This window comes from Triplophysa dalaica, chromosome 10 (assembly GCF_015846415.1).
Source record: "Triplophysa dalaica isolate WHDGS20190420 chromosome 10, ASM1584641v1, whole genome shotgun sequence".
NCBI lineage: Eukaryota > Metazoa > Chordata > Actinopteri > Cypriniformes > Nemacheilidae > Triplophysa > Triplophysa dalaica.
The window spans coordinates 8,865,750-8,926,084 of record NC_079551.1 but is presented as its reverse complement, the minus strand read 5'-3'; the positions used below and the strand labels follow the sequence as shown (position 1 = coordinate 8,926,084).

At 38.5% G+C, this 60,335-nt stretch overlaps 4 protein-coding genes across 7 annotated transcripts; 1 reads left to right on the top strand and 3 right to left on the bottom strand.

Moving 5' to 3' along the window:
* Positions 1-1,415: 1,415 nt before the first annotated feature.
* Positions 1,416-8,429, bottom strand: safb (scaffold attachment factor B). Of its 2 annotated transcripts, none has more exons than XM_056759417.1 (21): positions 8,138-8,429; positions 7,631-7,718; positions 7,448-7,521; positions 7,148-7,375; positions 7,017-7,070; positions 6,642-6,690; positions 5,506-5,920; positions 5,141-5,187; positions 4,388-4,485; positions 4,134-4,283; positions 3,862-3,959; positions 3,730-3,776; positions 3,555-3,637; positions 3,323-3,468; positions 2,797-3,087; positions 2,580-2,714; positions 2,421-2,463; positions 2,244-2,344; positions 2,099-2,157; positions 1,969-2,023; positions 1,416-1,874 (listed from the first exon to the last, which is right to left on the bottom strand). In XM_056759417.1, exons 1-21 carry the CDS (start codon positions 8,354-8,356, stop codon positions 1,754-1,756), a joined length of 2,601 nt encoding a protein of 866 aa, XP_056615395.1. In that variant the 5' UTR covers positions 8,357-8,429; the 3' UTR covers positions 1,416-1,753. The 2 variants fall into 2 exon arrangements, with proteins under 2 accessions (XP_056615395.1, XP_056615396.1); XM_056759418.1 differs by having other exon boundaries at positions 2,580-2,711.
* A 485-nt stretch (positions 8,430-8,914) lies between these two features.
* On the bottom strand, positions 8,915-17,254 carry malt2 (MALT paracaspase 2). Of its 3 annotated transcripts, none has more exons than XM_056759725.1 (17): positions 16,951-17,254; positions 15,462-15,603; positions 15,217-15,383; positions 14,595-14,725; positions 14,357-14,507; positions 14,093-14,280; positions 13,902-13,998; positions 13,387-13,431; positions 13,019-13,060; positions 12,729-12,932; positions 12,116-12,293; positions 11,598-11,672; positions 11,400-11,527; positions 11,145-11,294; positions 10,310-10,467; positions 10,076-10,222; positions 8,915-9,779 (listed from the first exon to the last, which is right to left on the bottom strand). In XM_056759725.1, the coding sequence occupies exons 2-17, from the start codon at positions 15,596-15,598 to the stop codon at positions 9,354-9,356; spliced, it is 2,424 nt and encodes an 807-aa protein (XP_056615703.1). In that variant the 5' UTR covers positions 15,599-15,603; positions 16,951-17,254; the 3' UTR covers positions 8,915-9,353. The 3 variants fall into 3 exon arrangements, with proteins under 3 accessions (XP_056615703.1, XP_056615702.1, XP_056615704.1); XM_056759724.1 differs by having other exon boundaries at positions 15,462-15,600; XM_056759726.1 differs by having other exon boundaries at positions 15,462-15,600; positions 16,989-17,254.
* Positions 17,255-18,414: 1,160 nt separating this feature from the next.
* On the bottom strand, positions 18,415-19,719 carry mrpl54 (mitochondrial ribosomal protein L54). Its single transcript, XM_056759945.1, has 3 exons — positions 19,560-19,719; positions 18,978-19,134; positions 18,415-18,876 (listed from the first exon to the last, which is right to left on the bottom strand). The coding sequence occupies exons 1-3, from the start codon at positions 19,666-19,668 to the stop codon at positions 18,744-18,746; spliced, it is 399 nt and encodes a 132-aa protein (XP_056615923.1). The 5' UTR covers positions 19,669-19,719; the 3' UTR covers positions 18,415-18,743.
* A 171-nt stretch (positions 19,720-19,890) lies between these two features.
* On the top strand, positions 19,891-21,148 carry fam32a (family with sequence similarity 32 member A). The gene is made up of 4 exons (XM_056759946.1): positions 19,891-20,048; positions 20,261-20,402; positions 20,577-20,630; positions 20,714-21,148. Exons 1-4 carry the CDS (start codon positions 19,927-19,929, stop codon positions 20,780-20,782), a joined length of 387 nt encoding a protein of 128 aa, XP_056615924.1. The 5' UTR covers positions 19,891-19,926; the 3' UTR covers positions 20,783-21,148.
* Positions 21,149-60,335: the final 39,187 nt, after the last annotated feature.

Below are 60,335 nucleotides of genomic sequence, written 5' to 3'. Positions count from 1 at the left end.
TCTTTCTCAAATTTGATTTTTCATCCATAATGGATTTTTATGGATCATGTTAACCAATAATCAGATATGAACCAAATCCTGTCTTGAATATTTAGCATGCTTGCTTTTGAGTATGTAGCACATTGTATGCAAATTTCTCTATATTATATGGATGATTTCAAGACAGCAATGGCCAACATATTTTGTACAGTTTATGGTCTCAATAACTAAATGATTACAAAAACACAAACGCAGATGTTAAGACAACATCGCTCCCTAGCTTGAGATTTGTGTAACTTCTATATTTTAAGGAGTTATTCACATTGACTGTGTGTAGGACAAAAAATTAACTAAAATATGAATATATGTAGGAAAAAAACAAAATAAATAAGAACTCAAATAAATGATTTTTTTAATTCATATAATTTGTCAAGACCACAATCTGCATATTTAGTTCCACATTTGTTTATTCATTTCTGCATTTATTTATAATGAATAAGCATAAAAATAAATAATTCAGGGAAATATTTTCATTCACTATATTTTCCACATATTACATAATTTCTGAGATGGAAACTTCCGTTATTATTACATTTTAGTGACGTAATGTGATTTGACCTACGCAATGTTTTTTGATCTTTAAAACGTGACGTATTATGGCAAAAGTTAATGTATTTATGGTTTACTAGATTAAAAGTCACAGTCCGCCTACTGCATGAGTAATAGAGATGTGTTGAGAAATATCTCGCAATGCGGCTAGTGAATGTGATTCAGTATTTATTTTAACTTTTAATACATAACATATTGCTTAATCCTAAAATATGTATCTGACAGAGAGTGATACCACACATTATTTTTACTTAAATATGTAAAAATATGTTAAATACTCAACATGACTCAAAACTTACATAAACAAAGAAATGATAACAATTTATAAATAACCAAAATTATAAAGTAAAATGCTGCTTCCTTATAAAAAAAAAATTCTGACGAATTCTACTTTTACTCTAAATTCACTTTAATATTACAATTGTGCAGTGTATTGTAAACTAAGTGAGCCACCTAGTGGAAAGAAAATGCAATCGACTTCCATTCACAAAAATCGACCTCAATGTTATTTTAGTTTTCTGAATTTAAAACTTTGAAAGCGTTTTTGTTTATTGAAATCAAAAATATTGGCCTAAAATTATTGGAAGAAAATTAATTAAGCACAAAAAATGTAATAAACATAACTAAACATTTATATTATGTAGCAATATTGTAGTATATGTAGTATATTATTTTTGTTAAAAAAAATGACAAAAGAAAATAACAAAGTTTATAAATATATGACTAAAATTAACAAACTAAAAATAAGCTAATTCAAAGTAATAAACTAAAAAAATTCAAAACTGATCTAGCTAAATGTGATCGTAAGAACTGAATGGTCTTAGGTGTAAAGAAAACTCCACAATCATTTTATTGAAACACGTCAAAAAGAATTGAACATCAACTTTAACCAAGGTTTCATTTGAGCGGCGCATTCCTGAGCATTAACCGATTGCAACACAAACAAAACAACTGACTAAAATCTAAGGAGATGATGAATGAATGGAGGGGGTTGGAAAAAAATCTTAAGAAATAGACACATTCTTTACGCAAAGCAAATAATTTCCTGTTTATCTTTACACCATGGAAACAGACTTTAAAAATACAATTACAAAGCTTGAAGGGCAATGTACAAGCTGCAGCGTTTTTTGCAAATGCACACGAACTACAGACAAAAGGGAAGAAGTTAATAGCGCCGACCGAAGGCTCCGCCCCCTTGGATTCCGCTGCCCTGCATCAACTGGTTTGGTCTATTTAAGGCTCCTGAGAGCGACTGGGACGTTCCTGTTGGCATGTACCCACCACGGCTGAGGAGCAGACAAACAGAGCAGTCATTCTTCACCCATGAAACTTACTTTAAAACACAACATTCAAAAGACAGGAGGGAGTGAATTTCAATACCCTGCCATTCCTCCTCGAGTAATATGACTCTGTCCCGCGACACCCCGTTCACCACCTACACAAAATAACAGTTAAAAGAGTGGAAATAATGTGTGACATCATCCAACTTAATGAGTAATGTCAGACAAACCTTGCCAGTTCCTGTCTCCGTCTATTTTACGCCCAGGTTCCCAATCTCTGCCGTCACGACTGTGAACATTTAACAAAATATCAGTTTAATCGCATCAAGACAAATCCGGCTTTAAAACTAGCCAGCAAGAAGTGAATCAACTAACCTGCCAGCCAAAGGCCTCGAAGGATTCATTCCACGCTTGTCATAACTGCCGCTCCAGTTATCGCGACTCTCTCTGCCGTGTCTGTCACGATCCGAAAAGTGCTGCAAATGGAAAGAAGGATCAGACGCCGTCCGATTCCAAAGTACCAAAACGAACATGTGTCAAACATTTCTTTACCTGGTTGTCTCGGTCTCCTGGTACTCCACCTCTGTTGTCTCTCCTGTAAGTAACACAAAAATCAACTGCAGTGCTTAAAAATATAAAATGTAAACAAAAAAAAAAGAAATTCATTGAGGCATGCGGACATGAGAACCTGGGATGAGAAATTTGAGTTACCTGTCCATCGTGTCATCCTGATAGCGGCTGCGATCCCTGTGATCAATGTCCTGGTAGCGTTCTTGACGTCCCAAATCGGACCGTCCATAGCGATCGTCCATGGCCACTCTCTTCATCTGCCAGTCATCTTTTCTACTAAGAAAAAAAATCATCCAAGCGTGTTGCAGCAGCATCGACCGTCAAGAGGTTTCCCATAAAAACAAAAACCACCCCATACCTGCTATCCATATCATAGGGCCTCTTAAGCGAACGGCGTTCCTGTTCAAAGCGCAGCTGTTCCTGCTGTCGTCGCAGCTCTTCCCTCTCTCGATGAATGCGCTCTTGCTCACGTCTTCGCTCGAACTCCACGCGAATGCGCTCACGTTCCAGGAACTCGCGCTCCATGCGGTCGGCATCCAGCCGCTGCTTTTCCACCTCCAGCCAGTTACGTTTCCTCATCAGGCGCTCCCTCTCCTCACGTTCCCGGAACAGACGGATGCGTTCGCGCTCCGAGCGGCTGTCGCGATCTCTGCAAGAAAACACAACAACATGTTGAGAACTTGTTCTACGCCTAAGTCCTTCTGGTTAGCGATGTGTCAACAACTTGTTTGTTAGCAAATAAGATAACTAATGTGTTTTTGAACACTTATTTAACCATCTAAGCAGAAAAAAAAATACGATACAGTTTCTGTTGTTTTTTTCGGCACAGACAATTAATTGTTTACTTTGTTAATAATAAACCAATAAAAATAAAGAGAATTTACCCAGTGTGTCTACGCCTCTCCACCTCTCTAATCTCCCGTTCCCTCTGCCTTTGTCGCTCTCTCTCTCTCTGCTCCTTGATCTGGTCGAAGGACAAAATGTCCTTCCTTTCCTTGCTGGAGGACTTGCGGTCGCGACTCTTGGTGCTCTGTGCGAAAACAAAACAAGCAGGGTGTCATTTCAACGGTGCTTTAGTATGAGCACAATACAGTTGCCAAGTAGCAAAAAACATACTCGTTCTTTGCTTTTGGTCTTGACACTGATGACTGGTTCTCCTTTGGACTTGTCCATGACAACTGTCCTCTCTCCACCATGTTCTGCAAAAACAAGATGGAACCATATTTGTGCACAGTGCTAATTTGAGCCAACATAAAATGGTATGTTCATAATCCAACAACTTTCTTATTACCTTTATCCTCAGAGATTACAGATTTCTCATCCTTGTTCTCCTCTGACCTGTAATAACGTAAATACGTGAGACCGTTCCATTCATGTGAAATTGAGAAATCTCTATATAAATGAGTGTTGAACTACAACGTACTTCTCAGTTTTAGAGTCGGAGGAGAGCCTTCGTTCAGTCCCAGTTTTCTTGGTGTCGCTTTTGTCGGCAGGCTTCTTTCCAGCTGGTTCGTTTTTAGCCTTAAAACATACAAGATATAGAACAACTAGTCAATGGACGCCTACGGCAGGTTTTCTTAACTATAGGTTGCATGACGGACACTCATTTTGTCACATCAAACTCAATTCATTTGCAGCCTCATGTAGGGTCAACTTTATTACATAATATGTTAATAGTAAAAAAAAAAATCATACTCTTTCGACAGAAATCATTCTGCCGTGCAGTTCGGTTCTGTGCAGATGGTCGATGCATTTCGTGGCTTCCTCTGTAGAGCACATCGTGACAAAACCATAGCAACGAGCTCCTGGGCTCCGCGCGTTTGTTACAACTTTCGCGCCAACAACCTGACAATTCGGATACAGATAAAACGTTAGCATAACCTTATTGATAAATTTTTGCGTAACCTGACAAGTGAATCTCATTCTGAAGTTTGCTCTTGCGCTCATACCTTGCCGTATTTGCTGAACAAGTTCTTCAGATCAGTCGCTCTGGTATTCGAAGAGAGTCCGCTGACCCAAAGGTTCCTCCCACCATCAGCAGCGCTACCTGACAGGTCACAGGATCAATAAGGAAAATCAAGACTCTTTGAAAATAAACTATAATGAGTCTGGCCGATGCCATGACAACCTTGAAAAGAAATATTTTTTTACCAAAAAAAATTCACCATACAGGTGGATAAGATGTCAATATTTGGTGGTTTAAAAAGTGTTTATAGCATTTTTTCGCTTTTTATAGTTTTCCATAGTCAGATAAATGAATTGTCACATGCATAACAGTCAACATGAAAATTTCAATATGTTATGTTCCATATAGAGTCAAGTTGTTGGGTATTATTGCTTCTGCCTCGCCCTATTCTAATTCACAGAAACTCTACAAAGTATGTTGTCTCAAAAATGTGCACCCCTCTTTATGTCACATCCATAACCTATTAATTTTTCCTTCTTTTAAAATAATAAACATATATAATAGCATCAGTTGCCTATCATCAGAGGTTTTAAACAGATGATTATATATATATATATATATATATATATATATATATATATATATATATATATATATATATATATATATATACAAGGAAAGTACCGATATATATATATATATATAGGTACTAAATACACTTAAGTTCTTAATAAAAATGATAAAAATGTCACGTCCATAACGCTGGAATGTCCCATCTTTTTAACTGCAAACCAACCTTTGTCATCTTTCGACTCGGACTTGCTCGATTTATCCTCATCGCCACTAGAGAGAGAAAAGAACAAGGTTATAAGAAATTGAATGGGCGGTTTGAACGGTATAGGCAGTGTTTATTACAAATACCCACCTAGCGAGGACACACAACCTCAAGCAGTGAACGAAAACTTAGCTCATTTGGATACTATGCTTTGATGGCAACCAAATATCTGGTGCGTTACTTTTTGAAAAGACAAGGGGAACACATGACACAATGGTAGACAAAATGCGCTGTCGATTACACCTCCCAAGAGCACCCACACTTGTTAACAAAGGAGCCAATGAAACAGAGAAAGCCATTGTTCTAGTAGACAGAAAACAACAAACCTCATTTTCTGATCATCACCCTGAACAGAGGACTCTTTCGCTTCGGCTGCTTCAGTCTTCGTGCATTCCTCGGCGCCTTCTTCTTTTGATGGCGTTTCCAAATCAACCGCGCTTTCGATTTCACGCGTACCTGTTTCGCTAGCGTTAGCGACCTGAGCGGAAGCGCTCTCAGAGTCCACCAAATTGTCCTCAACGTTTTCTTTGCTCGAGGATTCAACTTCGGTTTGCTCCGTCGTCTCCGCTTCGCTGGCCTCGGGCTCCATTTCCAAATTGCCGGCCTCCTCGGCGCTAGCAAGCACATTGTCTTCCTCTTTGTGAATATCGCAGACTGAAGATCGTTCGTCTTCAGTCGGCTCTTCGGGGGAGTCTTCCTTAAGCGGCTCTGATATACAAGACCCCGCTACTTTCTCACTTTCTACGGATGTAACAGGAATAGAATGGCACAGAGTTTAATCACTTCTGAGACATTGCAATGGTTATCGTGGAACTGGCAAGGCTGGACTAGGAGGTGACCCTTTCCTTCTCATAAACAAGGCAGGCTAGCCTATAAAGAGACTGGAAAAAACCAAAGCGAGAACAAGCAACTAGCTTCCAGACAACAGATTTCGATTCACCTGCCCTCAAAGCAAAGAGCGCCGTCGACCAAATCCGAGCATCCGTTGTTGGCATGTTCAGAAGTTGAAGCGTCCGTGATACGAGAGAAGCCAACTGTGTTGGCTTTATTGGAAAGGGATTCTTTTGAATCAAGCAAATGGTCCTTTAGTGAAATCTCCAATTAACAAACTTTGAGTCCTACAAAGATTTGGCTTCGGTGTGATCCGGTTCTTCTCGTCTTCCCGCTGATTTCTTCTTTAAGCAACCTAGAAACACTACATTGCATCTGCAAGAGCTGTTTAAACCAACCTGACGTGCTGACTGAAACAAAGATTGCTGGCTCTCTGCATCGCCGGTTGATGTCATGATTTTAATATGAATATATTAAACCATTACATGAATCTTTTTGTTTTCAGCAACGCAGAAAGCCAGTAATCCAACTTTGGATTTCCAGTCTCTTTCCCTGAGTTTCCTGAAACATTAACTAACTTTAAGGCTTCACCCTGACTTGAACGGTGTGTCCAGAAGACTCTATACAGTACCTTTGTCGCTTTTTGTATCGTCATGTCCATCCTCTCCATTATCCTCCTGCTAAAGATGAGAACATGCGTTAAGCAGAGAACAATGGAATCAAAACATATGTAAATTAAACAAAGTGTATTGTTTCTTTGATGCCAGAATACTTCCTTCTACATGGATTAAATACGCAAACACTTAATACGCAAGCCAAATTTAATAAGTTGACTTCCTCAAAATGTTGACTCAACCAACGGCGTGAGTTTGTCGGTGAGGTTCTGCTTGGTTGAACAATGGCAGATGGAAGTAGGTTAAATTTACACACCCCAGCTTACACTTTTTTTACAGACAGATTAATACAAAAAATAAATCACTCAACCAAGATCTGCAGCCATTAGTACCTGCTTATCCATTTCCTGATTCTCTTCCACAACTGTGTCCTTTGCCTCCATTTCCTAAAAAAGCCAAAAAAAGGTAATCCAACATGCAACAAAATGTAACTCCAAAAATGTAATAAATTACCAATTCTCACCTCATCCATCTCGGAGTTGCTCACAACAGCATCGCCGACTTCCTCAGCATCAAAGCTATTTGTGGAATCCTCCTTCAAACCGCCCTCGTCCTCATCATCCAAAATGGTGTCAGGGAGCTCCTCGTCATACTCATCTGCGCCTCCATTTTCCATATCGGCTTCATCCAGAACATTCATGTCCATGATGTCCATTTCGTGGATGTTCTCTGGGAAACCATCTGGGTCGTCCTGAAAGACAAAGTACGTTTAGCCCACATAGATCAACGCAGACCTGTTATGTATTTTTGTATTAAATCTCACATTGGATGCCTGGCCGTCGACCGAGTCTTCTTCAAGTGTGCAGTCTTCCGTTTCGTCGTTGTCTTGCCTTTTACCTGCAGACACCAGATTGCATTAGGTTTAAAATTGAAACTTGGATAAAACAGCAGATATACGGTTACACATAAATGTCAGTAGATATACACAAATGCTCCTCAATTTTACCTTTGGAAGTTCGGCGAGGGGTTTTCTTAGGCGTTATCTCAAGATGTACAACAATTTCATCTGGGTTGCCTCCTTCTTCCTCAATTGCCTGAAATGAAAGTGAATGTTATATAACAAATCACAGCACGCACACGTCACTTGTCCATTAAGCTTTTATGTAAAGCTAATTTTCTCTAAAATATTAATTTGATAACAATGTTACCCTAGACTGGAATTCAACACATGTCACATTTTAATAGTTTTGCATCTCTGTTACATCTACTTGTATCATAAACACCTATATAGAGCGAAACTATATCCCCAAAAGACATACCAGCAGTAAAACTAGAGATTGTATAAACAGCACGTGCATATATCACTTACTGCAATATCTACGTTACGTACAACCACACTGAACCTCTGCAATTTCACGTAGTTTACGTAAATGCATTAAGACGTCAATTCATTAAGAGTTGAACATGTCTAAGAAAATGTTGTTTAATTAATATATCAGAGGGGTTTTCTTGCCTTTTTGAGTCTGTCTGAAAGGAGGCTCTTATTGCCGCTGATGTCGAGGTTTCGGCGCTTGAGCTCGGCCTTCAGATCGATGACTCTCAGCTCTGATAGCTTTCGGACACCCGGCTCCACGGGACCCAAATCTGCGACAGACGAATCCGACATGCTTGCAGGTTGCGAGGATAAGACAGCAGACTCTGAATAATGAATCTCTCCCCCACGCGCAAACATCAGAGTTTTGATTCAGTGCTATAAACACCGATTCTCGAAGCAAAATGGCGTGGCAGAGCGGCGTTTTGCGCATGCGCACGCAGCGGCGCAGTTGTGCGCGTGCGCGCTGGCGACTTACCAAATGGTTGACAGTAGAGCGGCGTACGTTGCATTGCTTTGTACATTTAGAGAAATATATTTTGGTTTACATTTTTTTTCATTCAATTATTATTTTGTGGGTACTGTACATTTATATATATTTTATATATTTATACCGCGGGGCTGTTGAATGCTTCAATCTGATTGGTTGACACAAATACACACCCATGAAGGTGTTCCGGATCTGCTGACCGCATTACAGTTTCATATCACTTCGCCAAGTTTAAACTACAGAAAGTTATAGTGTAGACACTACAGGCCATCACTGCACATAAGACCCTGCTCTTGATCTGACGTTTATAATGTGAAACTTTACTGTTCATATTGAAAGGTTTCAATAAACGGAGGATTTAAAATCAAGAATAACATTTTTTATTCATTGATATAAATTACCATTTCATTTAATTCATTTTTTTCACATTTTAGGGGAAAAAGACATTCTAGAGATTCTTTTATTATATTATCATTTATACATTATAATTGTGTTGATTTTGTAATGGTTATAGAAATACATTGTCTTCATTTTAGGTTGGTTTACATCCAATTTTGTCATTTATTCTTAAAAAAAAAGTAGCTGTGACCTGTTACATCTTTGGGATATACATTACAATCTTTATAAAATATTTGCAGTGTATTTAATACAAATAATACAAATGAAGTTTATTTGAAAATGTATAGACAATATGACAAGGCACAGAAAAACTCTGGGAGTACACAAACTTTCTCCATTGTACACCCATTCACAGGCTTTAAAACACAAACACTGTCCGGTATAACAGGCAAGTAGAAATACAGTATTTTTCGCTGCAACATCCTCAAAACGTTTGTTACAAATCTTTGAATGAAAGACTCTCCCCACTTAAAATGAATGTGGTAAGTTGCTGAATTTGAACGGGAGCTCCTCAGCAGGAGCACTAGGCAAACTTTTGGTGTCAGGAGGGTCTTCACACCCAAGGAACTCCGGGCTTATGCTTTCCTCTGGCTCGTTCTTCAATCCACATCCTGTTGGTGATTCCATAGGCCTCTGATAATAGGACCAAGACGTGGATTCGGATCCGATGGAAGAGAAGTCTGTCAAGCCCACGCTAAAGGACGAAGACTCCGGCAAGCTGGACATTTGAAGATCTGAGGAGGACGATGCTGAGAAACATTGAAGCGGCCGTGGCTCGTGGAGGTTGAGTTTTGATACTAGAGGTTTGCCAACGGACACCTTTTTCTCTTCCACAAGCTCCTCATCCAGATTAGTGTACTTGTAGTGTAGACATACAGTAAATGACAGCTCTTTCTGTGAGGGGAAGAGGAAGTAGAAATTCCATTACATTGTGTTTATATACAATTATAATCGTCTATTCCCTTTTTATTCAATATTTTTAAAGATGCATTGAAAACAGATGTATCAATACTCTTCCTTAAGAGTCAGCGTCCTACAAAGTTCCCCTCCAACCCTAGTAAAACACACCTTAACTAGCTAAAAGTCTTCAGGATTTCTTAAAACTGCTAATTTAACAGGACCGTCGCCCTCGAGTAACAGATTTGGACACCCCTGCATTACATGTTTTGCACTGCCTACAAAACCAATACCTGGAGCCTTTGAAGGGCACTTATACGAGTGAAGAGCTGAGACTGTTCCACAGGTAGTAGAGGGAGTAGATCATCCAGGGTTAACAATAAGCTTCCAGCTTCATCGAGACTCTCCTGATTGCTATGTTTCAGGTCTACTTCAGGACCCTGAAATGGACAAATATAATCCATTTTGGGACATGAGGCTATCAAAACTATGAAGTTTTTCTTGGATTGACAATAAAGAGAGTGTACCTCTGTGAAGTCAGAGAGTTGAGCAGAGCAGGACATGATGTCTTTTGGAGTTTCCAGCATCCGTGTGTAGATAATCATTATGTTGGAGAACTCAGCAGCGAAGGACAGCTGTACCTTAACGCCGCATTCAAACGTAAGACAGCGACTTTCAGGAAGAACTAGTACAAATAAAACAAAATCATGATTTATTCATGTTTCCACATTTACATACACTGTAAATTTCACATTGAAGTAGGAAATAAATGGAAGTTGCGACCAAGTTTGGATGTATTTCAAAGTGAAAAAAATATTTCATGATAAGAATAGAGAATTCGGTATGTTTTTCACAGAAAATTGATTGGATCTTGTAAAAACAGGCTTGTCATTCCGAAACAGTTCATTTGAGAGCTGAAGTACATTTTAGGATTTTTATTTAAAATGATAAATACTTTTTGGTGAACTGAAGAAATATATTTAATTTCTTGGGGACTTTAAATAAACGCTACCAACTATACTGACAATATTTACTTTCTTAAACTTCTGAAACTTACTATTATTTGGTTATGTATGTGGCAATATTCATTCGAAGTTTATCTAATCCCAGATTATTTTTAGTCCCAAATTAGAAACAATTTACACTGACATATCCTAAAATACATCAATGTGACTGTTTGTCTCAAAATTCACACAGTAATGCTTGTAAAGTATGTTTTAAAAACGTTTTAAATTAAGACCTAGTGCTGGCTTTAACTAATCCCTGTCTGGGAAACCGCACCTAAGATTAATGCTTGCCATAAAAACACACAACTGTTAGCCAATACGCATATAAAGATACAGTATGTGAGCAGAGTATCACCATGTGCAATTGCCCACTGTAAATTCCTCGTTGATGTTGTGACTTTACAATCCGGGGCCTTTATTTTGTCAGTAAGCGCACGGCGCTCTGAGAGATTACTGCGCAGCTCCAGAGCCTGCCGACCCTGGGTGATAACGCATCTTCCCATGTCTGCAATAGCACACAAACATGTTAAACCATGCAAAATTATGTTATTTGCAGTTTAAGCATTAAACCAAAACCAGCGATGGAATGCGAATAAATTTAACCCCGAACCTTCTGCTACTTTATCAAGTAAGACGGTGACCTTCTCCGGCTCCATGAGTCTCTTCTTGAGGAAGCTCATGAAGATTCCATTAGAGAGGTCGTCTTTGTTTACTTCGAATGCTTCGGCGTCAACGCACCTGGATTAAATATATGACGGCTGTAAATTTGATCTGTAAATATGGATGACATTACTAGAGCGAGACTCACGTTGCGTAGCCGAACACTATGTTTGCGGTAACTTTCAAGGGGTCGGGCTGCGGGATGCTGTCATCGTTCGGGTTTCTGTTTGAACAGCACCAAATGTTGACTGTTTTAAAACTTGTTCGTAAACACATACATATACACAAACTGGGGGTGTCACAATATTAGCATTAAAAATGATTTGTAAAAAACATGATTATGGGTAATCTTGTTAATTTTACACATAGCCTAATATTGTTAACTATTCAGCACTTATTTAACCAAAACCAAAGATTCAGTTTAGGAGTCACAATGGGTGATTTATTGACCAAATAAAAGACAAACCAGATAAAAAAACTAAATATAGTAGTATTAAATATATACTATTATATAATGGATACCACAATACTACCGAAACAACAAATATTTTTTGGCTGTGATAACCGTGTAGTAAAAATCTGATCCCATGACAGCCCTACAATACACATATATCAGTTAAATAAACCAAAATGATCATGTACAATATAAAGCACTACGAGTCAAACCGTTTGCGACACATATCCATAAGAAAGATGTTCAGTCCCGTCTGGCGTTGTTGCATGCGGTGTAACACGTCCTGCACCCAGAGGCAGTGTTTGGAGGTATATGAGGCCGGAGCATCGATGGGCACCATGAAACTGTTCCCGTAATTCTCATAGCCGTGACCAGCGAAGTACAACAGCCCTGGAAATGACATTCATGCAGAATGAAGCATTGTACGAGATCAAACCGAATGTTTTAAATTGACAATATACAATTTAATAAAGAGATTTATTTTGTTCAGTGGTAAGCCTTCCTTGAGTTGTACAATGAAGTTTAATAAAAAAAGGAAATGCAAATGCACAACACAAAAACCATTATTGATACTACAAATGGAAATTCCTCAGAATACGCCATCTGTGTGCGGGGACTGTGGGGGAACACTAGGCAATACAGCATTGTATTTCTGAATATGGTAAAATGAGAGTACTTCACTTTTTTGGAAGCAACGTTTTCCTTTTTTGGTAACCAAATTTTCCAGCGTTTTTTATTATTATATAAATGCTTTATCCCCAGCGATGCATTAAAGTTTTAAGTTTTTTCGTTGTGCTGCAACATATATAAAGGGAACCAACTAACCATAAACTCCTCGATCCAGGAGCAACAGGAACTCATTGACAGCACTTTGCATCTCCTGCTGGTTGAGGTCCAGCAGTGACACGACTTTAAAGTCCAGCTGCCGTAGAAGGTTCGTCAACTCGTGCACGTCGGCCATCGGAGCTCTCAGCTGTCTGTGGTGCAGGTAGTTCATGTTTCCGATAAGCAGCGCGACCTTATCAGTGGCTATAGTTTGTGGTTGAGAATGAACAAGATTGACATACTGTAGTAGATCTTTCAAAGACAATAAGGACGGTATTTTCATGACATACCATAAAAATCACTTCTTTGTTTTGGAGCTACATCTGGAACATCTGTGAAATACAAGTGCGCGTGAGTGACAACGAAACATCATACACTTACTAGTGAAAGTGACCAATCAGTCAGATATGGTGACCCATCCCCCAAATGTGACCTCTGCATTTAATCCATTTAGAGAGTAGTGAACACAGGCACAGCAAGTCGTGAACACACGTGCACCCGTATCACTGCAGCACCTGGGGAGCAAGTGGGGTTAAGGTGCCTTGCTCAAGGCTACCTCAGTCGTTACCCGCCGGCCCTGAGAGTCGAACAGGCAACCTTAGGCCACGACTGCCCCCTAACGACTGTTTGAATGCTAAATAAAAAAAGATGTGCGTACCTGCTTCAGTCATTTCCCACGAGGCGTCTGAAACCGAACCAGGACCTGAGGGAAAACATTCCATATTATATTATAGTTATATGGAGGCCAACAAGATTACAAGGCCATGATGCAAGTCTCCATTTAAAGGTACAATGTGTTATATTTTGGAGGATCTATTGACTGAAATGCAACTTAATATACATAACTGTCTTTAGAAGTGTGCAAAGATCATATATAATGAAGTAATATACATTTTTTACTTTAGAATTAGTTATTTCTATCTACAAACAACACGGGTCCCCTTACATGGAATTCGCCATGTTGTTTCTACAGTAGCCCTAAACGTACAAACTTTGTAAATACGTTATCTCATTCGGAGCGAATACGTAATGACATCTTAGTCCCTTGTCGGCTACCACAGTGCTTCAAAAGTGAGGGCTGGAGTGAGACGTTGGTTGCAATTCAAGCCATACCGCTAGATTACGCTACATTTCACACACTGGACCTTTAAGGACACAACTCAAGCGTCTCACCTATGTTAACTTGCACTTGATCACTCCACATTTCATGATAGAGGTTGTAGGCCCTGCAGGTGTATGTACCTCGGTGAGCTGTGGTTACACATGGAATCTGCACGAGAACATATAGTCAAACTTTCAACTCACGTTGACTTTAAAACAGAGAAAGGAGAGCCGGAATGATAACATAACACTGAAGGTGAGACCTTTAAGATACTTCTAGTTGAATTTGGCATTGGTTGTTTGTTATGGAACCACTGGAACTGTGCAGGCGGGTTGGCCTGGGCACCACATTCGAGACAGAGAGCATCACCCTCCACCAGTGACTGAGGTCTGGGCTGCTTGGTTATAATCAAAACACTAGATGTCGAAGGAAAGTAGCTACTGTTTGAACCTGCAAACACAGATGTTCAAAGACCATTTATATACAAAGGCTTAACGAAACACTGTAAGGTGAAACATTCACATACCTGCACTTGCGCCTCCAGACCTCAGTACCCGTACATTGGCCCAGTTGGAGAAGACGTACTTGTCACCAGAACTTACACGACAGATGTAATGGCCCCGCTGAAACGGATTTAAAGTCCCAAAAACCAATTCTGGACTACTGCCTCCTGGCACCTACAGAGACAGTGAAGATTCGACTATTGGGACAAAGACGACAGTCCAACAAATCAGATTCAGTTGCACAATCTTTTATTACCAGACCTCATCTTTGCCCTTGAACCACTGGTAGGTGAGATCCAAAGGTCCGACAGCTTTGCAGCACAAAACCACAGGACTTCCCTCGGCTACCTGTTGACTTTGTGGATGCAGTGTGATATTGATGTTCCCCATCGCTACAAAAAACAAACATGCATTAAGATACTATTGTCACTTACCAGCCAGAGTACCCTTGTGCTCCACAAGAGGACACTCCATACCCCATCCGGGCTACCAATTCTTACTACATTTCCCATAAGCGTTTGGACTCATTAATCAGTAATCCCTGTGCCTTGTTACCTGTTGCACCTCTGCCTATTTAAACCCAGTTTACACACTCATTCATTGCTTAGAATAGTTTTGTTTTTAGTTACAGCTACATTTGTTTTGTTACACAGTTCTCTGTTTTTGTATTGCTTGGATTGAGTATCTGTGTATGACCTCTGCATGTTTATGCCTTTGATTATGCCTTTTAAAAACTGCATTTGGATCCTCACCTCTGTGCCTGTGCAAATCGTGATAACTATATAGCTCAATTGGAAAAATTGTATACCTTATACAGTATGTATTTCTTGCATTGACTTTGGATTAAAATGTAAAATGTAACTCTTATAGCAGAATTGCGTACCATGCATCGTAAGGAATTCAACAGCATCTCTGTGGTCAATTTTCTCGAAGCACTGCAGCAGGTAACTCAAGGTACAGCCTCTATCCGCAAGGAGGGCGAGCAAGTATCGTCCAGGGCTGCCGCTTGGACTTAACACCTTAAGTGAGCAATCCGTCAACTCCTTTTCGCTAAAAAATGAGGATTTATTAACGGAAAGACATGGCTTAAATGAATTTAAATCATGATTCAATTTACAATGGACTCACCTACAGGAGAACTGTGGCTGTTCGGCCACTGCCCTCGCAAGTTGTTTCCAACCATGCTGTAAATTGTCCAGCATATAACCGAGTCTGGCTAAGGTTGCTTCGCTGAGAGTGTTGAGACCCGAATTGCTGTCCTCCATAACTGCTTGAGAAATGACCAAAGCTTTATTATTTTCAACTTTGGAACTAAAATGGCAAGTCTAAAATCCAACATTTTGGGCATCAAATAAAATACACAGTAACATTTTAGTAAGCAGTAGGAGAAATAAATATACATAACACATTAATGAAAACTGAATTTTCTCGTATATAAAATTGCCCGTATGACATTTGTAAATGACTTTTCGCAAACCAGAAAATTCCAGGACAGTTATGGGCATGGGCGCTGTAAAGGGGTGGAAGGTTAGGACGATTCTAAGGGCCCAGGCTGATTAAGGCCCCAGAAGAGCAGGCTCCCTTTTTATTTTCCTATTTGTAGGGGGCCCAGAATTTCTGGCAGCACCCCTGGTTATGGGTTGCGTAACAAATCCCTGTAACAACAATCTTGTACCACAAAGTGGAAGATGTCATTGATTTCTATTATGCCTGTCAAGTGTCGACTCAACCTACATCTGTATCAGATCATCTATATTTTTACCAGTTCTCCCCTGATAGCACACAAACATCTGGCAGACATTTATTTCATGTATGAATTATTTACATCTGCAAGACATTGCTTGCTCCTTTACGATACGTCTCTGAGACGTCTGCTGTCAGATGACATATAGACATCTAGAAGATGTCTTTAAGATGTTTATGATTCAGAATGGATGTCAAACTATTAAGACGTTAAGCTTATGTTTCTACGCGGCAGATGTTCTTCAGATCTTCAGATGTTAAGATAGCTGGGTCTTAAAAAAAGAACTGGTGTGATTTTATGGAAATTAGCATGGTTCCACTTCAGTAACTAACCAGTGTTTGTAAAGCGATCATAACCATGATGTTTGTAGTAAAACCTTGGTAATACATGTGATAATCTGCCAAAAATTCATACTATTTAATATTATAAACCATGGTTATTTCCCTAAGGTTAGATAGTTTGAGTTAGGGAAGAAAACGCACCTATTAGAATAGGAAAAAAGGAAGCAACATTACAAATGAATGAAGAAGTAGTTAAAGGTTACGAAAAAAAACCTCTTGTAAACCTTCAATTGACTACTTTCTATAATAAAAACTAAATACCAACAAAGATCACAAGCAACGTGAAATGCATAACTGAATGTATATTACTACATTTGCATTACAGACACCCTTGGCGTCGCGCGTCATGAATTTTACATTTAAATGCCTTACGCGTCATAACGTTTTAGCTTTCTAAACATCGCTTTAGCATAAGAAATCTCGTTATAGACATACATCTATATTTATTATAGGACTGTTAAGGTTACCATCCCGCAAAAAGTAGTTTTAAACAAATACAACATACGATTAAAAGAAGTAGATGTAACGTTACCTGTTGCTCCGCAATTGAGACTCCAGGAAGTAACTTACGTTTATCTCGACGCTTCCTAAGTTTGGGCAACACAGAAATACTGACAGAGATGCGACGAGCTCACAAACGATGTGACGAAAATAAAAGTTTTTAAATTAACTATTAAAACACATGTAATGTAAGTCAAACAGTTAAGCTGATGTTATCAGATGTTGGATCTCGCTTATCACGAGTCATAAATCCTTAAGGTAAACATCCGAGTGCGCTTTTTTTGCCAGCAGTTCCTCTTTCTAACATGTATTTGCATGCAAGCGCACCCACAGATTTTTACTTTCACCATCGTTCGGCCTATAGGCAGAGGCGGACGAAATACACAACTTCCTTACTTGAGATACAGCACAGATACTACGGTTCAAATATTTCTTTACTACAAGTAAAGCATGCAAAGACAGATTCTTACTTGAGTAAAGGTACAGAAGTTGGTGCTTTTAAAAGTACTCAAGTATTACAAGTTAATTTCCTTTATTTCAGTGGTTGAGCTTTATGTTTAGCATAAATATGTTTAGTTTAGATGTAATCCTGTATGATCATTTAGCCTATTTATACTCATTAGGCTATATGTATTTTTTTAGATTCCCTTTACCAGTTTTAGCAGCAAATTACCAATTAGTAGAGAGGTTTTTGGAAATAGTCAAGTGTATATGTTGTTTGCTGGATTTATTACCATATGTGTATAGTTTAACTACAAACATAAACTATAGCTACTATAATGAAACTATGGTAAATGTCTAGTTACTGTGGTTTTACAACAAATAGCTCAATTGGAGTATGGTTACTATAGAGAAAATGTTAAATTTGTGGATACTGGGGTTTTGTTGCAAAAAACATCCCTGCTGAAAAAAAAAAAAACAATGAATTTTTGAAGTCGATTTTTCGATTAAATTCTTCTTTGTAGTGCGTTTAGGGTTTTATTCAAATAGGATTTACCATCCCACCAATATAATCCATCACACACAAGTAGACAACAAGCATCCATTCAACACAATTCCCATTGTAACCATTAAATCAATTACAGTTTCTGTTGTATTTTTTTGGGCAGGGTTCAATTGTTTTTATTTCAGCAGGAATACTTCAACTATAGTTACTACAGTAAAAACATCATTACTTTTCCAAATAGCTTTAAATGATATAGCAGCAGATCAGAAGTTAACGCGCACGCACACTTTTCTCTATGCGATCTCATGAAATTTCGAATGCAAACTTTACATTTTACATTTCCTCTTTCATGTAGCCCGAGGTGTATGTGACTTTTATTTAATGTTTAGTGTCTTTGCACATACAGTCCGAAATTTTCGTATGCGTTTTTTTCGTATTTTGCTCTTGTTTGTACGGTCTCTCTGAATTGTTATAAAAGGCCAAAAAAATCATCCAAATGGTCTTTCAAAGCTGGCCTGAAAACCTTGAAATAGCTTAGAAATACTGAAATACTTGAATAATAAGAATTTATTTTTTTATGTGAAGTAAGACAAACACACAATGAAATTGATTTTGCTAAACAGAATTACCTTTAAACTAAACACTGAATCAAAAAAAAACATAACCATTAATCCATATGGTACAGGAGCACAGACTAAATAAAAAAGGCTCAAAACTGAGTTGTGTGATGATCTGGAAAAGATGCTGCTGGACTTCGCTACTATCGTCTCTTCTGTATTTGTAATGTTTGTCAGCCGACAAACACATAATGATCTGCGACCCACGTAATGTCCACTGAGCCAGCAGGCAAAAAAAGTCCTCTAGGCAGGGTTCACACCCTACATCTTTTTGCCTTTATGCAGTTTATTATGTCTCCATATATGCTCCTTCCTTAAAAGCTTCCAGTATTCCCAACTGTCCGGATCCAGTTCGTTGAGTTTTCTAGGTGGACCGAGATCCAGCTGAAACAACCTGAAAGTGTCACAGGAAACACAACTTGGGTTAAACTGTATTCTTTCTCAATTATGAGAGACTATTAAACAAATGTGATCAAATCAGCACATAACTCATACCATTCTGGGTACTCCTCCTTGGGCTTAAGTGAAGGGTCCTCGCCTTGTTTGAAGATGTTGACTCCATTTGCATGTGTGCACAGTCTGACTGGGTCCTTACAGACGTCTGGGCCCTTAAGAACTTCTTTTACCATTCCTTTACCTTTCCCTTTGATTGCTTTCAATGCAAAAAATAACAAATTAGTTTTGCATTAAAAATTTTTTTGCATTTAATATCACGAATATATTTTGTGAATGATGACATGGCCAGCCAGCAGTATGACACTGTATCCTAGTTTTAGACAGAATATTGGCAATTGTTTTATAATTGTATTCATATTTCAAATCTACACCATACGTATAATGAAATAATAATGGTCAATGTAAGCGAGCAATAATATAAGCTTAACTATGCTATTGCCTTTATACATTATTACCATTTTTAACATAAACTTAATATATAACCATTATCCACAGCACATTCTATACAACACATATAAGGACAACTATATTGGAAATAAACTTGGTCCTCCAAGGTCAGATGTCAACAGAAGCAGGCTAATGTTGAAGTCCCTAGATAAAGATATCACAGTCAAACCTTACCTGCTTTCTTAGCATAGCCACAGGTCTGGAACATAACAACGTTTACAAAGCGCTGGTGAATGGAAGTCAAGTTTAACCTCTTAAAAGAATGCAGTACGTGTAGGGCCATTGTGCCTTCTGTGGTCTTCCACCATGCTTGTCTGTCACACGTAAATTTGAGACATACTTCCGGGTGAAACCGGAACATAGTAGATTCAAAAAGATTGACCAAAATTTTCAAATAGCATTTATTAGCGAAAATATAATTTCTAAACACAGTGTAACTCCCCATAACAATAACAATAGCGACAACATAATATAAAATAATTATCATAGAAGTGAATTATTCAGTTTAGCTCCTGGCCGCTAGAGGGCAGTAATACCGCGAATGATCCATAAAGACTCTGTTTGGACGGCCACTGTTTTAGTAGTAGAATCTAGGATGTCGGAATACGCACCTACCCAGAAAGGCGCTTTAAAATTAAAAGGAGTCCAGTTGCCAAGTAAAAAGTATGCCTTACTACATACGTATACTTTTCTAGATATCAAAATAATAATACATTTAGTAGTGTTTGTTTGTTGGAAAACCGTCACGATTACGACTGAATAAACGATGGCGGTGACGTTAGCTGTTATGCTAGCTGGCGCTCCGCTCCGCTTTTATGTAAACGTTACTCGATACAATACATGTATGTTTATTAAATTGTTTTATGTTATGATAGGAAAAAGAAGAAGGATAAGGAAAGGAAGAATTTGGAGCAGCAAATGCTGGCCAGTCAAGCTGAAGAAGAGGGGTCTGAGAATGGTTACGTTGATAAAAGGACACCAGCTCAGATGGCGTTTGACAAAGTACAGGAGAAAAGGGTATTTATGTTTTTTTTAAGTTTATCAGTATGATGTTTTTATGATATTGTCAAAGTACAATGTAAAACACGTTTAGAATTATTAATCCACGTCTAAAAGACAATTGAAACACTGGAGTAGCACATGGTTATGCAACGTGTTTATTTTTGTTAATATATTCTTCTTTTATTTTAGCAAATGGAGCGGATTTTAAAGAAGGCCTCCAAGACACACAAGAGAAGAGTTGAGGTATGTAGCATGTCATTTATTCATTTTTATGTAACTCATGTCTGTTTTGTATCAATATGTTAAAAACTTTTGTTCTGTAACAGGATTTTAACAGACACCTGGACGCATTGACAGAGCATTATGACATACCCAAAGTCAGCTGGACTAAATAAAGGATCTTCTTCGGCTTCTTTTTCATCTGGGTGCTGGCAGAGTAACATTATCTTTTATGATGTTACGTTTAATCACAATCTGTTATGCTTTTACTGTATATACTTTTTTGTTGAACTTGTATATTGTTGGTTGCCAGTGTCCAGCAGGATTTGTAGATTTGGGTCATTCTACAACGTTACGTCTTTTTGTAATTGATTTCTTGATACTTCAGATAATGCAAGACTGCATCTTCAAAGTTAAGTTGTTTTCTTTCACATTTTCATGATTGCTGATTTGCATATCAACATTCTCCCTTTACAGGAGAATGGTGTTATTGTTGTTCGGCTTTTTCACCAATAAATTTGGCTACTGTCGTCTAAAATGTCTGTTGTAAAGCCATACAATGTCTAGTCCATGTTTTATGGGTCTTTATAAGAGATACATATTTTCCAAGGTTATCAATGCTGCTATTAAGCCCAGTAACAGCAGATGGAACCCTTGTTCTTTGTTTTTGCCTTCACATGTCTTCATCCTGAAGTTGGGTTTGAAATGTGGCAGAAGGACCTACTTTTATGAAGACTATTTATAAATGAAAGTATTTACTTAGAATAAAACTATTTTTTTTCTTTGTAGTCAGTGAAAAAGTGAAATTCGTTGTTATTAACTAGGTGCTAAATAGCCTATTGAAAGCAAAGTAATGGGCTATGTATGAAAACCAATATAGTGCGCCATTTATACTGGTTGCAAGTGTGTTAAACAGTATGCGATATACATGGAAAATGAATGACCTCTAGTTCATTAAAGTGTTTAATTCTAGATAATATACATGGTTTAAAATCAGTTTTTGCTTGTGGTCAAGCCAAATGCAGATTCCATAGCATTGAAAGTGCTGTGTTGTGCATTATGGCAAATCATAATATGGATAATCTAGCCATTGATTGCATAAAAAAAGGCACATAATCGACCCTCTACACATATACCACTGAAATGGTAATAGTCTTGTTGTATGTATTCTAAACATAGCCCAGAATTCACTTCAATAAGTATCTGCAGGACCTTTGAAATTGTAGCTCCTGTGGTTCTCAAGTCAATGAAACCTCTTGTCATAAGAATCCTCAACCAGCTATAAGCACACCAGCCACATGCCTTAATTACAAGGGTCAGGACATTTAGAGCTTGTGTGCGTGTGCCGGTTCTCTGTGCACATGGAGGATGAACAAACATGAAACAGACGAAACCACATAATCACATTGTTAAATTACACAGTCATAAAATCAAACGTATCAAAGCTCTGCCACAGGGTATAATCATAGATCAGCACGATGTGTCCAAAGCATCAATCACGTTATTTCAATGTGTGTTGTTTTATAATGTGACAAATTATTTTGCTACTAATAATGCAAGCACTTCAGCTGTAAACAAGTTGCCAGTTTGAGTCTGATTGTGAAAATACTTATATTGCCATATTATATCACAACTAATTACATTTATGTTGAAAATAAAAGTTGATTTTGAAAGTAAATATAACATATTGAACTTTAATTCAACATCTGTGTTGTCCAGCACAACTCGGGGACGTTCCAAAAAGCCTCTTCCTGTATGAGCTTCAATATAAACAAGGCACCTTTCCAGGATTAAATTAAATTTTGGATCCAAGACCTTCGAACAGCACAGCATGAAGTCAAATACATTACATTCAAGAAAGAACTAAAAGTAAGCAATATGCAAGCACCTGTGGCTGTTTCAATGTACCTTCGAGACAGTCGGACTTAATTTCCCTTTGAGACGATATTTACAACTCCCCAGACAATGTACCATAATTAGAAGTTAGTAATAAATTATCGTTGCCATGGCGATCCGGGTGGATTCTTTGGATCGGTGACATTGGATCATGTTAACATGTGGTTCTGATGGGAAGGTACAGTACTGATGTTATCTGACTTCAGAGGGTTTAGTCGCTATGTCAATGTAATTCTTGGGTCTGTATTATACTTGCGTCTTATCTTTAGGATTTGAAACATGGGTGGCTTTTTGGCTAGTATTTGTGTTTTAAATTACAATTCAATTAAATACTTAAAACATACTTTATACTTTATTACTAAAGTATACAATCTGTGCACTAATAATTAATCGGCCATCAAGTGGAGATCTAAAATGCTGAAATGGAAATTACTATAGACAATAGTAAGATATTTTATTCTTTCATCATATATTGACCCTCATGTCATTCCAAATCTTTATGACTTTCTTCTCCAGAACACAAAAGATATTTTGAAGAATGTTGGTAACCAAACAAAATTGGCCACATTGACTTCCATTGTATGGACACAAAACCACCTATACATTTCTCCAAATATTTTCCTCGCTTTAAGAGAAAGTGTATTTACCGGTACTCGTAGTTTTTCACTTTGGGTTAGGGGCACACTTGTGTGTCCCCATCACCGAAATTGAAGGATTAATCTTAACTTCTGGCGAGCCCACAAAACTCATCACCCAAGATGCACCGCTGCCTGGTCTCTAATCATGAGCGTGCTGCTGCACGAGCCACAGGAGCTAAACACAGAGCTCGAAACCCACAGACATAATGAAAGTGCTGTAACTGAGACATGGGTTTCAATGAAAAACAGAAGGTTTTTGGAAGCCATGAAAGAGGGGTCTACAGCGCTGGGTCCTTTATATATTCATATTCAATGTATGCTATTTAAATGTACTAAAGAAATAATTCACCTCAAAATAAAATTCCGTCATCATTTATAAGCTCTCATGTCTTTCAAAACGTGTATATGACTCATTCTTTTGTGTCACACAAAATGGAATATTTGAAGACAGCACTGTAGATGGACTGCTGACAACTCAAAGTCCCCCCTTGTTATTGCTCTTTTTTTGACGATAAACCAATCCCCGTGGAATTCCTGTCAGTGTACAACCTTGATAAAAGTTGATTTAAGCAACCTGAGTGGGAAGTCCTGGTGAATTATGGGTATGATTTAGAACCGGAGCTGACCTGCTCGCACAGACGGAGGCCTATAGCTGGAGCTGACTGCCAATAGTTTTGACCTGAATGGCGTCGGGTCACTTGATGACGAACATTGCACTGCCTGGTGGGATTCCAAACACACGACTAGAGCTTAAGATGTTTACATTACAGTTTTACGCTTCAGGGTCGCTGCTATTGCCTAAGGTTTAAAACTTTGATGCTGTACATTGAAGCAAGACAGGAATAGTTATGAAGGAAATGTGACCATCAACTGTTAATTGATGGCTAACTTGACATGCTTGACAACAAAGAAGTTCCGTCAATAGTTTGAAGGCCAAGATGTTAAATATGTAATAATCAAACAACAGCTTATGGTTGAAATCGTTTTAATTTACTTTCGGCACTAATTCAATGAAAATGAGGACAGCCGCCACATGTTCTCAGATGTTGCCAAGTCACTTTCACAGAATCCACACTCCACCTAAGAGCGAGAGACAATCTGATATAGTACTATAGCCAGCTGCACTTTGTTGATATTGTCCCATTTTGGTGCTGTAATCTCCTTCCAAATGTTATTAGATTTCTTTTTCCATTTCTCCATAAAGTTGTTTGCACAAATTATGAAATTGCTTGGATCTTGGATGCTACATTTATGCCAACGATTGCATGATACTGTACCCGAGAAGATACAAAATACTTGCAAGTATATTGGACACATCAAACGGACTAAGATATCTAGATAGCTTTGTACTGGGTTGGGGGGGTTCTGGGACACGGCCAAATTGCAAACCTTCCTGCAACATCTAGTTGAGGCTGTTAACTTTAAATATCAATTACAGCTACGGACCCCCTGAATACTAAACCGTCATGTTTTACCCTTTTTAATGTTCTCGTCCCTGCAACCCCTCCAGGAAACCAGATTGTTTTGATAGCACTGCAGACAGTCATTTCAGAAGATCCTTTGGGAAAGAGGAAACAGCAATTTCGAACAATTGTCTAGACGCTTAAAACGAAAAATGCATAGTTAAAATTCACATATCATGGCTTAACATTTAACATGATCAACTTATGGATTCAAAACTAAGTTTAAGGTAATTTTTCAGAAACAAAGTTAAAAGTGTTATAGAAGAAAAAAATATTGACAGTACAACAAAAATATAAATGTAAGCTCAAATAATAACCAAAACATAAATGTATTCAAAAGTAATACAAACATCAGCGCTTCATAAAGTTGAACACACCTGCTCACGGAAAGTCTCGTGAGAGCGCTGTGATTGGCTGATCGCCATGTCAATAATGTCGCTAATACCCGCCCCTCATATAAGGAACAGATTGGCGTTTCGGCCTGATCGGATATTGGATGCTATTGACAAATCGGATGACAAATTGAAATCTGTGTGAAACGGTTTCTAGAAACCTCGTGTATAAAAGTTGTCGTTATAAAAAATGTCGTTGTCCACAGGCAAACAGTTTGGTGAATGCCCATCTCTGCACGCTTGTTTATGCTCTGTGTAATGCGTTCAATGCTTTGATGTAAGTAAATCTGTATCTTCATCTATACATGTTATTGATTATTGATGCTCCCGCGATTGTTTGTGATTATCATCGGCGAGTTCTAAGAGCCGTCGCGGCCGTAATTACCATTAGGCGCCGCCATTTTGGAAGGATCATACTCAACTAATATTATTGTTTTAATATGTCCCGTTATTTGTTCTGTTTGTTACATGGAGAAATCGAAAGAAACATGGGCTTTTCCTGAACGACTCTGTGTTTTTAACATAGGAAGACCTGTCTACCATAGTTATATTTACTAATCAAACCGGAAAAACAAAAGCGATTCTCTCAAGATGGTGCAACATTCAACACGGCGTGATGTAGCTTCACATTATCAATAGACTAATTTCATGCCACCAACCTGTTGAAATCGAAAGTTAATCCTTTTATTCTAAGCAAGGACAAAAAACTCTAAACAACTTTTAACATAACGTCCTTATTTAAAGAATTTTGCGCCATAGTAACGTTACCATAATAATTGAAAGCGAGCATGATGGCCCCAGATAGTTGGTTCCCTGACATTAGGTCTCTCCAAGAACTGTTGTTCTTCTTTACTGTACAAAAGATAATTTTTCTCTCAATCCTCTTCCTGGCCTCTAGTAAAAAAGAACGTCAAGTGTTTTATTTCTCCTCGTAAATTCCTCGGTCAGTGCGCGAAATGCAAATGAAATTTTTGGTAACGTTACAATAACAAATGTTTGTTCCTGTGGATCCGTCACATGCCTGTGTAACCTACCGGAGATACGGAATTTAACTAACAAGACCACCAAACACGATAATATTAAATCAAAATAAAGTATCTGGTATAATAGATTGAGTTCTCTCGCTATCGTAATTCCTTTTTTTAACTTAAGTAACCTTAGGTTTACTTCGTGGGTTAGGGAACGTCATGGTAGCTGAACGTGATTTAAAAGCATACATGTTCATTTCCAAGAGATAGATGTATACTTTTAAATGCAATTTTTTATTATCAAAAAGTTAAATGGCTGCAAGAGGTTAGTTTCCGTCAACATATACACTTTTTAACTTAAATTACTTTCTTAAAAAAATAAGACATTGCACCTGTCACAATAATATGTTGGAAAAGTCTGTTGACCGATCTTTGTTATGCATTACTCAAAAGACAAAGTCTAAATCTAGTATGTCTGTCAGTTATATGCGAACAGATAAGAAGAGGTCTGCTTTCCATAGTTTCACGTAAACATCCCTAAATTCCATAGCTGTGTATGTTGCTTTTCCCATGGCACTATAATATAAAATTTTGGGTTCTTGAAGCCCAAATAACTGCGCATTGGTTATCTGATGACGTATGCAACCTTGGAGTTCGCTTACTTCACAAGGGAGACAAAGTGGATTTCTCCCTCATTTTACAACTTACACCTTTGTACACATAGTATGCATGAGTTTAAATGGCAATGTCATACACACGAATGAATGAGTTATCCATGGTCTATTCTCAAAACAAACATTTTTCCAACTTTACACTTAATCCTCCACACACTGCAGTGCCAATAAAAACCTAATGACAACCTTTCATTGTTGTTGTTATACAGCGAGGCTTGCAAACTTGATATAGTGTAACCATATGGTCTCCTCTGACAGCTGGTTTGGTCTCGCCGAGACAAATTCAACAGCAAACATGCGCACACGGCCTATTGTTTGAGCCTGGGCCGGACGTCAGGTTCACCTCCACCGCTGGCCCCCTGATCGCATTGTAGATGAGATTTGGCACGGAGTTAAAGAGTGAAACTCAATACAGCTGTTCTTTCATTCAGCAAGACTATGAACCGACCAGCATATACCAGACCTTTTTAGAAAAGAGTTGAAGTTTATATGTTAGTTTTGTTTCATATAGCAAAATCCGACACAAATGTTGAATGTTTTTTATTTAAAGTTTTTACAGAGGTTCGGTTTTGAGATTCAGACATTATATCTCCAGCTGGGCTTTGTTTTGTTTCGCCATAATCACAGGTTGATTTATTTTTGCTCTTGGCATCGATGAGTTGATGTAACTGCTAATTTCTTATTTACATACATTTTGAATCTAAATAATGCACTGGATCTCCCCATTTTTCCTTCCGCTGTGTCTACAATCCACATCCATCCAAAAGCATTGGTTAGCAAGCCATAGTGGTTCTTTGCAGGGTTTGCCAAGATCTAAGATGATCTGTGGATTATGCATAACACATATTTCCCCCCAAAGATAATATTTTTCTCTGTGGACAAACTCACTTTGGATCGCACGTTGGTGAAAATCTGGAACATTGTTAGATTGTGCAACACAAAATGGTGCTATAGTGTGAAATATTGATAGATGTAGTACTTGCAAAGCTGGGTGTAATGTGTGTTGTACTATAACGCAGAATTCTCGGTAAATTTTAAGATTTTTTACACTAAAGATTATACAGTATGTGTATATATTTGAAGCATAATTATTTTATTTAACTTTTTAAAGATTTATTAATCTGTTTCTAGTGTTATTGTAGTTTTATAATATATTTAATTAGCTTATTTTTAGTTTTCATGTTCATTTTAGTTTTGTCTTAAAAAAAGACAAAACAAAAAATTGCTTATGTTGCTATATAAGTTTAAAATTGTATTCTAGTTTAAAGTATAAGTAAGACATGCATTCATATGTCACTGCTGATTTCATTTCTGAAATTTCAGTTTATTGCCGAGGCATCATTTCTGATTTTCATTTAGTTTACAAAATATGTAGTTCGATATTGTATTTTATTTAGAAATTAACATTATTATTTTAATAGTTTAAGTAAATATAATAACTTTTATTTAAAGTAACTCCATTTTTGACATCTATCTGAAACTGAATTGAATTGGTAACCCACAAACCCAATCAAGCCCTTTTGCTTATGTTCGCGATATTTTGCCTGAAATAGAGAACAAAAAATGTACGAGGGTCTGTCTGTGCGTCAGGGTAAAGAAAAACACAAATCTCTGTATTTTTCAACACTGGAGAAACACCGGAGGCTAATTAAATAGCTATATAATTGCCATGACGTGAAAAAGCAAAACTGAAATGATTTTTGCCATATTAAAATTTTAAAATGTCTCTTCACGTACTCTGATCAATCAAGTGATCAGCAAAATTCATATATTGGCCAAAGGGGGAAACCGTCAACAAAGGGCTTTTCCTCCAGCCAACCATGTTTGGCTATTTAAGGAGCTGAGGTCAGTGGCCTGCATTCAGTTGATGTCACCTCCTGCGCTCTGAAGTGTCATGTTATTGTACAGGAGCATTGGAATGTGGTGAAGGAAGTGGTTTAGAGCTACTGTATACTGTCTGCGAGCACACAATAAATGAGACATTGTTGTCCACATGCTAAGCCGATTCATGAAAGTGATGCTTGAATATCCATTCCATTCCATTTTCTACCGCTTATCCGAACTACCTCGGGTCACGGGGAGCCTGTGCCTATCTCAGGAGTCATCGGGCATCAAGGCAGGATACACCCTGGATGGAGTGCCAACCCATATGCTTGAATATCCATTCATGTGAATTTCATCTGCAAATGGTTAAAAAAAATATGATTTCAAAAAAGATTATGTAATTACTGTAAATAACATATTACACTTCAGTTCTGCATAAAATATAGGTGTGATGATTCTCTGAATATATTTTTGTGCACAAAATATGGATTTTTATTGTGGGGTGAACTACTGAAAAAGTAGCTGTATTGGCACTTGACATTTTGAACTTTCAGAATTCTCCCTGTGAAGGACCACTGAAGAAATCCCCCCATGTTTGCATGTCTGATACTAGTATTATGCTTGTTTGAGGAGAACTTTGTCAAGCAGACATTTCCCCAGAGTATTGTGCAGTTTATCTAATCTGTGTGCCTCACTTTGGTATGCGAGGTGCTTGTGGTCAATGCGGCTGTAGCGCAGATAGTGTGTTTTTTCACCATAGACAGGATGAAGGGCTTTTGGTAAACGCCTTGTCTGATACTCTGATGTAATGAGGGTATTACGGTGAGACGGGTTAATTGTGGCAGTATTAACGAAGTGTGGAGGCTTCCAAACGGATGCGTGTTTTGTGTTTTTCGCTAACAAACAACTTGAAAATCAGATGTATTTAATTTGATGTGTCTGGGGGTTTGTCTGTGTTATTTGAAATATCTGGGAAGACACATTGTGCACAGAAACATCTGGAATAGGGTTGTTTGGGTGCCATAACCAACACAATTCTGTAGAGGGCGCTGTTCCCCACACACCATTTGAAATATTGTCTCTGTTGTTTTGGAAGGTGTCAAGTGTGATTGTGACGGAAAGACAAACAATGAACAAACTGTCAAGAGTGTAAAATTGTTTTTTAATGTCATAGTTGCATTTCTCAGTTTATATCTCATTCAGGTCTTCTAGACTTCAATGGAGACTTGGATGGAAAAGACTCGCATAATCTCACGTGTCCCTTCAAGTGTCAGAAGAGATCTCAATAATACCTCGAACTGTACACACATTGTTCAGAATAGTCTGGAAACAAACATGTTTTTGGTTTTACTATATTACTTATAAGTTAATTTCTTATGAAGTCCTTTGAACTTTTTAAACTACAGTATCCACTTACAGTATGATACTCTGTAAACGGTTTACTGTCTAATTTGTTTCTGTTTTCATTTCTTGTAAGAATACGAAACGCCCAAGGCGATATTGAAACCCAAATGAGATCTCCAGTAATTCCCCCCGAGCTTCACGATGATCAGCTTTCATTGGTTTGGTTACATTGTTTCACTCCGTACGGGTCAAACGGTGCATTTGGGTTATCTGGCTTATCGACGTAACCTCGCCCCTGCAGAAAACATAAGTTTGTTTTAGAAACCGAAAACCTTAAGTCATAAAATATCAATTATGAGTGTTCTGGCATTCGTACGTCCCTATGTTTGTCTTTGACGTGATCTATTGCTTACGTATATCGAGTTGCACAGGACACCCAGTGCCTCTCGCTCTGGAAAGGTGTGTTGCGTGCTTGGGAGTCCTGGTGTTTGTTATTCTGGCGTCGGTGCCTAGCGACCGCAGGGAAACCCTTGCGTGTGAGCGCACCTGTGTGTGTGACGTGTGCATGCAGCCGTTCCTCAAAGGAGCGCAGGCGAGCATCTCGTACAGTTGAGTAGCGTTGAGTGATGTGGGACCGTTGGACGGGAGCCAAGTACATATAGAAGGACATGGTTTACAGAGCGAGGATTGACGGAAAAAGCTTTCAGACCGATTCTATTTGAATACCTCATCCGTGACATAGATGCGTGTGACTTGAAACGTTCTTTAAAGGCAAATGTATTAAAGCAAGGAATAATACACCCCAAAATGAAAATTTGGAGATTTACTCTAATGTGGTTCCAGATCCAAATGATTTCCTTTGTTCTGCGAAACCAAATGGCTAATTTAAAGCGAACAAGGACCGGTGTTGTCAAGCTGCGTAAAAGCATCATTAACATGCTCCATATGACTTTGAATATATGCCATATTCAAAGTCTTGAGACCATATGAATGAAATTAAAGTTATTATTCATTGAACATCTAGGCATCGGCCTACTTCTGCGTGAGTAACCGACGTCATCATTCAAGTCAGATCTTTTCAATGATTCCCATTTTTTGGGGGCCAAGCGCCCCTTTAAATCCCAATAAAAATTTGAGGTTATGTGAAGTCATCAGTGATGAAGATATCTAAATCTAATCTTTCTCCCCGGAGCATGTTACAGGGAAATATCTTTGCATGTCCCAAGCTTGCTGTGCCCTCGGGCATCACGTGACTGCCAAGGTATGAACTTTTACTGGTGTTCTGACAGTATGTTGATGTGTGTCTCCAGGACATTTGACTGCTGAACTCCTATTGCTAATCATACGTTCTAATCCCTCAGACGGGTTGTTGACCTTCGGCCTGTTCACCTCAAATATATGAAGCATGTGGAGGTGAGTGTTGATGTGTACTTGAAATCCAACCTTTACACAAGTACCAATACACATAATTAGAGCAGATTTGGGATACATTGTTGAAGATCGCATTAAAAATGAATAAAAAAAACCTAAAATCCAGTATTATTTATTCACCCACAGGCCAAAATGTCAATTTGCATGTCCTGTCCCTTTAAAATCTTTTGTTGAAACTTATTTTAAGGGATGGTTCATCCAACATTCAAATTGTCGCCCATTTATTCACCCTAATGCTTTTCAAAACCTGTATTAGACTCTCCTGTGAATCACAAAAGAAGATATTTTGAGAAGTGCCCCTGTGGTTTTGTGTCCATACAATGGAAGTCAACGGGGCCCAATGTTGTTTGGTTACCAACATTCTTTAAAATGTTTTCTTTTTGAATTACATTAAATTAATTTTCATTTTTGGCTAAACTATCAATTTGTTTAACTACAGTCTTTATCTGTTATCCCAGGTGTACCTAAAATTTGGAAATCTCCCCCATTATGCTGGATTTCATCATCAGTTGACATCTTGTGTAATCCCACACGCAATAAACCCTCGAGCGAACACTCACTAACAGATGAACTTCTGGTTTGTTTTAAGACATGAGATCCTTGCCAGCGAGCGGCGTTAGGCACAAATAGGTGAATGTCATTGCATGCAAGGAATGTCTTGCGAAGATAATGTGATGGATTACACAACAAATGCTGTTTAGCGGATGTGCGCCATGCCTTCGGATATTACATAGAGATAATGTTTACTGTTTATCTCATAGAGGCAAAAGCAGTTTCTAGCTGATAGCTGTATTTGATAGCTACAAGCACTGTACATCATATTTTCAAATAATGAAATATGGTCAAAAAACAATTTAAAAGTTTAAAAGAAAAACAGGAAAACATGTAATTTTACAGCAAAAACTGTTATTTTACGGTATATTACTGCCAACCCGGCTGCTGGAAAAATTCAGGGGTATTTTTGCTTTTTTTACAGTCTATTTTTGAAATGCGGTCAAAAACTGTCAAAATACAGTAAGACTTTTAAAAAGAAAAACAGGGAAAACCATGGAATTTTACAGGGAAAAAAATATTTCACCGAATATTTCTGGCGCCCCAGCTGCCAGAATTGTGTTTTTTACGGGATTGTTTTACAGTGAGCTTGGCTACGATAAAAGGTCATAAACCTAATAACGAAAACAGCTAAAATGGTTTGCCAGTTCTCCCAGCAGGTTTAAAAAGATTACGGGCACCAGACAAGACCACCTGAGTTTTTTTCAACATGGTAGTCCACTTGCTCATCTTTAAAGAGGTTGGTAACCCCCCCCCACACATCCCTCTCGACCCGCATCCCTATTCGCCCCTTTAATACAACTTTGCAGGAAAACCACCAGGGCAACACATGTCCCGTAATTTCGTCCCCACCGTGCGGCGACCACTCTTCGAAGCCATGAAGTGGTTTCTAGCCCTCCAAACTGCTTTAAAGGGGAGTAAAAATAAACCCTGGAGACACATGTGCTTTCCATTTGACTCGAGGAGGTGAGGGGGGGTGGTAGAGTCAAAAAGAAGCTCTCATTGTGACCTATTTACTTTGAGTTGTTATGATTAAGCTTAAACCAGCATGCAATTTACAGATTATTCCCTTTAAATAAGAGGCTACGCTCAACACAAGAAAGGCCCAAGATGAGTGAAGTGCAGGGGGGAGGTTTTTTTAAATGAAAGAAGTTAAATATAACACATCCCACATAAAGACACCCCCAAAATAGCACGTATATAAACCGACAGTTTAGCATGTCGGATGGAAAGCGCACGTATATGTTGAAGTTCTGTCGTGAGTGTTTGGACTGAATATGCATGCGTGGAACGACATGCTCAATTAAATGTGCCGTGTTTGCATGTCTATAAATATAACAATGAAAAAATAGGAGAGTGAAAATGGAAAGTGCCAAAAATGATCCATGTACAGAAAAGTAAAACCAACAATTTTTTCGGTTTCCAGGTTTCCAAAATATGACACGTGGCTCTTTCTCAATGAGCTTTAAGAGATGTTCGTTTCATGTGGTTACTTAAGTTTAACACGTACGATTAGCTTTTTGTGTATAGATCTCTTTAAATATGAATAATAATTCCAATGCTTGCCTTAGCGATCACCGCTTATGATAAACTGGTATTAAATTAGGAATTGTTCATCGATTAATCCTTTCAGGATGTTGGTATCTCACGTTCAAGTCAAACGCTGCCTTGCGTGTTGACATTGTTCTTGCTTTAAACATTTATCTTGCGACGAGTGACTCATTCCTTAAACAAAGAAACAAAGCATTTAATCGATATTCTAAGGAGGGAACATGTCTTATCTAAGCTATACGCCAGGTAGAGGATTTGGAAATAATAGTTAGGAACACGCGGGGATGGTTGCTTTTCACCAAACTACTAATCATTAATCTTTATGGCGTTTTAAAAGGAAGACATTGTTTCGCATTCGACACACTACCATAAAGTGTTTAACACTCAATGAAGTGTCCAAACATAATATAAAAATTTAGTATCCTGGCATATGGTAAATGGACCTTGCATAGCATTGCATAGGATAGTTGAGGAGGCACGTATAAAATAAAAGTTTGACGGTGACTTCTTTTAAATACAGATCAGTATTGAGAGGTTTATATAAAACACAAGTGTTTGCGCTACATTTCGCTGAAAAGCAGTTACTGAATTCAGCTCATAAACTCCCAAAATATGTAGACTACAGATTAGAACACTCGAACTTGTCCACAGAAAATATGACATGTTCATTCATGCGTCTACCAGCTCCCAGAAAGCAGGGACATCCTGTTCCGTGCGCTTCGCGTTTTAAGCAGAGATCATGCGAGGTAGGAGCGCCGGGGGGCATTGTGGATCCTGCGTACAGACAGTTCTTACCTGAGACAGGTAATCGTCGCAGCCGTGCCAAGTCCTGTTCTAATCTTAACTCTGTCTCTTGCCAAACAAGTTTAAAAGGACTGAGAACAATCAAAAGGAGCTCGCGGTTGGCCGTGAGTGAGAGCTTCATGCTTTGCAATCGAAAACAAGCTAAATAAAAACACAGCACGCAGATGGACACTCAGTTGCTTCATGGTAGCTAAAATTAAACGCAGATTCAGAAGGACATCCAACCAAGAGGAAATCAATAAGTTATCTGCACTACTGGTCAAATTTGGGCCGGAAATTCCTTCAATACTGTTTGCAAAGCATTGCAGGTTGAGACCTCAAGAAGATGGATGATAAAATGCCAAGTACACAATTTTGCAAATTCTAGATTCTAAAATATAATTTTAATTTATTTTGAATGCTTTTAGTCACAACATAATGACCCCGTTTACGGTTGTGTTATTCCATGGTTTTGAAGAGTTTACTAATCATTATAAATGTGGAAAATATATAAAAATGTTATTGATCTTGACCGATAGTGTAAATCTGGTCATTTACTCACTCAACCCTGTGCGAAAAGACTTTCTTATGCAGTATTCGCAAAAATATTCTTTAGGGAGCTTCATCTATGTACTTTTTATTTACAACTTTATAGTAACCGTTGTTGTTTCATTCATTGCTTTTGGTGTTTTTTTACTTTTTTAAAAACCAAACCAAAATGATTGTATACTTGCATACTATACTATTTAAACTACTTCATATACATTTTTCTACTTTATAGCACTTTTGATGTGTTTTTGGAGTTATACGAACTACCACTGTATGTAAAAATCTTAAAAATTCTTCACAAAATTGATTTCACAGAAAAAAAAACCTGAAACAACATGCAGTTAAATAATAATATGTATTTATTATGAAAAAGACACTTTGCATTTTTGGGTGTACTGTTCCTTTAAGAGTCACTAAAGTAAGCTTGATTGCTCTACACTTTTACCAGCTTTACAACAGGTGAATCCCGGTTAAACACTAGCCTTTGGCCAGGATTATCAGCTTTTCTCTCTGCTTTTCCCACTAAACTGTGCCGCCAGAGAACAACGACATCTTCCCTTAGGCCCACATTTATTTTAATGCAAGTAAACGGACACATTAAGGTGTGATACATTAATGTTTCTTGACCAAAACAGGTACAACCTGTTTTAATCCAAACTTGCTTTGTTTAATGCGTTTCAGAAAGCAAGGGGACGTCTTTTTAGAAAGATTAAAGAAAAATGGGATCTTGCTGTTTAACAGATCCTATTAATATTCTTTGATAATAATATACTTGGAATTTACAGTTGCTCTGTCATTTTGTTTCAATAGAAAACACATGAAACCAATCATGGCGTCACCTTATACGAGGTCAAGAGTACAACCTCCCGCGTGGAAGACAAATTTTAGGACTCTCTTAAGTAAAACCAATACTGTAAACATCGCAGGCCTTTATTACATTAGAAAGGGTCAGGTGAACGTCCAGGGATGAAAGCAGGTTTTCCTCCCCCTCCGGGCAAGCAGCTGTCAAAGCAGTAAGGTGCACAAAACAAGATCAACCTGAATTCTCAGGACAACGCTCTCACGGTTCACTGCAGAGATATTTACAGGTTGTCTGGGAATGGAAGTTTTAAAGGTATTCAAACCATGCATTGCTGCTTTAAGGTGCAATGAAACATTTTAAGGCAAAAATGTGTTTCACTGGTTGTTTTGATGGTTGCTATAGTTCTGAGATATGACGTTATGATCCGTATATACAATTCGTGTCCCTCCTTCCTTTTTCATCCATTTGATCATTCGCCAGATGATTTACTCAATAGCATGCCTCTCCTTGACAGGCCAAACAATGTGAGGTTACATGCCGAACCTTTAATACCTGTTCAAATCCTACTTATGAGATACAGAAAGTCTAATATTGATGCTTGTCTTAGCATGTACCAGTAATGTACTTCATACACACCGAAAACAAACTCCAAAATTGGTTCCCAGATTAGTTTAGCTTGTTTTGTCTACCAGATGCAGAATTCTGTCTTTTTATTTAGCACAATCACTCTCAGACATCAATAAAAGATACAATCATGTTGACTTCGAGTAATCCAGTGAGCACGTTTTCTAATAACAGTCACGTGTTTTCCTCAAAGAGCAAACAATTGTAAGTCAAATAAATCAACGTTTTGAAGACAGAAGACACCTTGCACCTGTATTTTGGAAGCCGGAATTAAATTGTTACACACTGTCGTACAAGTTATACAGTTACTGGATCAACACGAAACCCTTGAGGTCCAACAGCTCCGGGTGATTATTTGACCAGCTACCAGGAATATAGCTGTGGGCACGAGGGGCCGCAAACACGCTGTTTGTTTTTTCAAATTGCGCTGCGATCTGAAGCTCAGATTCGTTGCAGTTTGATCTACGCGTGAGCTCGCGCTCAGAACGTCGAAAAACAACATCGCCCGGTGAGGAGCATTCCAAGCCTGTTTGATTTTCTCCTCCAAACATTGACAGTTTCAAAGAAAGCCTGTGTGACAAAATTGTACAGGGGTCGGTATACGTGAGGGAGAAAATACCAAGAGATAAATCATTGAAATAACAGACCCCGTTATAATAGACCACCGCTGATTTTTATTGAGCCAAAACTGTATGTTCCCTCTGCACAATAACCGTGATATTCAACTCATAAAAATTGCAGTCTTGTTTTATGTTTGCCACAGGCTGTTGTTTAGACAGTACGAATAATGTGATGTCCACAGAACATTTCACGCCGTTAAGGATTCCCATGAGAACCCGTTGTGTTTGTTTGCACTTCTTCGTCAGTGAAAGTGTACATTCATCACATGGGACGTTGACCAAACAATCCAAATATTCATATAGTTGTGGTTGTTTGTTTATCGCGTTGGCCTTTGTCACGCTATTACGGAATGTCTCCGTATGTCAAACACCTGGCCTGGCGAACCTCCAAGAATGTTACCTTGACCACAAGTGTACTTGGTCATATGATCCGAATAGTATTTTGAACACGTTGCACATCTAACTTTCGATCTTTGAGTGAAATTCAATAGCCCCGAGCGATTCCGACTATGCGAAAATATTGCGCAACCTTAACTTTCATCTCTAGAAGATGAGCACAGATGTCACAACAAGATTCTGCGTTTAGTCAGCCAGACTTACTTTTTTATAGACGTCACAGATTTGATCTGGTTACATGCATGATCGATCAGCAAAAGGGATCAGATTTGTATTGACGTCCGCTTTCAAATGTGCTTATAATTCAAATAGTTATTAGGCTTCCGGTCATTTGATGTACACTTGATATACATATATATATATATATATAAGGGCTGCCAAATGATTAATGGCGATTTATTGCATCCAGAATGAAAGTTTGTGTTTACATAATATATGACTGTGCACTTTGCATATTCATTTGTATTTATAAACACAAAAACATACATATACATGTATTCATATTTAGGAAATATCAACACGTAGGCCTATTATTTATATTTACCAATAATTACAATTATATATAAATGTTTATTCATTATTATATATATTTTTTAAATATGTGTATCTGTTTATATCGTTTGACAGACCTAATTCTGTATTCTGTAATCTTTATTGTCAGGTAAAGTTACTGAAGGCATGGGAATATAAATAATGGAGGACCTGTGTGCCATTAAAACAGGTAAACAATTAAAGTGATTATTTTAAATTGCTGAATAAATAATATTAAAGTTGTTTGTTTTAGAAAGCTCACATCTGCATGTTAAATAACCTATAACAATTCTTTTAGTCACGCAGTCTGTCTTATTAGTTCCGAGATGACAAGCGCTATATGCATGAGTTTACCTGTTCATTTAATGCTCGCAATCTACATTATTTTTTTTAATTCAGCATTACGCAAACAAACATTACAACAACGTGTCAAGAGTTGCATGCATACTTCCCTAAATCCTAGCTTAGCTTTCAAGGTTTTTTTCTGTCTACCCATAAGGCACCTGTCTGCACCTCGCAGGACCGAGTGGAGGCTTTGCGGGAGACCTTGGGAATGTTACAGACGTGGGATCAGCGGAACAGGCCGTCTAGACGAAGGTGCCGTACCTGCATTCCTTCCAGAGCGACTCATACCAGCCAGCTTAAGGTTCCTCGCGAGGAGTACGCGTGGGAGGGAATTAGGGTTTCAAAGCAAGCTCCCTCTCTGCCAGGCCACGGCAGATGTCCCCCCGTTACGTTCGAGCGCCACATGTCGACTTGGGCTGACCGCTGCCCACCCCGCATCCCCCATTAAGTCACAGTCGCATTAAACAACACATGCAAACCCTTCAATCATGTAATTATACTATTTGAGCCAAGCATGTCATTTTAGGTTAGTAACTCGCCATTGACGTGCTGACAGAGTCTGCAATTTGAAGGAAAATGACACACGTGCTGTGCTGCGCTAGGCTGAAATGAAAAGGCCGGATGACGTCACGGTCGCCAGTTAAGGGACGCACAGAGGTAAGAATTAAGTGATTTGAGAAATCACCATTCAAACGATAGGTTTATAGCAGGTCGAGAGCAGAAAACTGTGACTTTTTTACCCACGGTTAATCCTTCATGTCGTGTTTTTAACAAATGTTAGGTGATCATCTCATTTTGAATCGACTCAGCCAAGAAACATTATGCCTTTCCAAACGCTGATGATTTTACGCAACGCTCGCTTAGCATAAGCGCCGGTATAACTCACCTTGCCTTGCCAGCCGCCTTTATCAAATGCGTGTTCTTTTTACAACGAGCGAGTCCCACATGAGCAGTTACCTTTTACATGATTTGCGCAGATTTTAACCTTTAACAATTGCAAAACATTGCATCACGGGAGAGTAAATCAAACTGAAACGTTGAAGCCATCCATTCTGTAAAGGGTAACAGTAACTGCATCATACTTCAGGAAAATGTGAAGCGGTTCAGGGAGATTTATGTCCCGAGGGTCGACTCCAGAGATTCATCTGAAGACAATGGCGCTTTAATCAAACAAAGTTGGGGGTTATTTTCAGATATAGAGATTCAAAGATTGCAGTAGAGAAAGAAGCTTCTAGGCTACGCTTACATTTATTCCTTTAGCAGAACGTTTATCCAGATGAAATGATTTAAAGAAGAGCTGCAGTATATGTAGTATCACACTGCCATGTTTCAGAAGTATTCCAGACTAGCAGATAAAAAATAAAAATAAACTAGATTTTTAAAGTAAATACACAGGAAGTGCTTTTATGGTTGTGGTCTAGTAAAATGCATGTTCAAAAGATTTGAAGGTTTTCAGTGTCTTGATTATAAAGGCATTACTGTACTTCTAAAGCTTTTAATGAATATAATTCAATGTTTTTGTCTATTTCTGTTATTTTCTAATTAAATTCATTTTCTTTTATAAATATTTATAATAATTAAAAACTCTCTAGTTTGATCTATATTAGATATTATGTATATACGTTTCAATTTTTAACACTACACAAACGTTTAAAAAAAATACAACCATCATAATATTTAATACTGAATAGTAAGCAAATATATTTAGGTTTGTAAGATTAAAAATGAAATCAATGAAAAGTGGAACTGTCTCTAGACCAGTGTTTACATCTTGCGAAGTGGTCTATAGCCACCACACCAATACATTTTCCCCTTTTTATCAGGAAACAAACAAAAAAGCAAAATAAAATAAATTACAATAGTACTTTACTAGGTAAAATAAACTAAACGTCTATATGCTCAAATCTATTTCTAACACATCTCTAAAGCTAAATTTCTCTTTCCTGAGTCTGTATCAGATTATGTAAACATCCACTTTACAAATTCGAACTCCACACAATGAATCCAAGCTCATTTATTAACTGCAATAGACAAGGATATTTAAATCTTGTTTAAAATACAAATAAAAACTAACAACAACCCTCAAGCATAGCCCCCATTTCAAGTCTCAATTTTAATTCTCGTCGTTTTTGCTGGAACCAAATTGATTGCCGGCATTGTTATGCGCGTCCAAGCTTTGATTCAACCTGATAAACATGTATTCTGACACAAAGACTGTTTGTTTATCCCCAAACACACACCTGAGACGGGCGCTCGGCAGGGGATTGTGGGGGTCCTAATTATTTGTCCCGCGTGCCTTTTGCTATGCATTGTCTCCGGTAAGACATCAGCGCACCTGAATGCACCTTGCCGGCCCCCTGTTGCTGGCAGTAGTAAAAAGGCCAGACCAGGAATTTGTGTCAACAAGAAATACTTCTTGTGAGTCCATCTGTCTTTGACACAATGCTTTTTTTCGTATTGTTTCGCAACAATAACGTGCCGCACAATTACCGTGAGAAAATCGTTGACTTACTATAATTGACACGTTTAAGTATGAAGGATGAGTTCAGAAGTAAACAATCGGCTCTCTAGAGGTGGTTTTGGCGTTCGACGACGTTTCGTGTTCTTTCATGGGATTTTTTTAATGCAGACTTGTCAGCAATGTAATTGAGTGTTAATGATCGGGCCTATTACTTAAAATGTGAAATGTGTTGCCTGAAGATCTATTTATGCAATGATTTTTGTTGAATGAGGACAGCCCAAGTGAAAAGACAACAAATGTCTGTCAACAATCAAATCTGTCAACATGTCATTCATGAGGGTGTGAAGAAGATGTTATGTTACCTACGTTACACTTTCGCACTTATTAGAGCAGAAGTAGCTATTAAAAGAAATAGTTTTCTTCAGTCATTCAAAATATTTTTAAAACACTTATCTGTCTGTCTTGGTCTCTCTGTCTGTCAAAAATATTGAATTGTTTCCATTCGGCTGCTTGTATATTGTAAAATAACCCCTACAATCCATTTTCTGATCCGCATGCTCGAATACTTAGACGCAATGTAAATCAAATCAGTGTGTCAGAACACACATTCAAGTTATTTTGTAGTCCGACTTAAAAAAAAAGGATAAAAAGTGCTGCTTTGCAAGCGCTTGCACGCAAGGACTCGCACAGAACTTCATGCAGAATGCAGATTTTGGCACGCGTCTCCTAAAGCAACCGGGTCCTGTCTCACATCTGTTTGCTTAAAATGTATGAAGAGAATGCGTATTCTGTCTTATAAAATGCTAAAACTCAGTACTTCGCATAACATATTGAACTGTTTGAGGGCATCACGCTAAGAGTTCACGGAGTTCGCTATAACGTCAGGCTTTACCTGCGAATACGTTATGCGACCACACCTGCCAACATGTACAGAACACAATGACAATTACATTGTCTGTTTACTTAGTGGAAAACTTGAAAATGAAGTGCACATGTCTGTCCTGTTCTCCCGTGTTTGAGAAGATGCTTCGTGACAGGGTTATGAGAAAACCGGCCTCGGAGACCAGATGAACGTTTCTGTGTTTGTTTCGAAAGATATTATTCAGTTTTGTCTTTTTTTAAAGCACCATTTGAAAAATCTCGATATTCGTGTCTGGACTGCGTTTTTGGGCCAAAGATTCAAGCTGAAATTTAAACAGTCTGGTTGCAGTCGAAGGAGTCACAGAAAGTAGACCGCTAGTCAAGTAATACAAACAGATGTAATACTTGTTATTTTACGACACGTTTGGGACTTACAGTGGAATAGTTGCAGAGGCGGCACAGGTGCTGCGCATATAGTTAAACATGGTGCAAAGGCACTTGTTAAATCTGCATTGCTCTGGGTCATCTCATGCCTGGTTTGAAGGGATGGTTCACCCCAAAATGAAAAAACCATTGACTTGCATCGGTTTTGTGTGCATATAATAGAACTGAATGTTGTTTGGTTACCGACATTGTTCAAATGATCTTCTTTTGTGTTCTGCAGAAGAAAGAAAGTCATACAGGTTTGAACCATCACTTCTCACTTCTCTCTTCAGACTCACGTTTAAAACTAAAACTTTTGAGTTGTAATCCACATCATTAACCATCTTGTGGCATCGGAGACACGTTAGAAAACACTTAACACTTAAAAACTGTCAAAACAACTATCTATACTCATAAACATACCCCAAAGAGGGGGTATACTTGTTTTAATACTTTTAATTTCAATAAACAATAAACTTTGTGATAATAATTGTATGTATATTTAGCATAACTTATAATTAAAAGATGAACAACAACAATATCATAACTGTATGCTATTTATTATAATTATTATCATTATCATTATTATTATTATTAATAATAATAATAATAATAATAACACACAATGATTATTATTACATTATTATTATTAATATTATATTTAAAATGTTTATTTATATTTATTTGTATATAAATATGTAAATAATCAATATATATTTACATAGTTTTCAGAAAAGGACATAATCATCGGTTTGTGTATTACAGTGTCATTTATTCACTTGTTTTTTATGACTTACAGGTGAACATCAGTTGAATCTGAATGAATAATACACGCAGAACACAATGATTTAAAAGGCGTAAGAGGCCTATTGAGAATGACACATTCTTATTAGAATTGGAGAGAAATACTTAGAAGACCATTTCACATACTATACAACCAAATACTTTTTCTGCTGTCAGAGTTTAGTTTTAAGTATCAACTTTGTGTCAAAGTAGTTTAAGATAAATGAAAATCGATAGATAGATAGATAGATAGATAGATAGATAGATAGATAGATAGATAGATAGATAGATAGATAGATAGATAGATGTGAGCACAGTTTGAGACATTAAGATCTTGTCTTCGAGTGTTCTTCTGAAGAGAATAATCTGAGAAGTGGTTGAAGACTTGAGTAAAAGCATCTGTTTCTTCTCCATTTATATCGCGGGCATCTCTGTGAGAACCGATGTGTGAAGCAGGTCTCATTTGCGATTTATTTGCTTCTCCTCTGGTCACTTAGGAAATGATTTCTTACATTAAATTGACAGAAGCATTAAAATAATCATGCACATCACGTCACTTCGGCCGTAGCGAGTTTTATTACCGCAGCTCTATTGCGGGGATTTTGTACGGCAATTGCTGAGCAACGGACAGAACATTACAATAACATTTAAAGGTTAAGTGCCCAAACAGACCACCTGAAAACAATTCAGAAAGGTGGACTTGGTCGACTATGCCTGTCTTTTATTAATGCCTCACGTCATCCATGAAACAAGGGGCCGGAGTAAAGCTGGCCCAGTGGTCCGCATCTGCTGCAATTGTTTATTGAAATATGCCCATATTTTTCCATTACTCCCCCAGGACCTGTATTCAGGAACGATACATTCCAGAGAGCAATTCCTCCGGCAGAACTTATGATTGTATTTCTGGAAGGGCGCCTGGTAAGAGACGGGGGCAGTTAACGTCAATTACGAAACGAACGAGCTGCGTGGATCCGCTTCGCCAGGTCGGCCATACGCAGAGTTTTTAGATCTTGGAGCGAGTTCGGTTTCAAAACATTCACAATGTTTTTCATTGTCGACTTTTGGAAACGTCGGAGCGCTGCGCACGAGATCTGTTTACCGAGGTTGATTCTTCACGGCGTAGGGTTTGAGGTGAACGAGTTGAGCTTGGATGGGGATTTGAAGCCACCGAAGAGCACATTAGTTGGGATGGAAATAATGAGATGCCGATTGCCAATTGTGGTTACCATCGGTCAACTTCACATCATTGCTTATACTGCTGTACCATGAAGGTACTGAGATTACAAGAAGTGATGTCTCTGGCAGGCTAACCTGAGATAACTCGTGTATGGAGGGATGGAGGAGAGATAATTACTCTCAGCAGGCCGAGAGAAACGGGAGGGGAGCGGAGAGCGAGCCAAAAAGAGAGAGAATATGAGGATAGCTGCCAATTTGATCAAGATGCTTGTGGTGTTCACCGCATATGGGCTTCATTACGACATTCTGCTGCCTGCGGTGACCCCCATTGGACTACTCGATCCCGCCCCCCGAAAGACCACGAGGGTGCCCGTAGTGCCTGCAGGTGGACCTTGGTAACCTTCTGGTGTGGTCGCTGTCCAAATCCGCCAACACGCATGCAAACACGTTCCTGTTCCCACAGAGCTATACGCCTGGCAGGCTCTCTTAGGTTGGAGCCGTGTGTCAGGGTTGGCCCGTCTCCAGCGAGCCTCAGTCGTTTTGACGACACTCAAAGAAGGGCGCCAAGGTTACGCCATTGCTGACGTCCATAAGGCGGGATTCCTCTCCCCGTTTTCTTTCTAGATCGGCCCGTGTGTTTTCTCTGCGGTTCGGGAGACAGAAATCCGAACATGCCGGTGATTATTGCTGGCTTAGAGCGAGCTCTAAATCCATTTGCTGTCGGCTCCGCTGTCACGGGGCCAAGTCAATATGGCGACTGGAAAATACCCTGGAAGAGAGTCACGGACACGCCTGTCCCTCGCAAAAAGGCCGCTCGTGAGGGCGCCCCTGTTGAGGAGGGAGATGAGAAGCGGGTGTCGAATCACCGAGTCCTTTGTTTTGGCTCTCCTCTCCGTGGCAACCATGAAACAAGCTTGTTTTCCTCTTTCGTCTCAAGCACCCAAGACTATGAGAAGGGGCACGGGGGGAAACGTGTGCAGTATGTTCACTGCTTGTAATTTAAAGCCAAGAATGCTGAATTCACACATGCGCGTGTTTCACAACATTGTGTCTGTTTCACAAGTTAATCAAACATTTTTTTATTGAAAGAAATACTCGTACAGATATATTTGAGGTAGATATCTGAAATGTGAAATGAAATCGGGCCAACTGATATATTTAAATTACACAAAAAAAATGCTGGGTTATTTTCAACCCAGCATTGGGTCAAAAAGGGACGAACGCAGGAGATGGGCTAACTTAACCCAGAAAAGGATTTATATTTGACCCAACAATGGTTTAAAATATCCCAGCATTGGTGAATTTACAACCCAATGGTTGGGTTAAATCCTTTTTGACCCAACACTGGGTTGAAAAGTACCCTGCATTCTTTAGACTGAAATAAAATATAGAAAAGTGTAAGATAAAGATAAGGTTTATATATAAACAACAATATTTTCCTTTAAAAATGATTTAGAATAAAAATGAACAATACAAAAGAAAATGTGGGGAACTGAATATACACAGAAAATCCTGGGTTATTTTTTTTACCCACCATTGGGTCAAAAAAGGTATGAACCCATTCATTGGGTTAAATACATTTTTATGTTTATTTATTATTAATGTTTCTATTTGACCCAACAATGAGTTGAAACAGCCCAATGGTTGGGTTCAACCCTGTTTGATCAAACACCTTTTAATAACCCAGCACCACAAATATCATGTTAACAAGTTTGCAGTCAAAAGCAGATTTGTAAAGATCTTGAAGTCCTTACTGAAGAGTCAAAGCTAAAATTTTAAAACCGTATGAACTTCTTTTTCATCAAATTCGATAAAAATATAATAAACTTATCCCGCCCACAATAATCGTATAGCTCTATATTCTTATTGAGTTTTTTCTTCTCACAAGGTCTTAAAAGCATAACTGAGAACTGCACAAGCAACGACTGACCAGTTAAATTTTTCTTTTTAAGCAAAACAGAGAAACTTTCACCTTCACGTGACAACATCAGCATTCATCTCCCGTGACACTTGTTTGGGTTTGGGCATTCCAGGTACAATCTCTCCTCGAGTCTAAAGGTAAAGTTCTTCTGATGGATCTCTATCAGCTGATCGCACACATCCTGTGTTGACAGCCTGTTCACTGACCAAGACCCCAAGGCCAGACAGTACATGGGCGGAAATGGCAAACACTTACGGTGGACTCTGTTAGTTCCTGTAGGCCGTGATAGCCAGGAAATCACGTCAAGTCATGTCAAAAGATGGCTCGGGACTATAGACTCATGTTTTTCAGCTGGTAAATGGTAACTGCAATGAACTTGAACTTGCAGCATCACGACTTAAAGTAATAGACGGCACCATGCAATGTAAAATATAAGCAATAGAGTACAGAAAAATAATATACCCATGCTAAAAACAACATCTAAGCCAACTTGGACTGGCTTACAATGTTTTATTCACAACAACACCTCAAGAGAGATGACAAAATATGAAATAATGCAATACAGTGGTTCAAAATCCCACATTTTCCCAAATCTTACGATGAGATATTACTGGTGTACGCAGTATTGTTCACCAGTATTTAAAGACGGATGACTCAAATATGTCAAGAAAATAGTTTTCCATAAACAATTTAGCCAAGTTCCACGCTGTCGCTTGAGGTTGACAAAATCCTTCTCATTAAGGCTTTTGCAATGGAATTTAATAGTAAAGCCAGACAATCCCCAAGAGAAACGCTGACGCAACATCTCCAGACGTAAAGAAACGGGCTCAACTGCGTGGCTCTAACATAATATCACTGTTTTTCAGCGGGGGAGGTTTCGGGCAGCGTTTCAAACCCATCTGCAGACCTCACACAGCAAATAAGTGCAATCTGAGACCATCGGACTGCCAAAACACTTTGGAATTGACTAACACGAGTGTCAACATCAGGAAAGTTGTTGTAATGGCTTCAACCACGCCTGACGGCGCTCAGCCACACAAGCTCAGGGTGCCGCTTCAGGATAGGGACCCGTTATGCCTTTTATTAAAATTGATGGAATATTTAAGTCGGTTACCACCAACGGCTCAATTTTCAAAACAGCTTTGACAGTTTGACCCCCGTCGCTGGAAGACAGAGCGCAAGCGTCGTCCAGAACGAAATCCAAGACGACGTGAAGAAATATTGAATGTAAAATGTAAAACAATGGAGCTGGCTGAGGGCCAGAAGCTCGGTCCTGAAGAAAGGTCTATTCAAATCGCAAAGTCGAAAACAATGGAATGTCTTTTCAGCTACATGGGAACTGGGGGGTCGGAGCTAAAAGTAGCGATTTTATTTGTCCGTGATTAAAATAAGATTCATTGTGAGACGATGGAATTTCAGTGTAGCAGCTGTGAAGCACCTGCATTTGGATCTCACCGTCCACAGGGAATGAATTCCTTACACGCGCATCCCGTTATTCACAACTGGACGTATGAATAATGATCCGGTGCTTATGCAGTAATGATATTTGTGCATATGACTTCATGGGGATAAATGGTCACAATGACACGTTGCAGGGCTGTCAAACGGTTAATCACGATTAATCGCATCCAGAATAAAAGTCTGTTCTGTGAATATTCATTTTGTATTATAAACACATACGTGCAAGTATACAAGTGTATATATATATATATATATATTCAAAGAATATTTATATGGATTTATTTATATTTACCATAGTTTATAAATGTTTATTTATTGTTATATTTTTATTAAATATATACATGTTTGTGTGTGTTGTTATAAGTACAAAATGTATATGCACATTACCCAGACATATATTATGTAAACACAAACTTGTATTCTGGGTGCGATTAATCACGATTAATCTAATGAATGAACAGTATTTGGATATGTTTTTACCGTGATAAAAGAGATGATAAAGACAGGCCATGCAGATTTTTGGTTGAGAAGAGGGAATTTATGGAATGGAGCGAAAGTGGAAAAGGGAAGAGATCATGGAATTTTCCCAGAGTCAGTGTGCGGACATTGAGCAGCTATACAGACTGAATTGTGAAGGGTGCTGGACAGAAAAGTGAGAATTGCTCTTTTTTTTGTTAATAATATATTAACATTGGAAAAACTAACTTAAAACAAGGTCTACATGATCACTCATGCTCTTATTTCTTAGTTTAATTACTTCTTTTCTTTCATTACTGTCCCATAAATTAAGTCGTGCGACTGTGTTTTGCTGAGGAAAGATGACAGGGCCCAGATTTTATTACCAGCTGGGTGCATTTTCCACCACACAGCCCCCTTATTCCACGTGGGCTAATTAGCTTAATAAAAGACGCCTTCAGCTCAATGGAGGCAGTTTTAGTGAGCACTGTCTCCAGTAAGTCTGAAGGTCTCCTCCGTGGAAGCAGCTCTTGCAGGCCACAATGTTAAAGCGTGGCTCTGAGGTACTTTGGCCGAGGGGTTTGACTGAGGGTAGCAAGCATGGGAAGATGTTATCAAGGCATCGGGGGTGGAGAAAGGGGCGGGGGTGCATTTATACCTGTAGTAGTTGCAAGGCTAATTAAACAGGTCAAACTCATGCTTGCTAATCTCCATTAAGACTTCAGACGCTTTGCAAATAAATCAGGTTCATGTCGATCCGGAGCTCTTCAGAAGGGGAGTTTGGATTATAGACTTCCATGACTTGAAGTTGAACCTTTAGCTGTGTTTTCAAGTACGCTCACAAGCTATTTCAACTTGGGTCATCTCTCCGCTATTTCTCCTAAACATGTTTTGAAATTAAGATGAAATTAAATTTGCAGACATAAAACATGCTATGATATTGAATTGTCATCTCATGATAATTGCTGCGTATTTTGTCACAGTATACCATATTACCGCGTCCTTGTGCTACATTTGAACGCATTAAATGAATCCATAAACTATGAGATTTGTGTAAAAAATATGATTTGTAGATGGCCTGTTGTGTATGAATCTAATGTGAAGTAGATTTGCATTGTCCATAGCGTTTTCTATATTATTTGGATCAAAAAGATATCAACATGCTTAAAGGGACAGTTCACCCAAAAATGTCTGTCATCATTTGCTCATCCTCAAGTTGTTCTGTGTATACATTTCTTTATTCAATTGAACACAAAGAAAGATATTTGGAAGAATGTTTGTAACCAAACAGTTCTGGGGCACCATTCCCTACCATAGGAATATTAAACTATTATGTGAGTAAATGGTGACCAAAACTGTTTGGTTTCCCACATTTTCAACAGAACAAAGATGCTTTTTATAAGTTTGGAACAACTCAAGGGTGAGCAAATGAATTTTTATTTTTGAGTGAACCATCCCTTTAAAACATTGCTGTGTTAAACCGTCTGCAAGCAAGTGGTGTGTTCTGATTATTGACTATTTTGAAAAAGAATTATTCTAATATGTCATCTAGAATTACTTTTTAATTGTATACTTCTCATATACTCCTAAATTCCAGCATAAGAATGAAGAGCTATTTTCTCTATGTTATGAGTTCGTATTCAGATCTATGATTGTTTAAATCGACTTGGGAATCTTGGCAGACATGAGCTTTAAAACTCTCATAAAGTCTCAAATTGTTCTCCATTTAATCTCATTTGACAGAACTGTCAAAAGTTTCAAAGATCTCATGTATTGTTTTTCATTCTCACAGGTTCTCCATTAACATCTAATAGAAGAACCACAGGCATCTGATGGTTTTGAAATATGATTCACCATCACTGGTGAGTTGAACTTGTTGACTCCAGTAAAGAATGTATATTGACTCTCCGACCTATCAGTTTGAAGTGCTCGGCCCTCATACAGTAGCCAAAAACTTATTGCCGTAACACTATGCTTCCTGCGAACAGCTGTCAGGGTGCACAGCAGATTCACGTGGGAATAGCGATATTCCCTTGACTCACTCTGCTGACCTTAGTTTTCCTGTAACCGCTCCAATCTGGTCAACTAACCCACTTCCAATACCATTTTTCTGAGCGGAAACCTGGCGTGCTCGAATTTCACCGTACTTTATAATGTTACACCAGCCTGCATGCTGACAACGTATCCGGTATGTCGGTTAAGGCCCGAGACTTTCTCTCATACTGTACGCTGGCATCTCCGCCTCCACCTTCCCGACCGTAGTCATCATAGGTGCGGTTTAACTTGGCCTGCCCAAGCAGCCGTGTGAAACTCCAAGCTAAATATTTTCCCCTCCGCAGCATTTCGGTGGGAGCCTGTGGGAAAGTCCTGAATCTTACAGCAGCAGGAATGCGCTGCCTGCTTCTTCTCTCTCCGCAGTTTATTGTCTTAACCTGAACATGCAACACCGACCCATCTCTCTCTCTGTTCTCCGCAGGCTTTGCGCTAACGTTCGAACCAAAATCTGCGGGGGCAGAAATGGAGAAGCTCAGGGAGCTTTGTTATTCCCATCAGCAAAACATTGCTTTGTGAGTGCAGGTGGGCATTGGGAGACGCTCCAAGGTAGATATCAGCCCCAAGGTGCCGTCGAAAGATCATAAACTTGGTTATCGTAACCGTATCGTGGGAGCAGGAGATGCAAATGCTAATGCACTAGCACAGGAAGCTTCTCATGAATGTGTTCATATCATTGGCGCCCCGCACATAAATGTGAAATATTCTCATTTTAATCTCGGGGATGATGTTTTTATACAAAGACGTGTTCCCACGCGTGAAGAAAGCTGCAACAAACGCCGCCAACCACATGAAAGTTTTTATATATTTTGGACATTTTCTGCCCTGTTAACGCAACAAGTCCGTCACCCTTTAATATGGAATTACAGATGCTAATAGTCATAATTACAGTAGTCATGTACACCCTCACACCACCGCTCAGGGGCAAAAGCAGGTGTGTGAACCTTACGCCCGACAAGACGGGACTGTCTTTGACGCCTCCGTAGGTACTTTTTGTCTTCATTTCCTTAAACGTACTACTAATTACATTGTAAAATTTGTTTGAATTCTTAAAAGCTACGCCGTATTTCGTCGTTCAAAACAAAACCAAGGACACTGTGTGCAAAGGTTCGCTGTGTTCCCGGTTAAGTCTTTTACCCTCAGGATCAACTTTCAGCAACGTATAATCATAGAGAAGATTATATAACTTTTTTATGCTTTTGTTTTCAGACAGGACAGTAGAGATTGACAGGAAAGTGAAGGGAGAGAGTGGGGAGCAGAATTGGCAAAGGGTCGCCGGTGCAGTTTACAGTTAGTCATTTAGCAGACACTTTTATCCAAAGCGACTTAAAGAGAGTTCAGGGAAAAATAAAGCAACATGTCATACAGGTGCAATAATACAATAAGTGCAATACCAAGTTACAAGGGTTAGTGTTTTTTGTTTTTCATTTGCCTGTGAAGTATTCACAGAAGAGATGGGTTTTAAGTAGTTTTTTGAAAGATGTTGTTAACCGGACTGAGTTAGGAAGAATGTTCCTCCAGGACGGAGTTGTGAAGGAGAATGATGGGGAACTATATGTCAATGCGCTAACCGCTAGGCTATCAGCGCTGCCGGTAATGTAACTTTTAATTATCACTTTTATATGCAGTTGTTCACCTTTTTGTGGTTTCTAATAGTATCTTTTAACTGATACATAAACCCGAGCCCTCATAGCACACATACATCTGGGAGACGTCTAGAAAATGTCTGTAAGATGTTTCTTTCTTCGAATGAATGTAAAACTGCCTTTTCTAAGATGTTTATGAGATGTTTTTACACTCCACATTTTCCAGATCTTTAGCAGACATTTTACAGACGTACCTGTGAAATCTAGGAACAAGAGGTCAAAGGTTGTCCAATTACATCGCATTGTGTGCCATGTCACACGGTGTTTCTTCTCACCTTTGGGGGAAATCCACTTCCATTTCGACTCAGAAAATTCGACCCCATATTAAAAGGCACAATGCAAGGTCTGTAACTTTAACCAAATTAAGCGCATAATTACATGTCTACAACTGACTTGAAATAAAGGACACTGCGAGTGTGTGTGCGTTTGTGTGTGTGTGTTTTCGCTCGAGCCCACCAAAGTTGCAAGAAGAAGTAAAACATCCTGACAGAATTTGGCGCATCAGATCAATCGAGCGTAAATGTTTGCTTTGCGTGTGGTTCTGACAACAAAACGAGCGTAATTGTGGCACTCGAGAATTTAACCTTCGCAAATCAAAGCTTCGAAAATGTCAAGCGGCTTAAAGAAAAACTGTAAATGGAAAACATTACCTTTGACAAGAAAAAGTAAACATTGTAAATTCCTACAGTACTCTTTGTCTCTTTTAGCTAGTTTTAAATAGACGGTTTAGAGATATGTAGCTCAGTGCTACGCTCTGAACTTTGCTTGACATCGCATTCATTGAATCTTGAAAATGTAATTAGTCGAACGGTATTTGCTCGACGCGATATCGTTCTTAAGTGACCAAAGTCAAACAGTCTTTTTGGAGGGTAAACAAACCAAACCCTTGCGCTCGGTATCTAACACGCTGTTGGATCTCTTTTTGACGTTTGAATAATTTTGTTTACCCACACGGCCTCTGACACATTTTTTTGTTTACTCTAGCTAGGCACACGGAGGACAGAGTGTGAAGTAGGTAATATTACCAAAACCCTATGAGATTTTCACAGCAGCCTGATAAAGGGACAAATGACTTGAGGTTCTTCAGAAATTCATTCGCTTTGTGCTATTTTGAATAAGAACGAAGCAACATCAACTGTGAAGTGTGTACGTTCCTGCTTTTCTGTGAGGGCACTTTAATGGCTTTTTCATAGTAGCTCTTTTAAAGCTCTGGAGGCTTCATTTGGAGTTAATGATTAACATTGTCTCAGACGTTTCTCGAAAAGTAAAAAAAGTGAATAAACAGTAAGAGTGTGAAGACATTGTGCATACGTGTTGCATTGTGCCTACATGTGTATTATTTGTGTTTTTTCACAGATACAAAGAGCGATACACTTGTATATGTATACTTATGAGGTGTGGTGGAGATGGACAGACAGATAGATTGACAGACAGATAAATTATATTTTGTAAGTATACTGTTTTAAATGACAAGAAACTATTAATTACATAAACAATATAAAGTATTTATTGAAAATACTATATTAATGTATTTATCAGCAACAATAATAAAACATATTTTTATAGTTACTGGTATTATTATTATTGTTACTTTTTATTTATAACCAAAAATAATTCATAATAGTAATAATATAATAATACTATTTGATTACTTATTTGAATACTATTGATTTTATAGAATATAAATTTTAGCTTGGAAGAATATAGAGTTTATTTGAAATCATTTGAGAGAAAAGAATAGAATTAAAAGGTATGTCATGTCTCTTCCCTAGAGGTTGGGTTCTTGTCAAATCTATCAAACTCAAGCCCTTTGCCAGTATCTCTTATATGGTGAAGCTACATTTTGCTTTTTGAGGTGTTGATCGTGTGCATGCGTTTCTCTACAGACAGTTAAACCTTTAAATACGGTTAAGCGCAGTTTGATGATTAAAGCAAAGAGGTTTACCAGATGCTGTGGACCTGTCATGTGTGTCTGCAAGGGAATCTAGTAAAGTGTTGGTGGTCTGAAAGTGTGGCTGCAACGACCTTCTAATCTAACAGGTTTCAAAGTGCATTAAAATATAACTACATCCTCATTTGATCCAACAAGCTTGTGGACAATCTCATCCTTCAAATATCTTTTTATTCTTATGCATCATTTAAACATTATTGTACGCAAAAGTGACATGCTTTTGTGTAAATCAGTGTACCATAATCCACTCACAGAGCGTTAAATTATTTACACTGCAAATACAAGCACACAACACCCTTTGAATTCCATTGCAAACTCTTGGAAGACCCTGTATTTATTCCTGAAACCTGTAAACGGGTTAACAGTAGTCTTTTATGGCACGATTAACTGTAACTTAAGGCTAATTTCCAATCGCTTCTTTTCATCCTGTGGGCTATCAAATTTACAGGTACGCCATGGATTTTCCACAGTGCTAATAAACTTCTGGGACAAAGCCGTTTTTATGATGATGCCGAGCAGATCGTTGAAACTCCGTCTATGTTAAACAAAGATTAACTGCAGGGCTGCACTCCGGAGACACTCGAGTCGCAGAGGCTTCTTTCATAAATATTCAACTAGTATGTGCTCCAGACATCCGTCTACTTGATAAGACCTTCAACGTCATCCATTGAGTTGATCTACTATCGCTTTATCTATTTCAGGGATGCAGGATTGGCCTGTGCCCGACCGGAGCGTTGCACACGAGCGCCCCATCTGTTGATATATGACGACAAAGTAAACATGTTCGCTCCATTAAAGCTTTTAGAAGACTATCTCCGGGTTCTTATAAATATAACAGATTACAAAAACAGGCAGAAAACGGTCGGGTACGTGATAAACAAAAATGTATGTTCTGTTAAATGAACAGAAAATCTGTACACACCCTAGATGTCGAAAGCCAGTGTAAGTGCACAAAAGGAATAACCAGTTCAGCTCCAACACAATAAACCTCACTGCGTCTTGTGTTTTACGACCCATAACTGTACCTCAAAGGCCCCGCGCAGCGACGGTCTCGAAAATTGTTGACTCTGTGAGAGCCAAGCGCTGTAATTTAGGAGCAAAACAGCGTTTACAGTTAATGAGGGCTGTAGCCAGACAAAAGCGCATCCTTTGCATACCCCATTAAACTGGCTCGAGCGCATGCACGGTTGGACTCGCTACGGCCGTCTTTTGTTGTTTTGATGAGTAGGCAAACACACGGCCCACCGTTCCCTCTTAACCTCACTGTGACCTTCACGCACACAAGCTACTTTCTCAAACTCAGTCACACGGACGATTTTTAAGCAATTGTGAATTTGTTATATATGAACCCCTGGATGTTTCACATGGAATGTTGTTTTTCATTTTTCACGTTTTCAAAGCTAATGACAAAACAGTGTTTTGTCTTTGAAGATGATGAGTTGCTTCAAATTTTTTTCCCAGGGGAGTCGGAGACGAAGTCTAAAAATGCTTTTATTTTGCATTCTTTTCTAATTCAATGCTGTTTTATTGATGATTAATAGCATAACAATGTGCACGAAAGGAGCAAGGATTTGCGAAATTGTGTTTGGTATGTCTCTTTTGTTTCACATGCACTTGACATGAACTTCAAGATTGTACAAACACGGTCGCCCAAAATTTGGTCACTTTACAAAAAAGTCATTTTTATTTAGTAAATGCATAAGCTAACATCAACTAACAACGATCAATATCGTTTTCCAGCAGTTATTTATCTTCGTTAATATGTCAATACATTTGTTCATGTTGGTACATAATGCATTAAAGCTCCAGTGTGTAAATGTTTGGAGGATCTATTGACATAAATGCAATATAATATACATAACTATGTCTTCAGAGGTGTATAAAGACATCAACTAATGAAGCGTTGTGTTTTTACTATCTTAGAATGAGATATTTCTATCTATATACACCACAAGTCCTCTTTCATGGAAATCGCCATGTTGTTTCTAAAGTAGCCCTAAACGGACAAACTGATCTACACAACGCATTATCAGTAAATACATTATCTCCTTCCGCAAAGAAGCGAAAACGTGAAGATATCTTAGACCTGTGTCAGCCACCATAGTGCTTTGAAAGGTAGGGGCGTAGTGAGCCGTTGGTTGCAATTTGCAACCTCACCACTAGATGCTGCTATATTTTACACACTTTTCCTTACAATTGTAATGCTCGGTATGATCTCAGACTTTTGGATTCACTTTTGTGGAAAATATGTCAAGCTGTCCAATGCCTAGATTACCTTTTGTACCTGTGCACCTCACAAAGGACTCCACCACCGAATCTTCCCCAACCGGACACACCAAATGCGCCGCTCATAAGTTTGTGCCAGGTCTCCCTATGTACAAAGGTTCCCACTGGCTTCCTGTTCATCCTGCCACTAGCACTGTTGTCATTATAAAGCCTTTTACAAATATGTACCCACACCACGAATGACTCACTCTACAAACACTCGCTCGCAACAAGCCTTTTCTCCCCATCAAACGATCTGAAGGAATGCGGCAGGGATGGCGAAATGCGTTTCCAGGCTCGAATCGCTCATTTTCTTCCTCTTATTGATCAAAACCAAAACAAACACGACGTCGCTCGGCAACACGTTAGATATTAAAAACCCGATACGGCGTTGGCAGGATTGATTGAATTTTGATTGTTATATTGACAGACGGACTTTAACGGCTTTATAACTGATCCAGGAACAACGAACACTTGTAAAGTTCTTTTCAATGGATTGCTTTTCAGGTTGGGCTGTAGGCCTCTGTTGGAGCCTTGTCTTGACGGCTTTTTGCCGTACCTGGTTGAACTGGATTCGTTTGACCATTCCTTCGTGAAGATGAACATTCTCTAAAGTATTTTCACACGTTAAAGAGATGCCTAGGGCAAATAACATAGGTCTGCCAAGTAAGCCACGTTATTAGAACAAACATCTAAACCGCGAATGTATTCTGGTTGCGTTATGGAGATGGTGTACCTGTTCTACTTGGAATCAAACTGTACATTATGTGTTTACTTCATTTCAGGTTAAAGGAAGCCAGTCAGTATGTACTAAATGTGCTCAATGCCCACGGGCTAAATGACACTTAAAACATGTGGAGTGGCCAAATTCACTCTTGAAACTTTTGCTTCTCAGATATTTTGATAAAACCTGTATAAGGAAAAACATTATTCTTTCCATTCGGTGACATTAGCACAACAGAACACACGCTTCTTTAAATACAGTGTTTTTTCACCATTAGGCAGAACAACCCGGTTCAACACAACCCTGTACTCATATAGTCATTAATCTTTCCAAATTGCTCCACAACTGTAGGAAAGGTGCAAGAATCATTGAAGCTTTTGTTTCGGACACAAAGAAGTCCTTTATGGATCACGTGCCTGTTCAAAGTGCCTATATTTAGTGTGGGTCAACACTGAAGGCATGTTTACAATATAGCAATCCTTCATTCCTAAAGATCAACTGCACAATCTGCCATCTGTCACTTTTAGTAGCCTTGTGCTGTTGTGTACAGTCTCTTGCAAGCGCCACCACAAGTCAATTTCCAAAGCGATGTTAGGGTTATCTGATATTACGACATAAAACTTCAGAACAATTGTGTGAGCCAAAGTTAGCCACATGATGTAAATGTTACAAATAATGAGACATCAAACGTGCTGCCGTACGGAGGATATTACCTCACCGCCGATGCACACTGAAACATCCACACAATGTGAGAACGTCCAGCCAAGGCCCTGCTAGCAATCAGCCATTGTTAAGGAAAAAAGAAAAGGCTCTGCGTGTAATTCCTGTGCACATGATAAAAAGGAAAGGCCATTGTGCTGTGCGTAACGTTTTTGTGATTACTCGGCTTTCTTCGATGGCTAACGCTACTGTAGCTTTATGTCCGAACAGATCCTGGCGCATAAAGAAAGCACGTCATGTTTTGCACAATCCCACGTCATTGTGAATATAAAACAGGAGAGTGTTTTGCTTGCTGTTAAACTAACTGGAAAGAATGGGGAACGAGTTGGTTTTAAGGGTAGGGAAATCGGTGGGCGGTCTTTTTGTAAACCGCAATAAATATAAAACAATTGTGTAATGATTACAATTATAGCACCTAAAACTGACTGTATTTCCTATTGAAACATACATTCTGGCCAAAACACATTGGGAGGGCTCATGAAAATTGGTGCAGTATGAGGAATCAATAGACTGATAATTTTAGTTGTCTTTTACATTTTTTCTAGGTATTGACTAGCATGATTATGGTTTTAAAGGGATAGATAACCCAAAAATTAAACTGCTGTGTTCATACAATGGAAGTCAATGGGGGGCGATGTTTTTTGGTTACCAACATTCTTCAAAGTAAGTTGTTTTGTGTTCTGCAGAAGAAAGAAAGTCATATAGGGTTGTAATGACGTGAGGGTTACAGGGTTGCTTCATGACAGAAACACAGCGGCATTAGTCATTCATGTAGGCCCATAATAAAGTTGAATCCAGGGCACATTGCATGCATACTTGTGCGGGGATAGTTTAAAGCACAAGCATAGTATGTATCTTAGTCTGTGCAAGTTCTTAGAAATAGTGATGTACAGAATTTGTAAGATCAAACAAGAGAGTACATAAGAGAGTTCAATATGACCACAGCAGTCCAACAGAAGAATGAATTATTAATAGCATGAATCTCGTTGATCGTGTAACCAGGGTAAATCGGTAGTTGCAGTTATTTCTCAGTTCTAGTTTAGTTAAGTTAGGAATTAATAGGCACATCACAAAAGGAACGAATGACGGCCCGTTCAATGGTCCGGAGACGTTTTTTCCGGTAACCATGGTTACATCTGTTTTTCAAAGCATTTTATAGATTTTTATCCTAAATCAGTAGCGTGCACGTACAAATTTACTTTTATGTGACTGATAAGCATCCCGTTTATTTTTTTGTGACTTTTTTGTATTAATGGTTCACAGGAACTTGGGATGTCTTGGGATGTGTTAGGTTAAATATTTTTGTTTCCGACTGAGAAGCATCCTGTTTAAAAGTCGCCTTTTTGTATTAATAGTGGTGCATGGTACCTTTTTTCTTCGGTTGTGTAAGCTGCTCTATATGTTTATGGTTTCCATAGTTATTTTAATAATTGTTTATTATATTTTTAATTTATTTTCTGGACAAGAGTTTAGTCTTTTGGTTGTAAGTGGGTTTTCTATTGCAGACTAAATGGCGCTTTGACATTACGGTAATTTGCTATAGTTATTATAATTATTTTTAATTATTGTTTATTAACGTTAATCATTATTTAATTATTATTTTTATTTGATTTATTTTTCTTGACAAGAGTTTAGTCTTTTGGTTGTTAGTGGGTTTTCTATTGCAGACTTAATGGTGCTTTGACCATACGTTAATTTGATACTCTGTAACCATTATGAAGGAATGTGGCAGAGTGATTCTGAGCTGCAATCAACAAACCTGGAACCAGATCAGAGCCGTGCAATTATAAAACCAGAATCAACAGCCTGGAATGTCAACCAATCAGAACCAAGAACTTAACAATAGATGTATAAACACGCATCATCAACATCATTAAATAATAACTAATAAATACCTGTCGCTATAAGGGTGTAAAATGCTGACATACCAAAAATAATAATCATTTAATGGGCTTGGCATTTGTCTATAAAGCCAATGCCTTGCATTTTAAAGAGTAATACAGTGCCTTACAGCGTATGTGTGAAGTACACTGTGTAAATGACAGTTCCCGTTCAGAAATGCTGTGAAGGTAACCATTAGTCTCCTTGACTGCATTGTGTGCTTTAAGCGCTTGCTTATCCGTTTTAGAAACAAGGAAATGCACTGTTTTCACACAAGCAAGATCGGTCTCAGGATAAAGCACTGTTTCCTGAAACTTGGACGTCTTGTGCTTGGCTGCGGCTAAACTTGAAATAGTTCTCAAATTGAAACTCAAACAAAATAGTTGACTTTTACCCAAAGGGACTCCAAGTACAAGGTGTTCCAGGTTGCCAGGTTGGAAAATCAATTCTCAATTTCAATTGTGGATGAACAAAGTGCTATTGAATTATGTAACGCTTTATTTTCAAAAGCTAAATTTCCATAAACAATCAATTCATCAGATGAGCACGATTGCAGCGCTAGGCGGCTTAAACCCTCGATTTGGAAAATGTGAGCGAGCGCTTCCAATTCTGCCATTAGTAGCAGAAAACAAATCATTCAATCAAACGCTGTTTAGTCCTTTATAAACCTGAACTTTGCTTAAAACACGTTGACGTATGATTAGAGTCACGTCGAGCCACTCGAAGCCAGTGTAGACACATGTGCTCGGAGTCGAGGCACCTCATCAGCGCGCGTGTTTACACTCGGACCCAAACATTGGCTGTCACGCAGCTGGCGGGGCCATGTGTTCCTGCGCGCGGCCCTCCGTTATCAACCCCAGTGTTTCTACAGACCTCTAAAAGGTCATCAAAACACGGTCGGCGTGCAGCGTCTCGTCCCTCGGCGCCCGGCTATCAACAGGAAACATCTTTCACAGAACAGGAAGTGCAACTCTCTAATTGGCCCAACTGATTCAGTGAGAACCTTTCTTTTGGACCAATGGGGACGCAGATATTTTGGGAGAGGCTATATAAGCAGAGAGCCGAGCGTTTGGTCAGTCAGAGCTCGTATGAGGTAGTTGGTAAAGGAGTTTCCTGCTTAACTGAGAACTTACTAATGCGACGCTTACGAAGAAACGGAAAATCAGAGTGTTGCCCAAGACTTGTGTAATATGCAATGAAATGAGAACTTAAATTTGTTCTCAAGCAAGACATGTTGAGTGTTAAAGTGTTGAAGGGAAAGTTCAGCCAAAAAAAAACCTCATGTGATTCAAAACCTGACTCTTGTGGAACACAAAAGAAGATAATTTGAGAACTGTCTGTTGTTTTGTGTCCGTACAATGGAAGTCAATGGGGGCCAGTGTTGGTTGTTTACCAACATTCTTCAAAATATCTTCCTTTGTGTTCTGCAGAAGGAAGTCATAAAAGTTAAGAATGACATGAGGGTGAACAAATTAAGAAAGATGTTTCATGTTTGGGTGAATTATCCCTTTAACACCTTTTTGTGTAAAAACACACACTTGTGTATAAAGTACGACAACAGCCTA

What these genes read in the sequence shown, in the direction of transcription:
- mrpl54 (XM_056759945.1), bottom strand. Translation starts at nt 19,668, where the DNA reads ATGGCCCTACACGTACTGCATTCTTTTAAGAGGTTAAACTTGACTTCC. An exon ending in TGGCTATGCTAAGAAAGCAG is followed by an intron (nt 19,135 to 19,559) that starts GTAAGGTTTGAC and finishes TTGCATTGAAAG; the next exon opens with CAATCAAAGGGAAAGGTAAA. An exon ending in AAGGAGGAGTACCCAGAATG is followed by an intron (nt 18,877 to 18,977) that starts GTATGAGTTATG and finishes TGACACTTTCAG; the next exon opens with GTTGTTTCAGCTGGATCTCG.
- safb (XM_056759417.1), bottom strand. Translation starts at nt 8,356, where the DNA reads ATGTTTGCGCGTGGGGGAGAGATTCATTATTCAGAGTCTGCTGTCTTA. An exon ending in CAGGATGACACGATGGACAG is followed by an intron (nt 2,464 to 2,579) that starts GTAACTCAAATT and finishes TGTTACTTACAG; the next exon opens with GAGAGACAACAGAGGTGGAG. An exon ending in ACTCGAGGAGGAATGGCAGG is followed by an intron (nt 1,875 to 1,968) that starts GTATTGAAATTC and finishes TCTGCTCCTCAG; the next exon opens with CCGTGGTGGGTACATGCCAA.
- malt2 (XM_056759725.1), bottom strand. Translation starts at nt 15,598, where the DNA reads ATGGAGGACAGCAATTCGGGTCTCAACACTCTCAGCGAAGCAACCTTA. An exon ending in TGAATTCCTTACGATGCATG is followed by an intron (nt 14,726 to 15,216) that starts GTACGCAATTCT and finishes TGTTTTTTGTAG; the next exon opens with CGATGGGGAACATCAATATC. An exon ending in TCAAGTGCAAGTTAACATAG is followed by an intron (nt 13,432 to 13,901) that starts GTGAGACGCTTG and finishes GTTTTCCCTCAG; the next exon opens with GTCCTGGTTCGGTTTCAGAC.
- fam32a (XM_056759946.1), top strand. Translation starts at nt 19,927, where the DNA reads ATGATCCATAAAGACTCTGTTTGGACGGCCACTGTTTTAGTAGTAGAA. An exon ending in ACAAAGTACAGGAGAAAAGG is followed by an intron (nt 20,403 to 20,576) that starts GTATTTATGTTT and finishes CTTTTATTTTAG; the next exon opens with CAAATGGAGCGGATTTTAAA. An exon ending in CACACAAGAGAAGAGTTGAG is followed by an intron (nt 20,631 to 20,713) that starts GTATGTAGCATG and finishes GTTCTGTAACAG; the next exon opens with GATTTTAACAGACACCTGGA.